This window comes from Prenolepis imparis, unplaced genomic scaffold (genome assembly GCF_030444845.1).
Source record: "Prenolepis imparis isolate NDT839.2.m4 unplaced genomic scaffold, iyPreImpa1.0 SCAF_3, whole genome shotgun sequence".
In the NCBI taxonomy this organism is placed as follows: Eukaryota; Metazoa; Arthropoda; class Insecta; order Hymenoptera; family Formicidae; genus Prenolepis; species Prenolepis imparis.
In genome coordinates, this window is record NW_028141161.1 from 5321174 (window position 1) to 5393262 (window position 72089).

General features: G+C 29.8%; 7 protein-coding genes across 8 annotated transcripts; 3 read left to right on the forward strand and 4 right to left on the reverse strand.

The window, feature by feature from the left end:
* Positions 1-4038: 4038 nt before the first annotated feature.
* LOC145933767 (uncharacterized) lies at positions 4039-11025 on the reverse strand. Its single transcript, XM_083033757.1, has 4 exons — positions 9457-11025; positions 9178-9319; positions 7319-8875; positions 4039-5335 (listed from the first exon to the last, which is right to left on the reverse strand). The coding sequence occupies exon 1, from the start codon at positions 10878-10880 to the stop codon at positions 10527-10529; it is 354 nt and encodes a 117-aa protein (XP_082889883.1). The 5' UTR covers positions 10881-11025; the 3' UTR covers positions 4039-5335; positions 7319-8875; positions 9178-9319; positions 9457-10526.
* Positions 11010-12055, reverse strand: LOC145933766 (uncharacterized). The gene is made up of 3 exons (XM_083033755.1): positions 11774-12055; positions 11413-11583; positions 11010-11160 (listed from the first exon to the last, which is right to left on the reverse strand). Exons 1-3 carry the CDS (start codon positions 11853-11855, stop codon positions 11030-11032), a joined length of 384 nt encoding a protein of 127 aa, XP_082889881.1. The 5' UTR covers positions 11856-12055; the 3' UTR covers positions 11010-11029.
* Positions 12056-19098: 7043 nt separating this feature from the next.
* Positions 19099-25941, forward strand: Ube4a (Ubiquitination factor E4A). Its single transcript, XM_083033670.1, has 14 exons — positions 19099-20112; positions 20271-20666; positions 20748-21074; positions 21347-21540; positions 21623-21733; positions 22437-22628; positions 22701-22818; positions 23727-23903; positions 23997-24142; positions 24247-24396; positions 24525-24768; positions 24849-25011; positions 25116-25320; positions 25441-25941. Exons 1-14 carry the CDS (start codon positions 19579-19581, stop codon positions 25580-25582), a joined length of 3099 nt encoding a protein of 1032 aa, XP_082889796.1. The 5' UTR covers positions 19099-19578; the 3' UTR covers positions 25583-25941.
* A 1139-nt stretch (positions 25942-27080) lies between these two features.
* On the reverse strand, positions 27081-32779 carry Aay (phosphoserine phosphatase). 2 transcript variants are annotated; one of them, XM_083033713.1, is made up of 6 exons: positions 32696-32779; positions 28711-28850; positions 28459-28593; positions 28234-28379; positions 27984-28145; positions 27081-27820 (listed from the first exon to the last, which is right to left on the reverse strand). In XM_083033713.1, the coding sequence occupies exons 1-6, from the start codon at positions 32768-32770 to the stop codon at positions 27732-27734; spliced, it is 747 nt and encodes a 248-aa protein (XP_082889839.1). In that variant the 5' UTR covers positions 32771-32779; the 3' UTR covers positions 27081-27731. The 2 variants fall into 2 exon arrangements, with proteins under 2 accessions (XP_082889839.1, XP_082889840.1); XM_083033714.1 differs by lacking the exon at positions 32696-32779 and adding an exon at positions 29301-29691.
* A 9203-nt stretch (positions 32780-41982) lies between these two features.
* Positions 41983-44322, reverse strand: LOC145934313 (uncharacterized). The gene is made up of 5 exons (XM_083034679.1): positions 43809-44322; positions 43437-43577; positions 42891-43280; positions 42483-42737; positions 41983-42188 (listed from the first exon to the last, which is right to left on the reverse strand). The coding sequence occupies exons 1-5, from the start codon at positions 44320-44322 to the stop codon at positions 41983-41985; spliced, it is 1506 nt and encodes a 501-aa protein (XP_082890805.1).
* Positions 44323-46546: 2224 nt separating this feature from the next.
* On the forward strand, positions 46547-47815 carry LOC145933640 (uncharacterized). Its single transcript, XM_083033530.1, has 2 exons — positions 46547-47154; positions 47787-47815. Exons 1-2 carry the CDS (start codon positions 46660-46662, stop codon positions 47796-47798), a joined length of 507 nt encoding a protein of 168 aa, XP_082889656.1. The 5' UTR covers positions 46547-46659; the 3' UTR covers positions 47799-47815.
* Positions 47816-49502: 1687 nt separating this feature from the next.
* On the forward strand, positions 49503-50575 carry LOC145933641 (uncharacterized). The gene is made up of 3 exons (XM_083033531.1): positions 49503-49573; positions 49669-49803; positions 49892-50575. Exons 1-3 carry the CDS (start codon positions 49503-49505, stop codon positions 50058-50060), a joined length of 375 nt encoding a protein of 124 aa, XP_082889657.1. The 3' UTR covers positions 50061-50575.
* Positions 50576-72089: the final 21514 nt, after the last annotated feature.

A 72089-nucleotide genomic window follows, 5' to 3' on the forward strand; every position in this document is an offset into this window, starting at 1 on the left:
TTTAGTGGACGTAGATATATGGAGAATATGTGGATATCCACTAGATATTCTTGTCAGATATTCAGTGGACGTGGATATGTGGACAATAATTGGAAATCCACTAAATATCCTTGTCAGATATTCAGTGGACGTGGATATGTGGACAATAATCGGATATCCACGAGATATCCTTGTTAGATTTTTAGTGGACGTAGATATGTGGAGAATATGTGGATATCTACTAGATATCCTTGTTAGATTTTTAATGGACTTAGATATGTGGAGAATATGTAGATATCCACTAGATATTCTTGTCAGATATTCAGTGGACGTGGATATGTGGACAATAATCGCATATCCACTAGATATCCTTGTTAGATTTTTAATGGACGTAGATATGTGGAGAATATGTGGATATCCACTAGATATTCTTGTCAGATATTCAGTGGACGTGGATATGTGGACAATAATCGGATATCCACTAAATATCCTTGTTAGATTTTTAGTGGACATGGATATGTGGACAATAAGTGGATATCTACTAGATATCTTTGTTAGATATTTAGTGGACGTGAATATGTGGACATTATATGATATCTAATGGATATCTAGTGGATATTTTTAATAAATTTTTAGTTAACATGGATGTGTGGATAATATGTGGATATCCACTAGATATCCCAGCTGGTTATACGGGAGATATAGATATTTTTGATATCTAATAGATATCTATTGATTATCCATAATAGATATGGACATTATATGGATATGTCGATATCCAGTAGATATCGATTAGATATGTAGCTCTGTGTGGGCTTGCATTGAGCTATTTATATGTTATTCATAAGTTCTTTATATTATTCTTTATGCAGCTGATATTTTTATACAGTAACATCAATAAGAAATCAAGATAACACATACTTGTCAATCACACATATATATATATATATATACATATATATATACATATATATATATAAACTTATAAATATTTTAAATATTCTTTCTAAATTATGCATATAATAATCCTTAAAAAAAATATATATTTTAATATAAATCATTATTCTATAATTTGAGATACATAATATATGCGAGATACGGCATACAATAAGATACAATTATTGGAAGATATTGTTAGGAGCAAGATCTAAGATATCGTTATCCTCGTTTTACATATACAGAGAAACAAAGGTAATACGATAGCCGGTTCTTGTTGACATTATCTTTCAATAATCGCATCCGTGTGCTCAACATATTAGTTTTGTGCCTACATGGACGCTACTACATACGCGATGCAAGAGAGACAAAGACAGAACGATTATCTCTCTCCTTGTCAAGCTGTCAGTATGTTACCACGAAAATTTCCCCGGTTCCTTAGATCTAGTGAGAATCGTATCGTCCAGATTTCTCATCAAATAAGTGACATAGCTTCGTGATTTTTTTTTTTAATATATTCTTTATATAATAATGCAATCAGCTAAAGAGCCCGATTTTGAATTTTTGCTCTTAAAAATTTATAATAAATTAAATACGGACTCGCGGCTAACCCAACCTTACCCGTTGCTAACTGCATATTTCCCCAAGTTTATTAAAAAATTTTATTTTCACCTTTTTTTAATAAAATAGCTCTTTAGCTGATTACAGTCGAGCTTACTGATTAAGAATATCGTAAATTTAATGAGATTCATTCAATATTTTGGCTAAAATCTGGATTATACGAATCCGTAATTCCCGGCCGGCCGACAGGCGTCTCCACCGTGTCGCCTGCCGACCCTTAAGTACAATCTTAAGATGTGATTAACCAATCACAGAGCCGTATTTGCATCTTAAGACATTACTTAAGACGGTCTTGAAATAAGAACGGACTATAAATACCGGCCTTAGAGAGAGTTTATTCATTTATATAATTTATGTATTTCGCTCGTGTTGAGAGACAAGGATAACACACGAATATTCGGTGTTGTGTGCTTACACGGACATTATATATACACGGTGCAAAAGAGACAAAGATGACGCAATCTTCTCTTCTTGTCACACGGTCAGTGTGCTACCACGGAATATTCCCCAGATTCAGCTGTTAGCTGCACCTTAGATACAAACCTAGTCATTTCGTACTTTTCGTTTTATGCTTCAAAAAATTAATGTTTCTTCATGAAATTTGTTTTGACGTATTCTTTATATTGTTATAATTATGCGTACAACGTAAAATTTAACAATTTGACTTTTAAAAATTTAATAATAAATACAATATGAATTCAGGTGCAACTACACCTGATCCGTAATTAGCTGTTACGTTGCTTGTCTATTATCGAATTTTTATTTTGTCCATTTTTCCAAAAAATAACGTTGTAGCCATAGAAAGACGATGCTACGGATTACGAATATCATAATTAAAATGCGATTTATTCTTTATTTTAGTTTTTATACGAAAATTACGAATCCGTAATTCACGGCTCTCCGCGAGAGGTCTCCATCGTGTCTCCTGCCGACCCTTAAGATGATCTTAAATATAAGATCGGACTATGAATACCGGCCTAAGACGATTTTAATAAATAAGATCGGACTATGAATACCGGCCTTAGATAAAAAAAAGTGTTATCTTTACTAAATTATCTAGAATAATATTCAGATAATTTGATTTAGAGTTTCATAGCACATGAGAATATTTAAGTAGTAGAACTTGAACAGTAAACGATAAAAACTTATAAATAAAAGTATGAATATATTTTTATAATTTACATTTTTTTATTTTACATTACATTTTTATTTATTTACATTTTTAACTGTTTACATAAGCGGTTTTAAAAATAATATTATCTGGAAGTTATCTAGATAAATCGCCATATAATTTTATTTTTTATCTAGAATCTAGATATATTTAAAACAAAATCATCTTTATCTTATCTAAGATGAATTTACATATTTTTATCTCATCTTTATCTAGCTAATTTTAAAATTATCTAAGCACAACACTGTATGGGATATAATTATATCTAATTATATATAATTATAACTAATTATGTCCATATTTCATATAGTTTTGTATAGGTATATACAGGGTGGGGAAAAAGTATGGAAACCCTGAAAAATCTCGAAAAATATAAGTTTTACAGAAAAATGTTTCCTATAAAAGTTGTAGGGCCTAAAAAAATCTATTTACTGATCTTACAAGTTTGACCTTGGATGGCATGGCCAAGGTCAGGGCAAGGTCATCTTGAATTTTTTAAATGGAACCCCCATTTTTTATTACATACTCTTGTAGCTTATCTCGAGAGTTTTCCAAAATACTATATATGAGTTATTTTTAGTTAAGAATTTCCTGAGATATTTTAAAATTTGTCGTGATACTTTCTAATTATAAAATATAAAATATCTCGTAAAGTAAAAAGAAGATCCTTCTCCAATCTTGGCTGAGTTTCGTATTCACTGCCAGTATTGAAATACTGGCGAGCATAACATAAACTTTGAGTTCAAAATAAAACGAACAATATAAATACTCTAATAATTAGAAATTTACTCTAAATCAGTTGTTTTCACGGCTACTCTAAATCAGTTGTTTTTACGGTTTCTCGTTTAAATATCCAAAATATCCAAATACGAAACTCAGCCAAGATTGGAGAAGGATCTTCTTTTTACTTTACGAGATATTTTATAATTAAAAAGTATCAGGACAAATTTAAAAATATCTTAGGAAATTCTTAACCAAAAATAACTCATATATAGTGTTTTGGAAAGCTCTCGAGATAAGCTATAAAGCCCCTCGCACAATGCCAGGCAACAGGCGAATAGGAACAGGAAATAGAAAGTATCCACCAATAAAAGCAGGGAATAATATTTATTCCCTGCTCTTATTGGTGGATCTTTTTTATTTCCTGTTCCTATTGCCTGTTGCCTGGCATTGTGCGAGGGGCTTAAGACCAGAGCACAGACTTTTGCATAACGCATAACGCATATGTATAAGAAATTTGATTGGTCCATAAACATATGCATAAGAAATTCAACTAATCGAATTTCTTATGCATATGCGTTATGCGTTATGCAAAAGTTTGTGCTCGGGCCTTTAAGCTACAAGAGTATGTAATAAAAAATGGGGGGTTCCATTTAAAAAATTCAAGATGACCTTGCCCTGACCTTCGCAACGCCATCCACGGTCAAACTTGTAAGATCAGTAAATAGATTTTTTTAAGCCTAACTTTTATAGAAAACATTTTTTTGTAAAACATATTTTTCGAGATTTTTCAGGGTTTCCATACTTTTTCCCCGCCCTGTATAAACAATTTATATGATTATATATAAAGAATTTCTTACTTAAAAATAATATTAAAAAGTTCTTGGCATGTTATACGAATATTAATACAACATGCCTTGCAAGGTTTCTGGAATGTTAAGGGAATGAGTTTTGACGAACATGCACACAATATATGTTACTGGGAGGTTAATGGCAGGTTTATTAATCTCCGTGGAATGTTATAATCTTACAATTTAAGATTGTTGTAACCTTATGGGGATGTTATTGATATGCTATGAGGATTTCATCTCCCTTCTAATTAACATTTTTTAATAACTATATGTTTACATAAGAGCAGTCTTAAAAATAATATTATCTGGAAGTTATCTAGATGAAGCGCCATATAATTTTATCTTTTATTTAAATATATTTAAAATAAAATCATCTTTATCTTATCTAAGATGAATTTACATATTTTCATCTCATCTTTATATAGTTAATTTTAAAATCACCTAAGCACAACACTGAATACATCATACCGGTATTCATAGTCCGATCTTATATTTAAGATCATCTTAAGTCTGGTCAGAGGTTGACTTAAGATCCCATTCAACCAATCAAATGGCTGCGTAGCATCTCAAGCTCGGACTTAAGACGATCTTAAATATAATATGAATACCGACCATAATAGGTCTAGTTTACACCGTTAAATCGATTGGTATGCGCATGAAGAATAGAAATAAGGAGGCCGAACTAGCATGGAGGAATTATCGAAAAGTGCGACAGAATTCCAAGCCTAAATGTAGTTTATTAATGCTCCGCAAGGTTGCGCTTTTGCCTCACGGAACTCACACGTACACGGTGGACTTTTGTGTTAGCAGAGTGTTAGTCATTCTCTATCCTTCTTCCTCCTCATCCTGCAATCTCTCCTCTTTCTCAAACTAACGAGCATCTTGTGATTGCAACGCCACCTATAGGTACCTATGGGTGCGTTCGTTTATGCAGCGCTTAGCCACTGACGAGGTACTATTAAAGACCGACAGCCCTGGGTAAATTTTCGTGTCTACCAAGTGGGCTCGGTGGGCCCGGAGGTAATTGGAGGATGATGACATTACCGACCGGTTTGATCTGTACAGAGGACAACAAATAAGAACAGTTTACCCAGTTTACCCTTACTAAATCATATTATACATATTTCATATATACATATATATATATATATATATAATATTATACACATTATTTTTGAAATGACATATAGGAAATGTAACAAATTTAACAGCCAAATTTCTCTCTCTCTCTTTCTCTTTTTCTTCTTTTCTTCTTTCATATCTTGTAAACAAGCATTGAAATCTCTCTCGAGGTTTAATATTTCTTATTTTACTTTTCTGGCTTGTTTTATATATGTGACAAATGGCTTTTGTTTGTACTAAATTTTTTATATTTTTTATTTTATATTTTTGAATGTAATTTTATTAGATTAATAAGATTTTTGCGATTAAAATGACATCAATTATAACATAAATTGGATAATTTTTCACTGAACAAGTAATTCAAATTACATATTTAATTAAAAATTATCCGATTTATGTCGTGTTTGGTGTCATTTTAATCGCTAAAATTTCATTAATCCATTAAAATTATTTTTAAACCGATAAAATGTAAATTAAAAGTTTTAGTTTTTATTTAAAAGATATTTACATTCGTGAATTTATTGTAGATAAGGAAAGGTTCTCGATGTCGTCGAAGGCAGAGCGAGAACGAATAAAGAGCGAGCGAGATGACGTATCATCAAAGAGTTCCGAAGTCTCTCTCGCGAGGCTCCCTTTATCTATAGTCTTTTATATCATATGACATGTGTTACTATAGAAAATAAAATTTGTATAATTCGCAATTTATCGGTTTGAAAATAATTTTAATGGATTATTGAGATTTTTGCGATTAAAATGACACCAAACACGACATAAATCGGTTCATTTTTAATTAGATATGTAATTAAAATTTAATCGCTTATCTAATTAAAAATTAACCGATTTATGTCGTGTTTGGTGTCATTTTAATCGCAAAAATCTCAATAATCCATTAAAATTATTTTCAAATCGATAAATTGCGAATTATACAAATTTTATTTTCTCTAGTAACATGTCATATGATATGAAAGATTATAGATAAAGGGAGCCTCGCGAGAGAGACTTCGGAACTCTTTGATGATACGTCATTTCGCTCGCTCTTTATTCGTTCTCGCTCTGCCTTCGACGACATCGAGAACCTTTCCTTATCTACAATAAATTCACGAATGTAAATATCTTTTAAATAAAAACTAAAACTTTTAATTTGCATTTTATCGGTTTAAAAATAATTTTAATGGATTAATGAAATTTTAGCGATTAAAATGACACCAAACACGACATAAATCGGATAATTTTTAATTAAATATGTAATTTGAATTACTTGTTCAGTGAAAAATTATCCAATTTATGTTATAATTGATGTCATTTTAATCGCAAAAATCTTATTAATCTAATAAAATTACATTCAAAAATATCAAATAGAAAATATAAAAAATGTAATACAAACAAAAGCCATTTGTCACATAAATAAAACAAACCAGAAAAGTAAAATAAGTAATATTAAACCTCGGGAGAGATTTCAATGCTTGTTTACGAGATATGAAAGAAGAAAAGAAGAAAAAGAGAAAGAGAGAGAGAGAGAGAGAAATTTGGCTTTTAAATTTGTTACATTTCCTATATGTCATTTCCATAATAATGTGTATAATAATATATATATAATATCTGAAATGACGTGGAAAATGTGTGTATATATATTATAAATTTAAGAGCTAAATTTTTCTTTTTAAAAAATACTGTGAATAAATGTTTTTATTATTTGAAAAGAAACATCGTCATTTCGAAATATATACATGTACGATATATTTAAATAATTATATATATATATATATATATATATATATATATATAAATATTTCGTATATACTCGTATATACATATATATACTCTAAAATAATTTTTTTTTAAATTGCATTTCTCGTGTTATTATACACATGTATTATTTTATTATCTCTTACAATTAGATTTAGTTACTATTTCTCACTTCGGCCGCAATATTACTGAGAGGGCGCTAGTACACAGCGCTCTTTTTCCAGTCACACTAACTCCCGTAAGACCATCGGTCTTTAATAGTACCTCGTCAGTGGCTTAGCGCATCCACTGCATCTCTCATCTGCGAGTCACGTGACATAATTTACCGAACGAGCACCTGTGAATTGACTGCTCAGATTGTAATTGGAGTGTGTAAGTAAAGAAATTTCAAATAAACATGAATTATTATTTGAATAAATACAATAAAATTTTTAAATAGGATAAAAAATATATTTTGATATATTAATATTATTTTAGAAAAATTCATTATTGATAGAATCTAGTGCGGATGTAAAATTTACTTGCGAAATCTGTAAGAGTAAATTATGCACGTTGCAAAGCTACCTTCAACATAATCGCATACACATAGAAAAGGGAAACCACGTATGCGAAAAATGCGGTAAACAATTTGATTCGAAAAGATACCTGAATTGTCATCTGAAATACCACGAAAGCAAGAAGAATTTTACATGCGAAAAATGCGGCAAATGCTTCATAACAAAGAATGACTTGAACATGCATCTTCGTACACACAACGATGAACGCAAGTATGAGTGTGACATTTGCAAGAAGACTTTCAAGTTTAAATATTGCCTTGCTAGACACATACAGATTCATTCAAATAAGTTACTGCATAAATGCAACCGTTGCGAGAAGGAATTCCGCCTGAAAAGCTATTTGCAGAGACACATGATAACGCATACGGACGAGCGGAAATATAGATGCATCATATGCGATAAGTGTTTCAATCATAATTGGAACTTGAACCGTCACAAAAAAACTCACTTCAAGCTCAATTCATCTACGAATCAGAAATGCAATAAGAGTTCTAGGCTGGAAATTGATCAAGCATCAACAAATCGATCCATTTATAAGTGCGACCATTGCACCAGAACATTCAACCGGAAACAAGATTTGCGACGACACAAGAAATTCAAATGCGATAAATGTGATAAAAGTTTCTGTCAAAAAACTTGAAATGCATAAACGTACACACGCCGAGAAAAATCGGTCTACAAATCAACAACACGACGAGAGCTTCAGGCCGTTAGAATTAGTCGAGCGTATCGTCAGCCCTATTCCTCCGGAATTATACGATCCGACACAACGCGGCGATAACTCTGAGCGGAAAACTGATTTCAAACGTCAGGAAGACGAACCCTAGATTTAGAAGGACCAGGACTTACGTCTTTCGTATTGTCATCCTCCTGCTTGTCACTGTTTGATTCTTTCGTCTGTCTAGAAGGACCGGGACATTCGTCCTCCGTATTTTCGTTGTTCTGCTGATCACCTTTTAATTTTCTCGACGAATGCATTTCGGAAAATGTATTTATATGAGACAGTGAAGGTTGATCAATATTTTATATAATAGAGACTTTACTTTTTGGATTTCGTCGAGCAATATTGAATTTGCAGTTTGAATCAAATTTACTGTATTGCTATGCTTTCCGAGTATTTTGTAACTTTATCGAGAGCAATTATAAACTGTTGTTTAATCTGATTCCTTAATCTAAAAAGTAAAAAGTAATGACATGTTTGTTATCAAACAATCTTTATACTACAAATATTTATTACAATAATTTTAATTTTATTATTTTGACTAACCAAATGTATTGTAATCACTGATTTTCATATATATTCTTGCGTTATATATATATGTATATATATGCCAGATATATTTCAAATCATAATGTCAAATATAATTCAAAACAATTAAAACTTTTAAGATATAAGAAATGTCTTTGATATATACTTGTTTGATTATATTTTTTTGCTCTGATAATTTTAAAATATTTTCTGTAATCTACTTACAGTTTTTTCTTTGATCAGTTTCCTATTTCTTCTAGTTTTTTAACAAACTTTGCAGCAAAATTTGATGTCAAAATTATAAAATATTACACAGGATACGTTTGTCAGGATGTGGTCATTCCATGTATTATTTCCTTGATAGCACCTAAACGCATCAAAACGTATTTGTCACTTTATTGTTTTAATTATAATTGTCGTAAAGTCTAAAAGATATTACTATTTCTTAACTTTAAATATAATGACAAAATTATATTAAATAAAAATAATTTCCGCATAATTTACCTTTTCTCGTGGAATTCTCCTTAATCTGTATCTTGTTTGTACGTAAACGGTTTATTTCTTCGTATTTCTCGCTTTTGATTTTCTTTAATACTTTTTTTATTTGAAGATTTTATTCGAACGTTTTTCGATTCCAGTCTTTTGAATCAAGAATTCGTATTGTTATAAGACAATCGTGATAATTTATCTTATAATTCTTAATTATGTTTCACTTTGAACAAAAAGACGTTGCAGCATGTAATCCCCTTTGATTCTGCTAAGACGAACTTTACCGGTCTGTACTGTATATAATGTCATATGTTTTATCCAAACGTATCCGCAAATAACATTAAATACTGTTTATGTTTATGTGTATATGTTTTTATGAGAGTTACTTTGCAACGGCCGGGCTAGTTTAAAATATTGAATCTTTTATGATTAACTAATAAAAAAAACAAAATATATTAGTATATATATTTTCAATATATAACAACAATAATTTTAGCAGTAATGAGTATGATTCTCTTAACATACAATATAAAGATGTCTTATTATTATAAGAACATACCCACACAACACCACGTCCTAAATTAGAACATAAGATGTCATTAAGATATCTTTTGGACATATCAAAAGTCATATAAGACGTCTTTATGCCCCGATTTTGAACGTGGTGTTGTTTGAATAACATTTGTATAATATACAAAAAACGTAAGTAATGTATTGAAATATTTAAGAACAAACAAAAAAATAAACTGTATCTAAATCATATTTGACTTAATGACAACAAACGTAAATATTAAAACATAAGACATCTGAGACCAAACAAAAAATCCAACTTTATCTAGTGAGATTATACTTAACTTAAAAAAACAAGCATTAAAAAACATCTAAGACATCTAAGAACAAAAAAAGGGAAAACTTTATCTGTGAGATCAGGATATCGATCATGAAACTTTTCTAGAGTGAAAAAAAAGTAATAAAAAAAAAGTAACGACGCACGTAACAAATCAACATATCTAAGTTTTTAACATATCAACGTCTTTGGCATGTAAAATATTATGAAAGTTTTTAAAATGTTTATGGCATTTATATTATGTAGTGCGATTTTGTTGTAAATCTTTGAGAACAGTAACAAGATTGTTTATCGCTTCAATTTTGTCTGTTGCAATCTTTTTTTTATCTTCCCAAATTTCTTTCTTTAATTTTAAGGATTGTGATTTCTTTTCCTCGACAAGTCGTAACATTTCTTCTTGAAATTGGATTTTCTCTTTCTTCAATTTCCTTCTTTTTGTTATTGGTAAAACATTTTCTTCGATATCTACAGTCTCTTTCTGATATGTGCCAGCTGAGTCATCCTTCAAGGTAAGTGTTTCCGGTTTAAAAGTTGAACCCAGGGATTCCTCCGGAGGATTTACACTCTTTTTCTCCGCAAAAACTTCATGCATTTGATGGAAATACTTCCAAGTTATGGCACTTTCGCCTGTTCTTTTCAATTTACTTACATTCCGATTGTAAGTAACTTGGAGATTTTTCCACTTGTTGACCAGATCATTTTTTGTTACTTTGTAACCTTTTTTTTCAAAAACTTGAACAATTAAATTCCAATATGGTGTCTTTCGGCTATTTGGGTTTTCAAACTTTCATTCATACCAAGACATTGTTCAAGTAAAAGCTGTATTTCTGCGTCTGTCCAATTCTCTTTCGTGGCTTGACGATTGTCGATACCTATAAATTGTGATAGTGCAAATGAACATAAATATAATAAAAAAATCATACAATAGTTACAGATTAAAGAAAATAATATCATCATAAAAATCACTAATTTATACAATCGTAGGAAAAGAAATTATATTAGGAAATACTTTACCAATTGATGTTTTAGTTTTATTATTAATATTTTATACTAATATAATATACATTTATTATTATATCTACATTGGAATCTAAATATTTTTATTTTATGATTATTGTACATACCTTGTATTGTTGAAGTTGGTTCTGACATTACAAGCATCGGAGAAGTTGAAGATTGTGTACATATAACATTTTCAGGAAGTGATGACGGCAGGATTGAAATGTTGTTGAATGTAGACTTCTCAGATCTTTCCAAACTAACTGGAGACGAAGTAGCTTTATAGCTAGGAACGACTGTAACAGAACTGCATCTGAGATAAATTCATAAAAACAAACCACAAAAAGTTACTGAATTTGTTTATATAAAGCACATTATTTTAAAACAGATTATTTTAAATTTATATTCTTGATAAATGTGCATTTTTAGGTTAATTTGATCGCAAATATGAATTAACAGACTTCATAGTTTTATTGTATTACTTACCTTGCATTACTTTGAGTTTTGTAGGATCTATTTGGAGTTGTTCTCCACCTTCTTTGTTCTGAACTTTTATAACATAACTCATATTGAATTAATTTTTCAGACAACGCTTAACCAAGTTCAACCGGCTTAACAATGGACACTGCATTTTCACATTCGTTTACGCAGACTGTGGCAGTACTGCGAGCAGAGCATCCAGAGCAGGACCTCCGAGATGGCTGCGCAGATAGGCCGCAGCCACAGTATATACAGTAGCGCAACTCTCTGTCGGCGCCTTTGAAGTTAGTGTTGGCCAAAATGGAGTGCGCATGTGCGAAATAAGCGAGTTGCCCAGTAATGCCACAGTATATACAGTAGCGCAACTCTCTCGATTTTGTGTTGGCCAAAATGGAGTGCGCATGCGCGAAGTAAGCGAGTTGCCCAGTAGTGCCATCTGAACTTCTCTTTCACTCACTCTTACTTGTTTCGGTCTCTCTCAGTCTCATTTAAATGCCTTAACACATTTAAATGCCCTCTTTAATTGCGACAATAATTCTCATGCCAATTTGGAATAATAATTAGTAAGTATACAAAGCGGTAATTAAAATTAATTTTATCTCATTTTTTATAAAAACATTATTTATAGATTATTACTATATGTATTTTTACTATAATATATGTATTATAATATTATTAATTATTTTATATAAAGTTTCTTTTGCTCTTCTGAGGTTCTTTCTTGTTTGTATCGAGGTGGATCGAGTAGCTGAGGTACAGACAGGTAAAGAATTTGGAAGAAAAAATAGAGATATTAGGTATATATATATATATATATATATATGTATATGCATATTTATAAAAATATTTTTTAAACATTTCTTTGTTTATCATAAATATATAATATGTAATGTAATTTTTAGAATATCTACATTAAATCAACATGTTATTTTTAGGAAAACTAAAATACTTTTAATTTTATTTATTAATAAAATTTGTAATAAATATTTTATGTGATTTGTAATAAATATTTTATATGTGATTATATTTTTGTTTCATAAATTTTATTTATATACTTCATATTAACATTATTATACAAAAATATATATTTAATAAATATAATTTTTTTATTTTATAAAAATATTGCATTTTATTATTTCTCGTTGTCACTTATTTATAGCGTGCAATTAAATTTTTGTATAATATATAATTTTATTATTTTGATACATATAATTAATAATACTATGATTTTTTTTATAACAATGTATATAGTTAATAATTTTTATATATTATATTTTCTTTTTTTTGCCTTTGTCTATTTTAACATTACACACGTCTCATATTATTTATTAATGATACGCTTTAGAAATTTTTATTTATTTTTTAACATACATATTATTATAATAATTTTTATTTCTTTCTATTTTGTATTATTTTTGTTAAATTATATTATTCTGATATGTTAGTAATGACTGAGTTAGAAAGAGAATGAGTTGGAGAGAGAACAAACAAGAGTGTGCGAGAGAGAAGTTTAGATGGCATTACTGGGCAACTCGCTTATTTCGCACATGCGCACTCCATTTTGGCCAACACTAACTTCAAAGGCGCCGACAGAGAGTTGCGCTACTGTATATACTGTGGTAATGCCATCTAAACTTCTCTCTCGCACACTCTTGTTTGTTCTCTCTCCAACTCATTCTCTTTCTAACTCAGTCATTACTAACATATATCAGAAATATATGTTAGTAATGACTTAAATAATATAATTTAACAAAAATAATACAAAATAGAAAGAAATAAAAATTATTATAATAATATGTACGTTAAAAAATAAATAAAAATTTCTAAAGCGTATCATTAATAAATAATATGAGACGTGTGTAATGTTAAAATAGACAAAGGCAAAAAAAAGAAAATATAATATATAAAAATTATTAACTATATACATTGTTATAAAAAAAATCATAGTATTATTAATTATATGTATCAAAATAATAAAATTATATATTATACAAAAATTTAATTGCACGCTATAAATAAATGACAACGAGAAATAATAAAATGCAATATTTTTATAAAATAAAAAAATTATATTTATTAAATATATATTTTTGTATAATAATGTTAATATGAAGTATATAAATAACATTTATGAAACAAAAATATAATCACATATAAAATATTTATTACAAATTTTATTAATAAATAAAATTAAAAGTATTTTAGTTTTCCTAAAAATAACATGTTGATTTAATGTAGATATTCTAAAAATTACATTACATATTATATATTTATGATAAACAAAGAAATGTTTAAAAAATATTTTTATAAATATGCATATACATATATATATATATATATACCTAATATCTCTATTTTTTTCTTCCAAATTCTTTACCTGTCTGTACCTCAGCTATACTCGATCCACCTCGATACAAACAAGAAAGAACCTCAGAAGAGCAAAAGAGACTTTATATAATAATTAATAATATTATAATACATATAATATAGTAAAAATACATATAGTAATAATCTATAAATAATGTTTTTATAAAAAATGAGACTGAGAGAGACCGAAACAAGTAAGAGTGAGTGAGAGAGAAGTTCAGATGGCACTACTGGGCAACTCGCTTACTTCGCGCATGCGCACTCCATTTTGGCCAACACAAAATCGAGAGAGTTGCGCTACTGTATATACTGTGCCGCAGCTCTGCTTAAACGAACAACAAACTGTAGGGATGGGCGATGTTTTCCGATTAATCGATCGTCGATGTTTTTTTTCTCATAATCGATTATTTTTTTCCGATGTTTGTTAGAACCGATTAATCGATGTTCGATGTTTATTTCTGAAACATCGATAAAAAATAATCATATTCACTCTGTACGAATTATACTATGGTCTTACATATAGAGATATAATAAGATATAATAAGAGCTATGTAGCCTATAGGTTTGTTCGCGTCGCATGCCCCAACGTGTTCCTTCTCACTCCAATGCGCTGTGATTGGTCTAATCACCTGTGATCACCAATCACAGCGCACTGGAGTGAGAAGGAGCATGTTGGGGCATGCGATGCGAACAAACCTTATGTAGTGCTGACCGGACGGATTCGCCTACGACGGGTACTCATGAGTCATGATCCCAGCGCAGCTTTGAGTATTGTATATTGTATGTATCTTGAGATCTTGCGATCTTATTTATTTAAATAAAGTTATTTTGTCGATTTTGTTTAGTGTAAGGTAAACACTTAATTTTTTATCATCTCTCGAAAAGTCACGTATTTGCGCAGACGTTTGACGTTTATAACCGATTGACCGATTGATCGATTGATGTCGATTATGAGTGCGTTTAGAAAACACAACAGTTACACAACGTTACTAGATTTTCATATGAAGAAATATAAATAAATCTAGTAACGTTGTGCAACTGTTGTGTTTTCTGAACGCACCCTATAATTACACTCACAGAACTGTAGGTACAATTACCTACGATTCTGATTCCTTGTCTATTTCTACTTTACCGATATACAATAATCGATGTTCCGATGTTTCTTTAAAAACATCGATTCTTAATAATCGATGTTTTAAATAATCGATTATTTTGACATCGATGTTTTTTCTCAACATCGCCCATCCCTAAGGCGGAGTAAACGAACGACATCTGCGGCATTCTGCGGCAGTCACTGCATAAACGAACGCACCCTATAGGTACTACTATCGGGCCTCGGTTTTGGTCGCACATCCCAAACACATAGGCCTAGTTTGCATCGAGCACTTGATACGCGTATCAAGTAGTGCATTTAAGGGTCGGCAGGAGACCCAGGCAAACTCCGAATTGATGTTGGAGACCTCGCGCGGTGACAACGCAAAACTCCGGTTTCAGTGTTGCCACGCTGAGAAACTAATTCCCAGACTATGTAGTGGTGTATGTCCGTACACGTATACAAACACTATTGCATTGCTCACGCGGATGCACCGTAAGAGAGACAAGAATCGACAATCGCGTTATCCTTGTTCCTCTACCGTGCCGATGCTACACGCGAGATACGGCCTGAAAATGCTTTCTGTAGCAGAAGGCAGTAACGTAGCAAGGCTAATAAGCACCCACGTTTTGTAAATTTTATATATGCTTATGCACATATGTGCGTATATATATACAAATAGTATCAAAATTTTATATATATATTTCGAAATTGTAAAATAATAAATAATATTAAAATAATAATTCGCAAAGTAAATTAATATACAGCATATAAGACACGGGCGCTTATTAGGCTTGGCAATTCATTGCTCTTTTTTACTTTTATACTTTTTCATCGATACTTTATATTATATGTATCGTCAACGCGATAAATAAGAGACAAAAGGAGAGAACGAATATTTTCTTGTTTAACATTATCCAATCAATAACTATAATAATCCAATGAATATAATAATCAACAATTATTTTTATATAATAATAGTATATTTGAATATATAAAAATATTAAAAAATATTTTTTTAAAGATAATTAATTGAAAAAGAATAAAAAATATTATTTTCCAAAAAATATTGTTTAATATTTTCATATATTCAAATATACTATTATATAAAAATAATTGTTGATTATATTATATTCATTGGATTATTATATAGTTATTGATTGAAGCTTGAGCTTTTAATATGGCACAGACTGAACATCTTTTGTGCATTGTTTGCATATAATATTTTCATATTTATGCTTTCAAATTATCAGTACTTACAATAAACAAATGTATAGCAAGTACTTATAATAAGCAAATGTATAGCGTTTTTTTTTTTTAAGTGAGGGAAACCTTCAAAAGGTACCCCGGTTTTCCGGGGTAGTGTGAGATTCTTTCTAAAACCCCCACTGTGCATAGCTGCTGCAATATAATGGCGTTGATTCAACGGTCCACGCCTTTCCATTTAGTGATCCGCCCTTCAGACATGTTACTCATCCAAATCTATCTGCAACAATAAGCAACTCTATGCTGCGTACATAGAAATATAATTATAATAAAAAAATTATTTATTTTAAAATCTGAAAGAAAAACAATGTGAGAATTATATAATATTAATAAAATATCAATTAATTATAATAAAATTAAAATTTTTTGCGCTTGTTGGAAACACAATAACAACAGAAGCGCTACAACATATTGTTACATATTTTTATCCCGAAAATCGTAATATATAAATATATAATATAAAATATAGTAAAAATGTAATATAAATATAAAAATATAATAGATTTCTTATAAAAAATGTAAATAAAAGTATATATGTGCAATTTCTTCCAATGAGAGAACACACAATGAAACATTTAATTTCTTAATTATATATTTGATTGTATTTTTAAGATCTTTTCCATTTTAAATTTTTTAATGCAGTACGATTACTCATCTTATGGGATAAAGATATACAGTGTCCCATGACTGAAGGTCCATACTTTAAGGGCGTATTGCTGATGCCATTTAGAGTAAAAAAAGTCTAATAAACATATGTCCACAAATGCTTCCTAACAGAAATACAAGCATTGAAAGTTGATATGAATATGTGAAACATTTTCTATTAGTCTGTTATTATTTACATTTTTATCAGCCTGGTATTGTTTACATTTTCTGTCGGTCTGTATAATAATTCGTATCATGACCGTTGGATCGGAAGAGGTGGTCCAGTTTCTTGGCCTCCCAGGTCACCAGACCTAACACCCCTGGACTACTTTCTTTGGGGGCATATAAAGTCGATGGTTTATGCGAAACAATCTCACAATAGGGATGAACTTATTAACAGAATTATGGATGCGGCAACACAAATCAGAAATTCTCCTGGAATGATGGAGCAAGCTGTTAGATCACTTTTACGCAGGGCAAGACTTTGTATTCAATCTGCAAGATGTAATTTTGAACAGAATTTGTAAATGAACAAATTAAATTAAATGTCTTTCTTTTCTTTTCTAAATGTCTTTCTTTTTTTGAATATTCAACTTTCAATACTTATATTTCTGTTAGGAAGCATTTGCGGACATATGTTTATTAGACTTTTTTTACTCTAAATGGCATCAGCAACACGCCCTTAAAGTATGGACCTTCAGTCATGGGACACCCTGTATAATAATATGTATACAATGTACAGAAAACAATAGCAATATATATATAAACATGCATCATTTAAATATCTGTTTTATTAATTTCTATTCTACTCTATAATTTGAAGTTAATAAAAATTTAAATTTATGTTATTGCTATTATGTTTGTATGTGCATAATATTTAATATTTAATATTAATTATTTTATTTTATATTTATTTCATACACGCATTTATACATATACATTACACATACACATACACATATATAAAATGTAAAATAAATAATAAATAATTTATATATAAATATTTGAACTAGATACTTTATTTTATAAATATTTTGATATATATTTAGTATATATTTTCTATATTAAATTTCTATAATAAAATTTCTTTCTTTTAAAAAATATATTATTATTTATATTAGAAAAAAGTAACAAAGTAATTATTACAAATGAAAAAAAATATATATATAATTAAAAATAAATGTAATTTATATATGTTATTTTCAATTATTTTTTCGTTGTTTCTGAAATTCAATCATTTAGAGAGAGTTTATTCATTTATATAATTTATGTATTTCGCTCGTGTTGAGAGACAAGGATAACACACGAATATTCGGTGTTGTATGCTTACACGGACATTATATATACACGGTGCAAGAGAGACAAAGATGACGCAATCTTTTCTCCTTGTCACACGGTCAGTGTGCTACCACGGAATATTCCCCAGATTCAGCTGTTAGCTGCACCTTAGATACAAACCTAGTCATTTCGTACTTTTCGTTTTATGCTTCAAAAAATTAATGTTTCTTCATGAAATTTGTTTTGACGTATTCTTTATATTGTTATAATTATGCGTACAACGTAAAATTTAACAATTTGACTTTTAAAAATTTAATAATAAATACAATATGAATTCAGGTGCAACTACACCTGATCCGTAGTTAGCTGTTACGTTGCTTGTCTATTATCGAATTTTTATTTTGTCCATTTTTCCAAAAAATAACGTTGTAGCCATAGAAAGACGATGCTACGGATTACGAATATCATAATTAAAATGCGATTTATTCTTTATTTTAGTTTTTATACGAAAATTACGAATCCGTAATTCACGGCTCTCCGCGAGAGGTCTCCATCGTGTCTCCTGCCGACCCTTAAGCTGATCAGCCAATAACTGAACCAATGTACTAATTATTTACTATTTGATACGCGTATCAAGTGCACGGTGTAAACTAGGCCATAGTTCGGCCTCCTTATCTCTATTCTTCCAGGTACGCGCATCAAGCTGGGAACACAATGCTAAGCGATAGCGATAGGAATAGCGATAACGATAGAAAAATATCTATTCTGGGGGTCTATTCTTGAAACGAGGACCCTAGATATCGCATGCGATATCATTCTTGCGCAGCTATTACATGATACAAAAAACCTGCGCAAGAGTGATATTCATGAAATACCGTATGCGATATTTTTCGAGAATAAAGCCCCAGGGTCTTAATCGATAAAGAAGAAGTATGTATGTAACATATATTTTCTGTCGCTTCATGCGTATCGCGCATGAATCGGGCATTATCTGAAGAAGAAGCATATACTGATCACAAGCATATTTGATACCGGGAAGGTATCGTGAAAGAGAAATAGAATTTTTGGGGCACACGCACACAAATTGAAATATAATGACAAGAAGTGTTAATTTGCTTGTGATTTAATTATGCCAGTTACGGAAATCTTGTAAAAAAAAATTATGTGCGACAATATAAAGGGTAACCCATTTGCTGGGTTGTTTTCCACGGACAATGATGCTGTCTCATTCTCTTCTCAACATCAAAAAACGACTGTTGATGAAAGTAATAGCAATGCCAATTACGCGGGTCAATTATCATCGAGCATGATTAAAGATGATAAATCTGAAAATGAGACAGAATCCGCAATTCTCGACAACAAGGTCGATCAGCTGATGGCACGTGTATTTGGCATAAAGCTACGTCAGGATAACGATAGTCCTGCACAAGAATCCCTGGTGTTTATCGACGCCGATTCAATTGATCACGCTGTCTTCGAGCGTTTGATGCTGTCAGATCCTAAATCTAAAGTACAAGATGCCGATGGTCATATTGTTCAGACAGACGTTATAACTTATCTCTATGAATGCTATCATCGGTTAAAACATTATCCTATTAGTAATGATCTGGAAGAAACTGTAAGAGACGCTTGTCAAATCGTATTGAGAAATGCCAATACGGCTTTACAGGAACCAGATTTATTCCAATATCAGGAGGTATATTTTTTTTTATATTACAAAATACAGTTCCATGAGAAATACTTGTTAAAAAGCAATAAGGTATATTACCAGCATGCATATTATAATTTATAATAATAATAATAAAAATAGTTATAATTAATTTTATAATAATTATATATTTATTATTTATGTAGGTTCATAGTCAGTTTGTCGCTCTATTTATGGATGATGTTATATCAAAGTCAGAATTATCATTATTTGTTAATGATATGATAGAGGAATTAATAGCAACAAATAGAGAGAGCGATGTGGAAGAAATAATTATGAAGTCGTTTGCTCCTGTACTCGATATTGTTCAGAAGGAGGCAGCTCAAAGTAATCTATTTACCTTTCGTCAACAATGGTTTATTTTACTGCATATATTTTCTGCTATTGAACCATTGGCAAAGTTGATAATTTGTCATAGCAGACCGAAAAATAATCAAAGCTGCGCATATTCAGATACATTGTTAGGTGCACTCTTCAGCATAAGCTGCTTACCAAAAACAGCTAAAGATCCATACGATCTGTTCGATAAACCTCTACGGCAAGTACGATAATTTTTGTTTAAATAGTGGAATAGAATCTTAAATTACAGAATTTGTGTCTACTACATTATGTAATTATCGCAGCCAAATACAGTCATGGAAAGTAACATATGGATAGCTATGGATAGGCTGAGCGAACAATTACACAAAATTTTCCATTCCTTACTCAAGTGCTCGACGGAAGTTCGTCATTTAACTTTGCAATGGCTGAGCGATTGCCTTCATGCAAATGCAAATAGAGGAAAACTTTGGAATTCTCAAATAGAAATGGGATTACTTGGAGTATTGTGCGTATCAGATGGTTTTATGCTGAATGTGGGCAATGTATTGTTACGTCTTTGTCAACCATTTTGTGTTAAATTTAATGATACCAAAATACCGAAGATAGATCCTACGTATTGTAGTGCTGAGGTTGGTTTTTTGAAAGTTTAAGAAAAATTACATAGTATTTATGGATATTATGATATCTCTCATTATAGCGAACCTCGAAATAGCGAAAAAATCACTTCCATACATGCTAGATATATGCTATTGAGAGGTTCCATTGTACAATGATTAGTGCCACAGGCATTAGTTTAAATGTTAAACTTATATTTAATTTGTATTTATATACATTTAAATAAATAAATAAAAATGCTTAATTATAATATATAGTATTATCATATATATGTATATTTTCTTAGGTGAAGAATGAAGCTGATAGTTTAAAATATGGTATACATATGAAAGAATTGAGTTCTGAAACATGTTTGATACCAACTCCAGAAGGCGAGAGTCGACCAATAGCAGATTCATATGGCTTTACAACAGAATGCTTTTTCCTTACACATCGTGCATTAGATCTTGGCTACAGAGTTATACTCGACAAATTTTTAAGGTATAAAGAAATAATTCTGTAATTTTTTACAGAATACCTTGGTAATACATTGTAAGATATTTTGTAATTTTTAATTATATAGGACAAATCAAGATTTAGCTAGGATACAAAGAGCTTACAATGATGCTCAAATTGGTGGTAGTTCAGAGGTGTTGGAACTCATAACACAACGAATGGAGACTGAGATGATAAAGTACTAATAAACACATTAATTATATATATATATATATATATATATATATATATATATATATATATATACTGCCGGCCAAAAGTTTGGATACATTACATTATTTATGCATTAACAGAATAGATATTATAAAAAAATTTACTTTTATTGATGTAGTTCCTAGTTAGATTAAAAGTAAATGATTATTTTTTTACAATATTTATTTTTTAAATTTATTTTTATATTTATTAATCATTTATTAAATAAATATTTTATTATACAAAAACTATAGAAAATTCAACTAAAATAACATTAACTTCAATCTAACACACCTTTAACAAAAAACTTTCTTTTTATGCATCTTTGATTTTAGTGACCATTTTTATAAGTTGTGCTATTCTTTCTACTAATTTATTAATGGTAATTGTAAATATTTACATCCTATCCACTCTTGAGAGAGCGCATAAGTAAATATTTGCATCATACCCACTCTTGATATTTCTGTGAATTCTTTTATTAGAGATTGGAAAGATTTAAATATTTAATATAAATTATGATTAGATTAATTGAATTCATAACAAAAAAGCTTTCTGGAGAGTTAGGGGAATCCTGTTAAATACAAATTATATAGATGTATAGGCAAGTGTATTTAAACTTTTGACTGACAGTGTAACATATACACATTTTCGATTTTTTAAATATATTATAATTTATAAAATTATTGTAGATACTTATCTCTTAAAGCGAGCCTTCTAGTACCAGAAATGTTGGAACACTTGGCAAGATTTCACGCAATGACAGCATTTTGGTTGGTACAAGTAAATTTACATGTCGTAACTGAAGAAGAAAAATGTTTTGCGCCAAAGCAATATATACCTGTTACATTCCCATTACCAGAGACTGTTCCAATTACACTAAGGTAATACTAAATATATATATTACAAATACAACAAATAATTTCAAAAGTTGACAAGTTACCATATTTCCATAGGTGCATTCCCGAGTTCATAATAGAGAATACTATTGGATTCTTATGTTTTTTACGTCGCTTGAGTCCGAACACATTCGAGGAGCAGAGTTCCAGTTTTCTAAATCCGATTTTGACAGAAGTAAGTAATGTAAGAAAATATATAAACGAGTAGAAAGAATGAGTGATTCAATGGCAGAGAGTGGCTGCCTAACGAGAGAATCTCATGAACTCGAAAACTTAACTTTTATGAAACTTTACACACATGTAAAGGGGATAAAAAGATGAATTTAGAAATTTTTGCGACCTAAAAATGATCTGCGGGGTTAAACTACCCTTCATACGCGCGTAGAACAACTTTTTAATTATCCCGATATATCTCGAAATATCAAAAAATATTTAGTGCAAAAAAAAAATATTTAGTCCGTGTACGGCTCGAATAGCCTATCTATTACCGATTTATATTTGATATATATCGAGCCTTTATATTCTTAGTGTTTAATGCAAAAGTTTTATGGTAAGAGCACTTCTATTTAATCACATTTAATAAAATTTTTTTTAAATTTGAAAAAAATTATTTTTTCAAAATTTTATTAATGTAGTTAAATAAAGGTTTCTTATGAAACTGTTTTTGATATCAAAATATGCAAATTAAAGAAAAAATCTATTTATTGAAAATTAAAACAAAAACATAATATGCATTCTGAAACATTCAACTTATAGCAATATGCAAATTCATGTTGTGATTAAAATTATAATTTTCAATATGTTTAATCTCAACATTAACAAAAAATTTGAAAATATATAGTAATATCGGTATTGTGACTAAAATTATAATAATTTTCAATAAGTCAATTTCCTATTTTTGTGCTATCATTTTTATATTCAGTGTCTCGACATAAGAATTGCAAAGGAGGCGCAATAAAAATTGATATTAAAAAAAGAGACATACATGAAAGAAGGTTCAGAAACACTGGCCTATAGTAAAGATAAAATGAGAGTATATCATCATCACACAATTATTAAGTTACATATCGATTCTTCTTTTAGATTATAGTTTTGATGGAGTCTCAGCATCGTTTGTACAATCCACATTTACGCGCTCGTTTAGCCGAAAGTTTGGAGGCACTTTTGCCGACTACAGATGAGAACACTGTTCCTGCAATACCTAACTTGGGAACATTCCACAGGGAACAGTTGTTCCTCCATCATCCGCACAGACAACAAGTGAGCACATTCTATGTAGAGCTCCCATTAACAAGAGATGCGCCTGTGTAGTTAATTTCTCTCATGTTAATTCTCTATGTGCTTTGCAAATAGATAATCCCTAATTTGCTGCATGTGTTTGTGAACATCGAAATGACGGGACAGAGTGTACAATTTGAACAAAAATTCAATTATCGTCGACCGATGTATATCGTAATGGATTATCTATGGAAGCTTGATGAGCATCGTAATTATTTTATGTAAGTAATAATAACGTGATATTTAATCACACGTTCTTATTCCATATTCCATATAAAATTGGACACCAGGAGATAAAATGTTTTATTTAATTATAATGTGTCAGTGCTTTAGCTAAAGAGGCGGAAAATAATATGGAAGCAGTTCAGCCACCGCTATTCCTACGTTTCATTAATCTATTAATGAATGACGCTGTATTTCTCTTGGATGAGGCCTTATCAAATATGGCACAGTTAAAACAAATGCTCCAAGCTAGGTATTTCTAAAATTGCATGATATACGATTTCTTTCTATTGTATATTATCTTTTCTGAATCTATGAAATTCTGTATAATATATGTTTATGCATTAAATATGTATATGGCTCTGTTTTTATAAATACAAGGGAAAATGGAGAATGGAATAAACTGCCGCCAAATGAACGCGAGCAGCAGGCAGGCTATCTTCAACACATCGGTATGATTGCTCGATTTGATAATATTCTGGGCAGAAAAACTATACAAACGATAAAAATGCTGACCACTGAAATAAAATCAATCTTTTGCCATCCGACCATGGTAGATCGTATTGCTTCTATGCTTAATTATTTATTATTACAATTGGTGGGGCCAAATAAAAAAAATCTCAAGGTAACTTTAAGATTTGCGAATATCGCGTCAAAAATTGTGTTATATAATTTATCATAATTTCACATTTCTATGAAATCTAGGTGAATGATCAAAAAGAATATGCATTTGATCCTGCGAATTTAGTGTTGAATATATGTGAGATCTACATTAATTTGAGTAAAAATGAAAATTTTACACTAGCTGTGTCGCAAGACGGACGCTCTTACAGTCCAGAACTTTTTAAACTTGCTGACAATGTGCTTGGTAAGCATTTCTATATTTTTCTCAATTTTTATTTGCGATTTATCTATGCTAGGCAAAGTAAAGATAAAAAATATATTTTTAAAAAACGTACATACGTCACATAGTTCGTATCGGTGGTGTGAGAATCTTGGGAGATTTGGATCAATTTGCAAAGAGCGTGGAAAAGGCTGCGAATCAAAAGCGAGAAGAAGATGAAATTTTGATTGGTATTCCCGACGAATTTCTAGATCCAATTATGTCGACTGTTATGATAGATCCTGTAATTTTGCCATCATCGAAAATAACTATCGATCGTCAAACTATAGCAAGGTTAATATATAATATAATATAAAATATATAGTAAATAATATATAATATTAACATACACACACACACACACAAAAAACATATATATATATATATATATATATATATATCAATATATTTCAGACATTTACTAAGTGATCAGACTGATCCTTTTAATCGATCTCCTCTTACTATGGATATGATAAAATCAAATGTAGAGCTTCAACAGAAGATGCAAGAGTGGATTTCGCAAAAAAAACAAGAAAAATTAAACGTTAATACGTAATTCGTCGTCAATTATTATTATATTATGGAACAACGTCGAATCATATGCGATCTTTGAAGTCAACATTGTAAAACAAAAAACGATATACATATCGATGATATTAACTAAAAGATTGTCGCAAAAAATTCGATTTTACGGCAATTATCTCAGTTTGAATTGATAAAAAATAAAACTTGAATATGTATTATTCATCGCGTTTTTACATTGTTGCATTGGGATTTTATCGTTCGCTGATGTTCGATTTATCGATAATGATAGATAAACAATTTTGTATACAAATTTGAAAATGTAATTATGTACAGAATTGTAAAGTAGTTTAGAATTACAATTATATTAATAGCAATTCTTAATTGAAGTGAAATGTTATACACATAAATGACATACAACTTTAGAAATTGCTATATCGAAAAAATTATTGTTTATTATATTTCATGTACTATATAGAATAAAATATATATTATTTATGAATACTATTCACATATTTTCCAAATTATGTCAATTTTAATTTATATAATTTAAGTCCTATACAAATCGACCTGTTAGGGCCAGTTTCACCAACGTCAATTAACTTCAATCTCCGATTAAACTATATCTTTGTCTCTTTTTAAGAACGTATATAAAAAGAGATAAAAATATAGTTTAATCGGCCAATTGAGTTAATCGGAGATGGTGAAACTGACCCTTAGTCGCAATAATTTTTTTTACTTCAGACTCTAGATCCTTAGTTCTTCACTGATGTCATTAAATTATACGATCATACATTGTGATATATTTTTTTAAAATCAACTTATTCTTATCAATAAGAGGGGAAATCTGTTTTTTTTTAGTTCTTATAGCAATCCTTAATACAAAATTGAGCCAGATACTTTACAAAGCAATATCATCAAATGTGAGATTTTTTGCTTTTAATTAACAATATGACCAGTATATGTATAATTTTGTTTATACTTTGCCTAAAATTTCAAAATTGACTCATTTTTTTTTTATATAAAGAAACATATATCTTTATAAAAATTATATTACGTTTTATAAATATGCAAGAAAAAATTGTATTTTAATAAATATTATTTAATATATATAAATATATTTATCTAATTGTAATATATACAGAATGTCCCATTTAAATCGATCACCCTCAAGAACTTTTTTATTTTTGATTGTACAACAAAATGTTTCAAAACAAAAGATGTTTGAGACAATACAAGCGCGCGCTATTGTTCGGTTTTGTGCTGATTTTATGTAATTTTATTTAATTTTATTTTGAACAACTCTCTGTCAAACTGCTAACCTTCGCGATAACAGCCGCTTGATGCGACGAATATAACGCACAACATCGTGAATCGAGACAGTCAATCAACATCACGGAAAAGAGCAACAATATTTACGAAAATCGACTTAACATACCTTTTTTAGAAAGGGAATTGATTCCTCGTAATTTTCGACATAAAAATTATAAGGGTAAGATGGTCAAAAAATGAATAGTTTACAGTTTACAAGATATTTTATACTTATATATTTGACATAATTTTACATAAATTATGAAATATCTCGTAAAATATTTATTTTCCGATGATCTTACTTCAATACTTTTATGTACAAAATAATGAGAGAAATCAATTGGCATAAGGAAAACATATAGTTTAAGAAAAAAGCAGTGAACTCTATACTATACTGGAATGTGAACTGTATTATAAGAAAACGGGACGAGCGAGAAGGAAAACTGGAACTAAATTTATCTATATTTTTCTATGTCTTTTCTTTTTCTTCTATTAGTTTGTAGTGAGAACATATAAAATGATTGACTAATCAAAATTTACTAGACAGAAGAAAATTTAGAGACAGAAATTGTTCCAAAGCAACCTGTCTTTTTCTTCTTGAGGCTCGGGTCGCTAAACATAGCAGTGCACATTGCAGTATAGTATAGAGTTCACTGGAAAAAAGTATGTAATTGCTATATAGTTACAATTTACATTTTTTTTTTCTTGAAAATAACTATGTGTTTTTTTATACCAATTGATTCTTTTCATTATTTTATGCATATATATATATATATATATATATATATATATATAAAATATACTATACTTATATAATACTAATATATATATATATACTTATATATATTTATATACACACTCTATTTTACAATTTATAAGCTTGTTCTGAGATTATCAAAGTTCATCATGAAGTATTGTGCACGTGCCTTTACACTTTCGCGAATGACATTACCACCAAATCCTGTACAAACATATAAACATATAAATATAAGTATTAAATGTACACTTATTTATCTAATTAGTTTTATCATTATTTCAGTATAAGAATATTATAAAATATTTCCTGGAAATCTTTCAAGAGTAACACGGTTTCTCAAGATTCCTTAAATAAATATTTTATAAACCTATAAATGCATCTGCTGGAGGTGAGGCTTCTAAATCTGTTGACCCATCACCAATGTGCACAATAGTTTTAAATCCTTTTTCTTTTTTAAGATGTTCTATCACTTCTGCTTTGCCACCGTTTCTTGATGTGGGTTGATTCTCATCGAATCCAGCATATTCCCCTATGGCACACAATCGTGTATTTATATATAAATGTATTATGTATTTCTTTAAAAAAGCAATAAAATTTATTAATATACTTATATTTACCTGTAAAATAAAATTTCAACCTGTTAGCATACACATTCTCAGGTGGAATGTTTAATTGTTTAGCTACAGGTGCTATAAGGCAATGGAACCCCCCCGAAACAAGAAATACATGCTTGTCATGAGCTTGTAAAGCTGATACCAATTCTCTGAGAAATATCAGTTCTTAGTAATATAATATATTTGAATTAATGTTTGTTTTTATATCCTAAAAAATAAATGTCTTACTTGATACCATTCGTAAGTTTTGGTTGATGTGCATCCAAGAATTCTTTTATTTGGGTTAAACTTGGATTTATGATGCGCAGTCTCATTGATAAGGATTGCTGAAAAGTCATATCACCTTGCATTGCCTGCTTTGTCCTAAAAAATATGTTGCAATATTATATATTAGTAAAAAACTTGGAATCCATGTTACTACTAGCACACTATAAACAAAAATAAATCATGAATTACAATCAAACTCAAGAAAACACATACAATTCACAGATTTCTTTTCCTTTCCCACAAAAATGAGCCAACTCATCTATTCCTTCATCTGTAATCACAGTCGAATCAACATCAAATGTCACAGCATCTGCAGTTTTCCATATGTTGATGAATTTGTCCACATTGACCATCTATAAAACATATATATTAAAATATTAAAATATATATATTAAAATATATATAAAATGTATTAAATGTATTAAAATATATTTAAAATGATATATTAAAATATGAAATAATATATAATTTATATTAAAATATTAAAATTATACTGAAATATTAATATAAAAGAAGATTGTATATAAGAATATAAATAGAAATAAAAAAAAAAGAAAAAAATAGAAATAAATGTAAAAGCTTTAAAAATTTAGCATTCTTTTAGTTTATTTTTTAAAATAATGAAATTATAATTTAGAAAACACTAAAATATATTAAGATAGCATATAGAGATGAGATATCAAAAATCACAAGTTTCGTAATAGAGAATAAAAATTACGCTAGTGTTTTTTTCGCCTTAGGATCAATCTAATATAATCAAATTGTGTGAATGTATAAATTTGTATATACATATCACAACTTACATTTAGTTGCATTCAGCTTGTCATGTACTGTCACGTGTCATATTACGTTAGTCTCGTGCAGATTGTTGAACAATCACGCGAACGCGTCAATTGTGATTCGTGAAATACCCGAGAAATATCGATCATAGCAAAATAGCAATAACCTATTATCACTTTTACGTCATTCAGAAAGCAAAAAATCAAGTGATTATGCGGATGTAAACACGTCCCTCTTCTCCCCTTTCCTTTTATCGTTATCATTTTATTAGATATAATGAAATGTAAAGCTTCTACTTTACTTTCCATATCTTTACAGCAATCGTATTAAATCGGGAGCTTTTCCAGAAAAGAAAATTTTTTATTTGATGGCCAATTGCATCTATACTTATTAAGGGAATTTTCCAGCAAGAAACCATAAATAGACACCATATCACCATAGCAGCTTTCCAGCAAGAAATACGCATAAACATGATGTCATACGATCGGTTATCTAGAATAATTTTCGGGACTTTAAAAATTCTCTATTCAACAGCCAATTGCGTCACACAGGGGCGTAACCAGGTTGAAATGCTAAAGCAGGCAAAAAAATTGAGGAGGAAAAGAAGCAGGACGATAAATTTATAAAATTTGTCAACCTATTATTTAAGTTAAAATTATTTTTTGAATTAAACAACTAAAAAGTAATACACATACAAAGGTATATACAAACGCCAAATACATAATACCTTATTATTTATTGAATAATAAATAAAGATGGTGCCTATTTTAAAGTTCTCAAATAATAAATTTTGATTAAGTATTATTAACAACGATAACAAATTTTAAAATAATAATGAGTGATAATTATGAAAAAATATTATTATAAATAATGAAATATTACAAATAATTTGCGAATATTTTAATAAAAAATAAATAAAATTTATTTATAAACAGTAAAATTTATTTATAAAAAATTAAAATTATTTATAAACAGCTAGATTTTTCAAGAACAGGCAAAAAAGCTACAAGAGCAGGCAAAGTCTGCTCTGGCCCTCCCCGGCTACGCCCCTGGCGTACATTTACAGCTAGTTTTACCATTTACGATTATCTTAATCGACTGATTAGATTTAAGAATTGTCAACTGCAAAGCACAGCTATCTTATTATAGATATGGATAAAGTTGATCAGTTTTAAGCTTTGCAGTTGACAATTCTTAAATTTAATCGGCCGATTATTAGTCTGTCTCTTCTTGCTAAAAAGCTCCTATAGAGAGCTCCCTATAGAGGAGCTCTCCAACAAGAAAAGACAGATAAACTCAATGTGACGCAATTGGCTATCGAATAGAGAATTTTTAAAGTCCCGAAAATTATTCTATTTGATAACCAATCGTGTGACATTGTGTTTATATGTATTTCTTGCTGAAAAGCAATTGATTATTAAATAGAAAAATTTTCAGGATTTTAAAAATTTTCTATTCAATAGTCAATTGCATCACATTGGCTGGATTCCGTGAAGCGCATATGCGCGCATTTATCTATAGTACACGTTATGTATATTATAGAAAATGCGTGCATATACGCGCTTTACGGAATCCAGCCATTATATGTCTATTTAAATGTTTTCTTGCTGGAAAGCTCTCATTATATTCAAAACGAGAAATTATACGATCTCTTCCTTACAATATTTTGAAATAAATTTTTCTTTGTATACAACCATTTGCATCTGACAGAAAGGATTGGTAAAATATAGAAAATTTCCTTTTTTATCATATCTTGATGAATACACATGTGTGAATTCAGTTTGTATATTCTCTATCTATATTTTTAGCGAAATGAATCTTATGGTAGCTACTCAAAATTTACAGCTATTTATTAATTAATAAACTCCAAAAATTTTATCTAAATATATTTTATCAGTTTATATTAAATATAAAAATGTAAAGAAATTAGTTTATTTCAACGCAAAAAAAAATTTACATGATTTCTGATACTGATGCTATAATTTAATATGGGTGCAGTAAGAAAACAAGTCAAGCAGGAATGGCAGGAAGAAAGAAATAGGTCTACATAATCATAGACATAGACTACTCGCAAGCGAACCAAGTTTAATAATCCAACAGAATATAGCGATAATTGAACTATCTTTTTTTTTATCAAAAGTAGAAGGAGGCGAATGTGTTTCTACATACATATCTATATATCTTATTAAGAAAGGATAACGAACTCCATACTTTCTGTTTACAGTACAGATTAGATAGAAGCAGTTTATGCGTCCTACGACTATGTATAAAACATATTTTTATTCACATCATGTACATAAAATAAAATAAAATAAAGTACAATAATGTGTAAGCTTAACTAAAATAGCATAATAAAAATTAAAATCCAAATATTGCACATTAAAGAAAATATAACTATATCATTCAAACGAACAAAAATGCACTTATATTTTTTTAAAAATTCGTATATACTGTTAAAATTATATATAAGATGAGATTAAAGGATTGATTAGAACATAAACTCTGCGTTCTTGATTATGCCGAAGCAAGTTATATAAACTATGCTCTTGATGACTACACTATCTATTTTTTTTTTCTTTAATTATTAAACACTAAATTTATTCATGATATGACGCGCGCACGTGCACTGGCACACATGCGCACGCGTAACATTAGTCAATGTCCTCAAGAAAAAACATACTCTTACGTAGTTTTAAAATAAAAAAAATAATTTGGACATATAAATTTGCCCCTTGTAAAAAGATTTTAACGCGCGCGTAAACTTAAAAAAAATGTTTAACTGAAGAATATACCCAGTGAGAAATGGTTGTCGAATCGACGTCGATATGGACGAATCAATGTCGAATTGGACGTTGATTCGACTAATAATTTCTCGCTGGGTATCTATTATTATTTGTTTTGCTTTGAAAAATTCTCCACAATTTTAAAAATTATGACTCATCGATTTGATAGAATAAAGTAAACAAACAAAATACGAAAGGATATTTCGTCTAAACTCCGATTAACTTTTATCTAAAATATTGCAATATTTTATTAATATATGAATAAAATTATTAATATTTTATATTTGACGCACTTGAAAAAAATTAGAATGTAAACAAATTATGTATATAACATTATATATAAAATTTTTATTATAACAATTAATGCTATTCGAATTATTTGGAGTTTAATCGATTTTTAATTCTAAAGATGAGTTGTATTACAATAATCTGAGAACACATTTGTAGAAACTACAAATGTATATTATTTTCATCTGATCAGCTTAGTTGCGGTATTCACGATTTAATACAGAAAAGTAAACTAATCGTGATAAAACATTGAAAACAGACTCTATCATTTGAGATTCTTTAATTGCAAACTGCAAGATATATATACAATGAATGCGATCGCAGATCGAAGAATGACAATTATATACCTTGTCGACACTGTAAAATCGGTAGGCACGACGGATGACAACAGCGAAGCAACCAGAGTTAACTGCATGTAGCATCGTGCGAAACTAGAATTTATGGTAGTGGAGAAGAGAGAGCGGTGGGAGTCTCTCTCTCTCTCTCTCTCTCTCTCTCTCTCTCTCTCTCTCTCTCTCTCTCTCTCTCTCTCTCTCTCTCTCTCTCTCGTATCGGACTTATTACTCGACCGCAATTTCAAAAGTCGTCATGTAATCATGCCGCCGCAACATTGTCAAGCGCGTGCCGATGAGCATCGAGTTCAAGCTCATTGAAACTTTTGTTTTTCAATATTTATATATGACGGGGGGATTTCTTCTCAATACGATAGACTTATTTGTTTTTTGCCGATAAAATCACACAGCGGTGACTTGGATATTTGACATATCTAATAGTGTCGTCAGTGCCGTAACTAGGGCGGTGCCATCGATGCCCCTACAAGCTTCAGGAGGACGTAGTCAAGACAGTAAAATAAAAAAGTTAAAAAATATTTTTTTTTAATTTTTGAAAAAGTTTGTAAAAAAAATATATTTATTCGCAGCAAATAAACGTCCTTCCTTCAGTTCAAAAGTTCAATTTTTTGATTATAGGTATTTGAATAGGGCAGGAGGGGGGATGCAAAATGTTGAGCTTGTACCGGGTGGAACGCAGGTTAGTTACGGCACTTAGGCCGGTATTCATAGTCGGTTCTTATATTTAAGAATGTTTTAAGTATACAATCTTAAGATGTGATTAACCAATCACAGAGCCGTATTTGCATCTTAAGACATTACTTAAGACGGTCTTGAAATAAGAACGGACTATGAATACCGGTCTTACAATTAGTGTCGTCCAAATAAATCTTGCGCTTGCTAAAAGATTTTGATTTAAATATAAATCATTGCTTTGAGAGATAAGTCTCTTTATCTAGATATGCGCTTTATGTTAAATTTTTATATATATATATAAAAAATGAAACAAATATATAATTACAATTTTAAGGGAAGAATATGACAATTAATAAAGAATCGAGCATAATAGATACTATTAATATTATATCGAAATGATAAATACCTATATAGTACAAAGTTTTTCAGTTACATTGCAATAACGTTACAATTTTGCAAAAGTTGCGATGCAACACTGAAAAAATTGTATTCCCAGTTTGAGAATTTCCTACTTATTTTTAGAATATCCTATTCTAAAATAAATGTCAAAAGGATCCTCTTAACGTAAGAGGTGGGAGTCCTCTAAAAATTTTAGTATTATAGGTATTCCTAATTTATAAAAATGTAGACAAAATGGAATTAAAATTATTAAAATTATTAAAATTAATTAATTATTGAATTATTAAAATTTGTATTACAATAATTTTAATTTTATAGAGCATGATTAAAACTAATTGTAAGATACAAATTGAAAAAGAGGAGTTAGAAGAGGTCGCGGACTTCTGCTATTTGGGAAGCCAAATAACTTAATTGGGATGGTAGGAGCGGTAGGGACATAAAACAAAGATTAGTACAGGGCCGAGTCGCATTCAACAGAAAGAAAGCAATGCTATGTTCCGGAGCGTTAAATTTGGAAACTCGTAAAAGAATTTTAAAGACATATGTGTGGAGCACGGTATTGTACGCGTGTTGCGAAACGTGGACTGTAGCGGAAGCAGATAGGAAAAAATTGAAAGCATTCAAAATGTGATGTTACAAGCGCATGATGAAGATACCATGGATACCTTTCCCTGCCTCTTTTTATTCCTATCTTTCTAATATGTCACGAACTCGTGTCTCAGCAAGTGTCCTACCATTCTATCTCTCCTATTCCTTATCACATTCCATATACTCCTTCTTTCTTTCACTCTTTTTAATACTTTCCTATTGCTGACCCTATCTATCCACGGTATTCTCATCATACGCTTGTATAGCACCACATTTCGAATGCTTCCAATTTTTTCTTATTCGCTTCCGCTACAGTTCATGTTTCGCAACCATACAATGCCCGCGCGCGTGCTCCATACATATATATGCTTTTAAAAGTCTTTTACGAGTTTCCAAATTTATCGCTCCAGAACATAGCAGAGTACTTTCTTTCCGTTAAATGCGGTTTGGTTCTGTGCTCTTTGTTTTATATCTACTGCTCAATACCATCCCAGGTTATTTAACTTCTCAAATAGCAGAACCGCGACCTCTTCTAACTCTTCCCTCTTTAGTTTTAGCGCTATTGCCTTTTACATACCAAGATTTTGGTTTTCTTTTTATTGAGCTTTTATTGAGCTTCATAGCTCTGTATGAAGACCGTTTTCATTTCGTTCAATGCTACTTCCAATTCCTCTTTGCTAGATGCTAATATCTCTATATCATCCGCGAATTTAAGCATATTAATCGTTTATTGTCCTTAAATGCTAATTCCGAAATCTGCTCTATCTTTAATATTACCAATCGCCTCTTCGATATACAAGTTGAAAATTAGCGGAGATAACGTGCATCCCTGTTTCACTCCCTTCCTAATATTCACTTCTCTACGTTTCTGCTGAATTTCTATAAAATCGCCGTTTGATCTTTAATTTATTATATGGTATTCTCTTCATAAAATCATTTCATACTTAATGACACATATTTTACAACACACAGGCAAAGAAAGCATAAACATACTTAATACATATATACAATAGATCAAGCATAAGGAAAAATTAAATTTTAAATTATGTTATACGTTACTTATGTTATATATTACTTACTCGTAAACACTTTTTTCAAATCGCTCAAGTCTTCTTTTTCGAGCCACTTATTAACTTTATCCATTCTTCTAATAAACTAAAACCATTCAATGATAAAAACACTGTACTGCACTGTAAATTGCAACACTATATTGTATAACCATATACGCTGTAACAATATGTCCGTAAAAAACATACGACCGTTTGTTATTAACAAAGAATATATTTTTAGTTTCAGAGTTTCATGTTCTAGAAACACTTAAGAATATCCATTAAGATGGATTTTGTAATGTATACAATCTTCTTATTTCGTTGAGATTCGAGATATACCAATTACAAGTTATGAACTTTTGGAAAATTGCATTTGAAAAATTACAAATAAAAATTGATTTTGAAGAGGAAGGATAATACTCTAGATGCTATCGGTTAAAATATAGGAAATAATTTACTTTTTTGTAATACTTTTATGAATATAGCCAAAATCGTAACTTTTAAACCATTTTCCATTTAGTTCAAAAACCTGACATGATATAGATAATTTCTACGGCCAGATTTGTATTCAGTGCATAAAATTACATAAGAGATCACCTATAATTTTAAAACAATTTTTAACATCCTTAATTTTGCAGACCTGTGCAATCTATAAGATAAGATCATTAAAGGTCATTCAAACAATTAGTTACGAGCAAATATAATATAAATTATTAAATGCGAAGTTTGTGAATCACAAAGATAAGCTGATATTTTGCGTGCTTAGATGCTAAATTGACCAGTAATATAAAAATACTGCTGGATTTCTTTTATAATGTTGCAATTATCACATAAATATGGTATCCTGTACTTATCTCTTCAATTAGTGTTGTTATCTGCGTGTAGAATTTTATATTACTTCTATTTCTGTCCTGCCATCATGTGAATGTTTGCTGAAGCGATTGGATATGTTTAGCAATAAGATTTTAAAAAATTCGTTTTTTAGAGATCTGATATACATAAGGTAAACTTTTTGTTTTGTTTCACTGTACATCCTGTGATTAAAAGAGATACTATATAAAGTTATTAGATGCTAGTAAGACCCAATTTTATACTACATATTTTAATGAGTATAGAAAGTCCACAAGATGGCAGTCTTTCCGTAACCTTTTTTTTATAAAAACGGAACGGTCGGGGTAAAACGTCCTTGTTCCTTTTTAGGAAATCATTCTGTCCCAAAAATGTTTAAATGCATTATTCTGCGTTTTTGTTGCAAATATAGTACAAAAATGCCTAGAAATCATTCTCGCATAAAATCACAACAAAGTTGAAGCCCAATTAAAATTTCAGTGCTATATTTTGTTAATTTTTTTTGCAACATCAAGTTAATAATGCACTATTTGATTAAAAATGCTTAAAATCATTTTTTGTTACATAAATTCAAATTATAAATATAATTATTTAATCGAAACTATTACCTGTATCAAAAATATTTTGGGGGATTATTTTACACCAGTCCCTGGGGTAAAATGGTCACAATAAGGCATATAAAAAATTTTTAACTGCAGAAAAATTGAATTAATAAATAATTTGTAATCATTCCACTAAAAAAAGGAAGAATATGTCTTTTCAATTTTGCAAAGTTTAAGGGAGAAAGCAAAATTAAGGGTGGACTTCCGAATACGACCCACGCCCGATTGCTATGAATTTTTGTAGAAACATTGTAAATGATGTCAAATGAATGTCCTTAAGTGGATTTTCACCGATACAAACATTTAATGCTAAAAATATTAAAATAATGTTCTGTATAAATTATTGTCTATTTACAATTTACGAATTACGAAAGACAATATGGCTGATCATTTGTGTGAGTTTCTGTGGAGGCGAGATGTAAAAAAACATAAATTAGATCCATTAAAAAAATTAATTGAAGACATTAAAGATGTATATTCTGGCTAAAAAAAGAATAATATAAATTGTTTCTTGTTGATGTTTTCGTTCTGATATTCTATTTTTGTATTTCTTAGGATTCTTTATATATGTATATTGTATATCTTATGACGCTTTATATATATTTGGTATTAAATGTGTTATGTTATTTGAATATATCTTTCTTGATTGTCTATTGGAATTCACTGTGTTTAGGCATCCCAGGTGTCCCACATTTTAAAGGACCCACTCAAATATCTCATTGTCAGAAACACTGCGTTAAATCGAAAAATGTTTCCTACAAAAGTTATAGGGGGACATAACATAGTAATATTCATTTGAACTTGGGCGGCATCTCCAAGCTCAAGTGAAGGTGAGAATTTAAAGGTGAGAAGGTGAATTTTGAAGAAAATAAAAAAATGCTTCAGATAAAAGTTGTTCAAATTAATTAGTAGAAAAAGATGTTATAATAAAAAATATGGGTTTCCATTTAAAAAATGTATTCTTACCTTCACTTGACCTTGGAGACGCCGCCCAAGATCATATGAATATTACTATGTTATGTCCGCCTCGAAACCCTACAACTTTTGTAGGAAATATTTTTTGATTTAACGCAGTGTTTCTGAGATATTTGAGTGGGTCCTTTAAAATGGGACACCCGGTATACTTTACAACGTGAAACGAGGTCCACCCTGGCTACCGGCGGGGAGGGTGCGGGAGGGGGGCCGAAGGCCCCCTTGCACCCCCCCGTGTGTGTGTGTGTGTGTGTGTACCCATGTGAAAAGGCCCTATTCTATATAATTACCGACAATAATTTATATAGAAAGTTATTTTAATATTTTTAGCATTAAATGTTTGTATCGGTGAAAATCCGCTTAAGGACAATCATTTGACATCATTTACAGTGTTTCTACAAAAATTTATGGCAATCGGGCGTGGGTCGTATTCGGAAGTTTATCCAAAATTAATATAGAAATTGCAGCATTTTTTTCTTAAGGTGACCATTTTACCCCAGTCTCCCCTACAATATTTTTATTAGAAATTTTCTGCTTTCTCAAAAATTAATATTGTAATTATTTACATATTTTTTACAAGAATTATACAATGCGGCACACAGGTGCTTTAAAATTTTTTTTTACTAACGGATAAGACGAAAGACGAATAATGATTAAGATAAAACGAAAATTGCATTGCAAAATGTTATATACAGGGTGTTAAAAAAGTGTCGCATACGCTCAACGCCATTTGATAGAGAATGAAAATCTAAGAAAAAATGTCTAATATTATTTTTCGATACGATGAATAATTTTACCTTGTCTGAATTAAAAAAATGAGACCTAAAGTATAAATTTTATGAAGCCAAATTCGCATTTGAGCAAACTGCTTTTAAATAATTTTTTCGGAAAATTATTTCCCACTTCGCGCGCTCCACCGTTTGCTTTCTCTTGTAGCTCCGTGCTAATTGACTGATTTCAATAATTAATTAAAACTATTCATCGCATTAAAAAATAGTATTAGACATTTTTTCTTAAATTTTTATTCTCTATCGAATAGCGCTGCGCGTATGCGATACTTTTTTAACACCCTGTATATTATCTAATATATTCCAGACAGCAAATAAAACTAAAAGATGACAAAAAGATGTCTTTTAAGTCATCTTCTTCCGACAAAAAACGATTATTTTTGTACACGCTTTTTTTATTGGTTGAATAGAATAATAAATGCTTTTCCACGATTAAAATACATATAGAAACAAAGTAGAGATTACCGATTTTATGTTAAACTAGACAACACAAGTGCGCGCTGCGCGCGCGCCATTATCTGATTTCATTTAATGATTTTATTTAATTTTGTTTAATTTTATTTTGAACAATTGTCAAACTGTTAAACCTCGTGATGACAGTCGCTCAATGCTACGAATATATCACACAATGGCAATCGAGACACCCAATCACATCGCGGAAAAGAGGCAACAATGACTGCGATATATTCGAGATTCGACTTTGCACGCCTTTTTTAGAAAAGACTAGCACGCAGTGCGCGCTAACGCGCGCGCTTTCTTCGATCATTACTTAAATTTAAATAATATAAAAAATTAAACAAAATCAAATGGTCAGTAAGCGATTAGTTATGATCTATTCTAATTGATTTGGGATCAACCTAATGAATTTAACTTCATCTTTGAGCTTGTTTGAGTGCATTTTTATCAAAAATTAACTCCAGCTTGATTATTCAAGTTATATGATAGGCATACCAATCTACCGTCATATATGAAAATAAAAACATTTCTTTTTGATAATGGATCAATTTTAAGACTTAATGCGATTTGATAGTATCCAACCAAGCCCAAAAATAATTTAAAATTAATCCCATCCCGCTTAATTAATATTCACCCTTAATTAACTGAAGATTATAATAATTGTATTAAAATGAATCTGATGTAACTTGAATAACGAAATAATTAAGATAGAGTAGAAATTTTGGTAAAAATGCACTCAAACATGCAAAAGATGAAGTTAAATTGATCAGATTCTTCCCGAATTAATTATCATAATTAATCAGCTAACTAAGGGTGAATTTCTAATTATGCAAGAAGTTTCTCTATTTAAATTATATGATATGCCTATCGATTTATTAATTTATATAAAAATAAAAACCTTTTTTTGACGATGGATTAATTATAATTGAAACATAATGCGATTTGACATGACTCAACTACACCCAAAAATAAGTTCAAATCAATCCCATCTTGTTTAATCAATATCTATATCACATAATTTTAATGGAAAAACTTATCGCTTAATTAATATTCACCCTTAATTTTTTGGTTAATTATGATAATTGATTTGAATTCAATCTAATCAATTTAACTTTATCTTTGTGCTTGTTTGAGTGCATTTTCATCAAAAATTTAACTCCGACGTGATTATTTCGTTATTCAAGTTATATGATGCCTATCGATTTATCGTTCTATATAAAAATGAAAATACTTTTTTTAACGATGGATCAATTATAAGACCTAATGCGATTTGATAATATCCATCCCCAAACATAATTTAAAATCAATCCCATCTTGCTTACTTAAAATTTACCCTTAATTAGCTGAAGATTATGATAATTGTTTCAGAATAAATATGATATAACTTGAATAACAAAATAATCAAGCTGGAGTTTAATTATTAATGAAAATGCATTTAAACACCCACAAAGATAAATTTAAATTGATCAGATTTATTCCAAATCAATTATAATAATTAATCAGCTAATTAAAAGTGAATATAAATTAAACGAGATGGGATTGATTTGAAATTATTTTTGAGATTGGTAGGGTTCTATCAAATAGCATTACATCTTAAAATTAATCCATCGTTACAAAGAAATGTTTATATTTCTATATGAAATGATAGATCGATAAAGCTTATCATAAAACTTAACGAAATAATCAAACTGGAACTTAATTTTTGATGAAGTTGGACTCACAATCAGATATGTTATCTATTCCTTTTTTTTTCACTCTCTCTCTCTCTCTCTCTCTTCCTTTTCTTATTTTCTTTTTTCTATATTTCGTCTTTTCTGATTTTAAATCTTCCTTTATTTTTTCTTCATCTTTTTTCCTTTTATTTCTTTTCTTCTTTCTATCTCTTTCTATTGCCTATAACAAAAACGTAAATAAAACGTAAATAATAATATAATATAATTATGTTATAATAATTACAAATACAATAATAATATTATACTTTTATAAAAAAAAAGAGATATGAATTAAAATTGATATCCCTTTGTGCAAAACAAATTTTTGTAAATGTTTCAATCTTTTTTAAAAGAAAAAAGAGCATTATTGTTAATTCTCTATTTATACTACTAGAACAACACAAGTGCGCGCTACGCGCGCGTCTTTTATTCAATTTTATGTTTATAATGTACATAGTATATATAAATATATAATATATATATATATATATATATATATATATACACAGGGTGATTCAGAACAACCTGATGTCCTTGAAATATGATATTCTTGAGCGAATTCTGAGACTATTTTTCCTTTTACATAATTTTGTCCGAAGCTTAGTTTTTGAGTTATAATTGAAAATAGTTAGCGAATTACGAGTCCGGTACAACAGGCAGGCAGGACATTTAAATATTCTGGTAATAAAGATTCACCAATGTCACCATTGTCACCACAATTTACAGCGCTATCTATACTTGTATAAATTCGTTCTTCTGTAATATTTAATAATTCGACAACTCGTTTATTAGTTTCATCTACATCGATATTCCTTGCGGGAAGTATCGCACATTTAGCTACTTTATTAAAATCTTTTTCTTGTATTAAGTCACCATATATATCTGTGACAATATATCTGCATTAGATGATGCTAAACAACATTCAGGAACTTGTATATTATCGTTAAAATCATTTAACTTCCCATCACCCATATCTAATAAAAATTTTGCAAATTCAATTTCTTGTGGAAGAACTCGCATGTTTTGTGTTAAAGAAAAATTTGTAAAGTATTTCCAGGTGGAACTAAATTTAATGGAAAGATTTACAATTTCACTTCGAGTACCTCGTACTTTAATCGGAAGAAGTTGTCTGAAATCACCGCCTAATATAACAATTTTTCCACCAAATGGTAAATCATTATTCATTATATCACGTTATATCAATGTTCGCTCCATAATATCTAGAGCATATTTTGGTGTCATTGGCGCTTCATCCCAAATAAAGATATCTATTTCTTTTAAATATTGAGCTTCTTTAGATTGAATTTTGATGGCAGATGATGAATCAGCAAATAATGGAACTGGTAATCCAAAAGTTTTATGAACTGTCTTTCCAGCAGAAAGTAATGTTGCTGCTATGCCTGTAAAAGCCATTGTACATACGTGTTTATTTCGAATTTTAGCTAAGTAATAAATAGTTGTGTATATAAACGTTTTACCTGATCCATCTGGACCATCAATATAAAAACAATTGGTATTATGACTATTATTATCTAATCTGTTTAATATTAAATCAACTATTTCTTTTTGTTTTTTATTTAATTGATTATATTGTCTGGTTCCAATTTCCATAGCTTGTTCAGGTGTTACATAATCCTCCTCAACATTATTTTTTATTATTTGTTCCATTTGTGGAAAATTAGCGAAACTTTTACCTTCTGCAAAAAGCATAGCACCGATTTGTTCATAAGCTTTCTTTTGTTCTTGTAATATACCAAAATGTCGTGCATAATCTTCTGACATTGATACTTTAAAGCTTTTCCAAAGTTCTTCAGGATGTAACGGTTGACAATGTAATAAAATGCATACAAATAATTTACGAAGCTGTCGTGGCATCATCCATCCGACAGCTTCATTCATAGCTCGTTTCCACTCATCATCTTCAATCAGGCCTAAAGCTAAACATGTTTCTGAAAATGATTGATAAGTTTCTTCATTTACAGTTCTTAAATCGTTAAAACTCGTGGCTCCTTTTACAGTAAGTAAAAGTAACCGTAAATGAAATAATTCTGTTTGTGTAGGACTAACAGAATACATTCGACCTATGCAATTATAATAATTACTTCGTTTGACCCAGTGAGATACATTTTTGCCATTCACTTTTTCTTTCTTAATGGTATAATAGTATGGAATTTCTGTATACAAATACTTTCTCGCTTCGACATCGCGTAAGTTCAATGCAAAATAATCTATTAACATAGTAACTTGATTTAAAGCAGAAGTCATTGCACCTTCAATATATTCATTTTCGATAATTACATTTTGTTCATTAGGTAGATGAACTGGCAAACGTATTATAGCATGACTTTTATCTTCTAATTTTTTACCGAGTATACGCCAGCTAGCTTCTACAGGTCCAACATAACGAGCTTCAATATAATTATGTATCTCATCATGATCAATAACTATATTGTTTGTTATTGGTTCAATTGTTATGGCGGCAACATCATGACCTTTATAAATATATTTATATAGATATTTAACTGATTTGATACTGGAAACTATTTCGACATTAATATGGCAATTAAATATAATTGATAATATAGGACAGTGCGGAACAACATGACGATTATCAACTATATATCCACCGGATCGTTCGAAAGTTTTACCAGTATCTCGTCGACGATAATATGGATAAGCATCTTCATCCATTCTGGTTTCTTCTAAAAACGCTTTCGGATAATGTTTCGAACATCGTCCATCTACCATACACCAATTACCACAAGGTCCGTGAATCATATGTTTCATGACTATATCATGTAAATTACGATTTTCACATGGATCAGGAATTTCAGCAGATATATATTTATCGATAATTTCTGGAGTTGTTATTTTAAAATTATATTTTAAAGTTATCAACATATGGATATGTGGCAAACCACGTTTCTGGAATTCAACATATACATATGCTGCAACTTCACCAAAAAATTTTTGTTTAGTAATTAAATCTACTAAATAGTCTTTTTTAATATTAAAAACACGAGCGCAAATATCAGGTCTATCCGAAGCTTGTTGGCCAAACAAAAGATTTTCCTCGATTTCACGCCATTTCGGATTACAGGTCATTGTGATAAAAAGATCTGGTTTACCAAATTTAGCAACAATTGCCATTGCATCTTGATAATTTTGTAACATGTTACGTGGTGATCCGATAAAAGTAGAAGGAATAAGTATAACCATTTTTCCAACACGTCCATTTAAATTATTCGCCATATTTTGCATATAATCTATTAAACCTTGATATGTTTCAGAGCGTAACTCTTTTTGATGAGTCTTGCAATAATCCATTCTGTCTTTTTCCATTTTTACATAACTATCTACAAGCCATTGTTGGAATAAGCGTCGTCCTAATAAGAAAACATTAAAGTTGTCACGAATAGCCATGCGATACTTAATATATTGTCCTCTAGTTATTCGTCTCTCACTATTTAATTTCTTTAAATCACGATGCCATCCTTGAGTACCATATGGATAAAACAATGGATATATGTCCATGGTTCAACATTTGGATCCATAATACTAACTTTTTATAAAGTTTTGGTATTCATATTGCGTATAATAACATATGATTCTGGAATTTCTCCATCAGCAGTTGTAGAAAAAACAGCAGCAACTTCATTCGTTCTTTGGACATTATATCGACGTCGATCCATTCCTGGCTTCAAAGTGAATAATAATTGTAATTCCGGTAATGGTTCATTAGATGTTAATTGTTGTTTTTTTAATTCCTTACCCATCATTTGATAAGATTGAGCAAACACATTAAATTCTCGTATTATTTGTTCAAGATTTCGTATAATTTCTAAATCTAACTCTGAATTTTCAGTAAGACGATAATTTATTGCTTTATTAGAATCTATAATAAGAAGCTAACCATAAGTCGGGTTTTCATTTTGAGTAGCATATAATGCTGTATTTATTTGGTAATATATTTGACCTTGTATTTTGAAACAATGCGGACCTGGTCGCCTATTTTGAAAATCAACTAAATTAGCATTAAATGACGCAAATGAAAATGAACTATTATAACTACGAATATATTGGAAAAATTTATTGGATTTTGCATGACTACCATTAAATAAATTAAGAAGAAAAGGTGGCAGTTGAGGCAATGGTTCCAAATACACTGCACCGTGATTACAGCAATCATGAAATGAATTTCCTTTATTAGATACTCTTTCTGCTGCGAAATGCTTTGCATTACAATGAATACAGGATACATCCATAGAACCAATATAATATTCATTTATTTTGTTAATTAATGTTGCATTATTAATATTTAAACAAGGTTGATTTTTTATTCTTGATAAATAACGATATTGACGTTCTACATGTTTTCGATTTAACAATAAAGTATTTTGTTCCTGTTCTACTATTTCTCAATTATTATCGGAATTATTGCTATTGCTATTACTAACTAATGCTTTTACAATTTGTCGTCGACGACTCTGATTTTCTGCCTGTCTTCACGACATCGTCGTTGAAATCCTGCTTCTTCTTCTATATTACGTTCCACCTTACGTCTCGGCATTTTAGTACAATCTCTTACTTATTGTTAGATATACCGTGATATTATTTATTGCGAGATATGAAGACATAATACTTATAATATTTTTAATATCAGTGTAAGTAAAATAATATAGAAATAAGTACAAATAAAATTCAAGATAAAATGAATACAATCTTTCACGAACAAGATTATATTATACTAACTCAAACATCTTAATTATAACAATAATGTAAGAAGTGATAATATAGGAAGCGTTATATTCAAGGGTAACCGTTTAGTTTTAAAGATAGTTAGAGTCCTGACCGACCGTGGCGCTCAACCCAGGATATATAACGCGAGCTCTGGAAAACAGCGGGGCTTTTTGTGCGATGGCTAGCTCAAGTAATTATTTTAATAAAGAAAGTTTAAGTAACTCAAATATAAAATCAATGTCTTTTCTGTTAATGAGCCTCTTACAGTATTCAGAAGTGGGATCTGAGCGGGTTAATTATTAATAATTCGATTAGAAAGGTGTGTTGTGAAGACAGTGAAGTCAAGCGTATGCATTTGAGGGTATGAGCTCAAGAGCGGAGTTGGAGCGTTTGACGGTTATTGGTTTGCGAGAAGTTGCATCGGAGCACGGTTTAAAAACGCAAGGTCTGCGCGCGGAGTTGGTAGACAGATTGATGGACCATTTAGAGAGAGCGGGTTTTACGGAGCATATAAGTCAGCCTTATAATATGGAGAGTGAGACGACAAGGACAGAGCAAGAACTAGCGAATAATAACATTGCTCAAGGACAGGCAATTTCGAATGTAACAAGGGATGCCATGTCTTTAGAGCCGAGCCTGAGTTGTGCGATGCTTATAAACGAAATGCAGATGCAGGCGATTGTTCAGGCAGTGCTACAAGCCTTGGAAAAAAATAATGGCGGAAATCGGAGACTGGGAGAATTGGAGCGGGCGGAATCGAGCGCAAATGGAAGAGCGGATGGAGGTGCCCCGCCTCTTACGACAAGACGAATTTCAGCGGTTTCTGGGGCTGCATCAACGGAGTCGAGACAGTCAATAATGAACGATTGGAATCAAATTAAATTTACATCGAAGCTGATTCCTCCGTTTTATGGCAAGGATGACGAAAACATAATACAATGGTTAGAAAGGGTGACCTACATATCTCAGATGTATAGCATAACAGAGGAAGTGTTATTGCTTGCGGCGGTCGGATAACTTAAAGATCGAGCTAATGACTGGTACAATAGACAGCTGTTACGTACTGTTGCTACGTGGGAAGACTTTAAATTTCAGGTGCGTAGATATTTTGAAAGAAAGGAATCTTATACTATGACACATTCCAGAATTAGCAGCAGATTTTGGAGGGCGCACGCGGAACGTTTCGTGGATTATGCAGAGGATAAGTTTCGTTTAATGCAACTTCTGCCGCTGTCTGAACGAGAACAGATTGAATTGCTGGCGGATGGAGTGCGAGATTCTAACTTAAGAAGAATAGTTTTGAATACATGGGCGCACACGATGCCGGAATTTATCGATCAGGTGCGCAGGATCACAGAGGATGAGATGCAATCGAGAGGCGCAAATATTAAGGCCAGTATAACGGGAAAGCCGGCGGCAGAGCAGGTTCGAGTTTGTTATAATTGCAAAAAGCCCGGTTATTTAGCAAAGGATTGCAGAATTCCGAGGCCGACCTGTTATAATTGCGGGCAGCAGGGTCATAAGAGCACTTTTTGTCCAAAAAAAATGACGGGACAAGGAGCTACCGCAGTGCATCATGTACAGGAGGAGCCGGAACAGCACGAGTCTTTTTCGTCGGAGCGTTCGGTACCGTCCGTAAATTACTCGTCATTTAATAACTCGATCTCGTCTATAAATAAAAATTCTTGTATTGCGGTGCGAAGTGTTAATAATGATTTGTTTTTGTGTGCTTTATTGGATACGGGTAGCTCGGTAAATCTGATTAAACACTCGACTTATGAGAAAGCTTTTGCGGATATCGCTCTGCTTAAAATAAATGGCAAAATAAAATTAAGGGTTGTGAATAATTCAGAGGTCGTTACTTTTGGAGAAATTTCTAGTCAGATTTATTTAAAAAAATATTCTAATTCAGTATTTAACATTACTTTTTTAGTAGTTGCAAATGATACCATGCTATATGATATAATTTTAGGAAGAGAATTTATTGACAAATCCAATTTAAAGCTTGTTTATAGTAATGGTAATGTCGATCTGGAATGTATTACAGAAGAGGAAACATTAGAATCAATTCTACCTATTTATACAATAGAGTCAAAAGATAAATACGATTTGATTTTTGAGAATTTAGATGAAAATTTAGCCTGGCAATATAGGCAAGACGTGATAGGTTTATTGCGAGAAATTGATTATGCTAACATAGAACCGATAAAAGACGAATATTATGTCCGAGTACATCTAAAAGATAGCTCTCTTTTCAGGTATGCTCCTAGAAGAATGTCTTTCGCCGAGAAAGCACAAGTAGACGAAATTATTGATGATTTATTGAAAAGAGGAATTATTAAACCTAGCATTTCGCCTTACTGCGCCCGCGTAGTCTTAGTTAATAAACGTAACGGACAAAAAAGAATGTGCGTCGATCTGAGACCCTTAAATCAACGTATATCAGCGCAAAAATATCCATTTCCAATTATAGAGGATCAAATCGATCGTTTATATAATAAGAAAGTATTTGCTAAATTGGATTTGAAGGATGGGTTTCATCAGATTGATATACATTCGGAAGATACAAAATATTTTGCTTTCGCTACACATAAAGGTCAATTTGCTTTCGTTACACATAAAGGTCAATACGAATTTGTCAAGCTTCCTTTTGGTTATTCAGAGGCTCCGGCCGAATTTCAGAAGAGAATTTTGTTTGCTCTTCGTACATTACTTCAGGATAATAAAATTTTGATTTATATTGACGATATTTTAATAGCTACCGAAACTATAGAAGAAAATTTATGTATACTTAAGGAAACTTTGACATTGCTTAAACAATATAATCTGGAATTAAATTTATCGAAATGTTTATTTATAAAATCAGAAATTGAATATTTGGGTTATATAGTTTCCGCGGAAGGAGTTACAATGTCACCGAGACATATAGAAGCAATTGTAAATTTTCCGATACCAAAAAATGTTAAGGAAATACAAAGTTTTTTGGGTTTAACAAATTATTTTAGAAGATTTATAAAGGACTATGTATTGAAGGCAAAACCTTTACAGAATTTAATTAAAAAGAATGCCGAATTTGTATTCTCAGATCGATGCGGAGAATCTTTTGAATTATTGAAGAAAGAGCTATCTTCTCCTCCGATATTGCATATATATAATCCTAAAGCCGAAACCGAATTACACACTGATGCGAGCAGTTCAGGATATGGGGCGATACTGTTGCAAAAGCAGGAAAGCAATCTTTTTGCGCCTATAGCATATTTTAGTAGGGCGATATATCATGATGAAATAGGGCATGTTGGTATAGAAAAAACTATGCATGGAATTTTGTCTCACTATTGATTTCCATGTATGAAAGTAAAGGTCAAAGAATATTTGGACAGTTGTGTTAAGTGCTTATCGTATTCGGTTATGTCGGGCAAACCGGAAGGTGAGATGCAAATTTTTGAAAAGGAAACATCACCCTTTAAAACTTTACATATAGATCATTTTGGACTTCTGGGAGCCGCAAATGACGGCTTTAAGCATGTGTTAGTGATTATCGACGCCTATACAAAATTTGTATGGTTATTTCCGGTAAAATCAACAGGAACAGACGAGGTATTGATTGCATTAAAATCCTTAAGCCGGCGTCACACGATGTACGTTTTTTTGTATGATTAGCTTGTATGCTAGCTTGTATTCTGTACGTTGTTTGGTTTGCTGCATAGAGCGTTGTATAAACACGTCACACGAAGTTGGTTTGCTGTATAGAGTGTTGTATGAAGACGTCAGACGAAAGAAAACGTCAAACGTCAATCATAACTGGTTGATTGATAGGTTTTGATAATTAAATAAAATATTTTAAAAGAGATTGATATGGAGGAACAACAGCTCCTGTATATAGTAAATGAAATTTTGCGACGACGGAGATTGGCTGCATTCGTGCTATTACTTCATCGCGAAATAAATACAAGAAATCATAGACGTAGAAGAATATGGGTTCGAAATTGCTACAGAGAAGGAACGAAGGAAGAGGAGTTTTAAATATGATGCAAGAGGAGCTTCGGTACATTTAATCTATATCTATATTGAATCATCAAATTAAATATTTTATTGCCGTTTTTCAAAATAATTTTTTTTATTAATTTAATTTTTTCCTAGTTTGCAAGACATTGAGTCTTATAATAATTATTATCGAATGGATGAAGGTCTTTTTGAAGAAATTTTGATCCGAATTACTCCACACATACGAAAAAAGGATACTGTTATGCGTCAGGCTATAAACCCTCGTCAAAGGTTAATTTTAACGAATTCGTATTTTTTAAAAATATGTTTCTTTACATTGCGTTATCGATTAAATTTAAATATAAAATTGATATTGTAGATTGGCTGCTACATTGCGCTTTCTGGCATCTGGAAATTCTTATAAGGATCTTTCCTATGCAGTACGCATAGCTCCCAATACACTTTCAGTTATTGTTTTTAATACATTAAAAGCAATAGTTCTTGAGCTTCAAAATGAGTGTATAAAAGTATGTACCTCTCATTTCTAGTTAATATTGTTATCGGCCTTTTTATCTAAAACTCTGTTTTATTGTTAGTGTCCTAATAGTAAAGAGGAGTGGGCTGAAATTGAAGCCGAGTTTCGTATTTTATGGCAGTTTCCTCACTGCATTGGAGCACTTGATGGAAAACACATAAACTTTCGCCCTTCAAGACAAAGTGGATCTTTTTATAGAAATTATAAGGGTACAGATAGTATAATCCTTATGGCTCTTGTTGATGCTAAATACAAATTTTTATTTATTGATGTTGGTAGAAATGGACGTATGAATGATAGTGCAGTATTTCGAGACAGTGAGCTAGCTCAACATTTGAATAATAATTCTTTAAATTTACCTGAACCTAATCCATTACCTGGAAATACTGTACCAATGCCCTTTGTAATAGTTGCTGACGATGCTTTTCCCTTGTCAAATAATTTATTAAAACCATATCCTGAACGTGGATTGACCTATAGTCAGAGAATTTTTAACTACCGTTTGAGTAGGGCACGAAGAATTGTAGAAAATGCATTTGGTATGTTAGCAAATAAATTCAGAATTCTCCTAAACACAATTACTTCGTCAGTTGAAAAAGTCGAATTAATTACTCTGGCGCGTTGTATTTTACATAATTTTATTTTATCTCGAAGGACATATCAAAATAATATGATTAATAATAATTTTGAAATTGATTATCAAAATTGTCTTAATGGTATAATTAGACAAAGAGGTAATAATCCTACTCGAAATGCTAAAGCAATCAGAGATCACTTTATGAATTATTTTAATACTACTGGTTCTGTTCCATGGCAGAATGAAGCTGTGCGAAAAGGCAATTATTAATAATGTTCAAAAGAATGAAATATTTATATATTGCAAAAATAAAAATATGTTTATTTAACATAAATATGTTTATTTAATTTAATATTTAACATACATACATATATATATATATTTAAAAAATATTTAATTACAATATAATTAAATAATTAATTAATTTACGTAATATTTAAATATTTAATTTAAAGTATTTATATATTTAACATATATTTAAATTTAAATTTAACCGATTAAGGACAATATAAAGGAACATATTAAAAAGAAAGGAACATATTATCTTTAAAATTTGACACGTATTTAATCTAGCATGCTATCACATGATGATTTTCTTGATATTGCCATTTGAACAATATCAAGCATCAGTTTGTCTCGCTCCTTTTCATCTTTAATTTTTTTTATTATTGACCCTACGTAATCCATGCATAAATCAATAGAATCTTTCTCTTTTTTCTCCAATGGTGGTACAATTATAGGCTTGTTCAAGGAATCAATTACTTTTTTAACATCAGAATATGCGTTTGAGATCTTTCGACGCTTAGAACAAATATTAGGAACAGAATCAGATAATGAAGATGAAGATCGAGATGGAACTGATTTTGAACTGGAAGGTGTTACAGGTTGGCTAGAAAAAAATGTTACGCTGGCTTCATTTCTTGTCGGAGTTACTGTAGTTATTATACTGTTTTGTGTTGTAGACTCTAGAGAAATTTCGGTGAACAAGGGGTCTTGGGAAACACTTTGAAAGCTTTCAAATTCGGATTCCTGATCTTCATTCTCCTGTAATTGTGTTTCTGTATAATTTTGTTCTAAAAGTATAGTGTGATCTTCAAGGAGTCCAGTCAAATTTATTCCCTCATTTTCCATCTCTACAGTATTGTTCTAAACAAATAAATTTAGGAATAATATTTTAATTTTTTAATATTTATATTTTTATTTATTTTTATTTATATTTTTATTTTTTATTTGTTTATTTTTTTTTTTTACTTTGTTACTGTTGTTGCTAATTATTTTTGTAGAAACACTTTTTCACGGAATAAAATGCTCTTCTAAAAATAAAAGCATCTCAAAATACCAAAGATTTGGAATATAAATTTGAAATGGATGAAGAAAGTGAGATTTTGATTTTTAAATTAATAATATTAATAAAATTATTAAATTAATAATATTTACATCATCTGTTCCGCTTCCACTTTTTATGGATTCTTTTCTTTTCTTATTTTCGGCATTGAAACTGTTTCGTAAAGAATGCATTTTATTTATACTCTTTAATTTCTGTACTGGGCCGTATTTTTCTCACTTCGTTGACTATTCTTGTCAGAGCTTCATAGTGTAAATGTTTATTGTGATAATTAGGATGCTTCACAGCATATAATGCGGGTTCTTTTTTATATGCCTCTATAAGAGAAACTATTTGTTCTTTATTCCACATTTTTATTAAAATATTAATATTCTGTCAAACGATTTTGACATATCATATCAACAGTGAAGATTGCATTGAATGAAACATTTCCGAAACGCTGATTGGTGCATGCAAGGACACGAGCACGAAATAATGCACCGTAGCAAACATAGAAATCATACAAGCTAGACTTTTGCACTCAATGCATCGAAGTGTCTGGCATGCACAAGTGCAAGCACAGCAGCGTACAAACTAGCGTACAGCTAATTATACAGAAAAACCTACATCGTGTGACGCCGGCATTTTATTCGCGATGTTCGGGTATCCGCGGCGCATAATATCTGATAGAGGAACAGCCTTTTCATCTATTGTTTTTTCAAATTATATGAAGAGCAATGATGTAAATCACGTTATGACGGCGGTTGCAGCTCCATGGGCGAATGGGCAGGTAGAACGAGTCAATCGATTTCTAAAATCTACTTTATCAAAGTTAAACAATCAAGCCAACGATTGGAAAGACAATTTATTAAAAGCTCAATACGTTATTAACAATACTATTAATAAATCGATTGGTTCGTCTCCAAGCAAATTATTGTTGGGCTATGAACAACGACACGGTTCCGATGGTCACTTGCGTGCATTAATAAATAAATTGCGAAATGAGCTTGAGGATTGCGAGAAAGAACGGGATAGTCTTAGGGATAAAGCGCAAATTGTAAATCGAACCCTGCAGGAATATAATAAGCAACAATATGATAATCGACACAAAAAGTGTACTCCTTATAAACAAGGAGATTTAGTCATGATAAAAGTCTTACAACATAAACCGGGAACCAACCAAAAATTAGCTCCAAAATTTAAGGGACCTTATCAAGTTAAAGCGGTCTTGAAGAAAAATAGATATATGATTACTGACGTTCCCGGTTATAATTTAACGCAAAAACCGTTAAATACAATCATGTCACTAGATAAATTAAAACCATGGATTCGTGCTCTAGACGAGGCACCGGACGGTACAACTGAACACAAAGAAAATTCGTTAGTCGAGGACGAAATAAATGTAAATTGATACATTTATATTGACAAATTACTTTTGTAATATTTTTGCTAGTATTTTATTCATAACTATTTTGCGCTAATTATTACGCTGTTAATATCGCTTAGTATTTTGTACATTAGAATAACTTATTTTTTTTTTTACAATTATGTATTGAATATTTTATGTACAGTTCGGGGACGAACTGAATTGTCAGAAAGGCCGAATCTGTAAGAAGTGATAATATAGGAAGCGTTCTATTCAAGGGTAACCGTTTAGTTTTAAAGGTAGTTAGAGTCCTGACCGACCGGGGCGCTCAACCCAGGATATATAACGCGAGCTCTGGAAAACAGTGGGACTTTTTGTGCGATGGCTAGCTCAAGTAATTATTTTAATAAAGAAAGTTAAAGTAACTCAAATATAGAATCAATGTCTTTTCTGTTAATGAGCCTCTTACAATAATAATAATAATAATCATCATTATCATCATCATCATCATCATCATCATCATCATCATCATCATCATCATCATCATCATCATCATCATTATCATCATCATCATACCATTATCATCATCATCATCATTATCATAATAATAATAATCACCATCATCATCATTATCATCATCATCAAATTTTACTATTTATTAAATAATATCAATGTACATGTATAAATCACATATATAAGAATAATGCGTAATATACAAGAGAATAATGTAGATAATGTAACTATAACATCAATTATTAATTAATTAACCAATATGAAACATAAAATCTGTTTATAATTATATTAATATTTATACACACAATCACTATTTGCATTATTTATTTTAATTCTTCTTATAACTTCTTATGATTAATTATTCTTCTAACTGCTATATTCTCCTACACCGTCACTCTCAATTCTGAAACAAAAAATTATAAATTAATATTTCTTATTTAATATTTTAATATTTACATACACAGTGTCTCCCAAATTTTAAATTTTAATATTTAGATGTTTTCTGTAACTCGTTAAAAATAAAAATTTTTCAAGTAAAAGTTGTAAGATTTCAAAGCAGACGTGTAGTACTATTGAATTGAACTTTAGTTAGAGAATCAAGATGAAATATAAGTCAACTTAATTTTTTTTTAATGGAACTATTCTAATTATTTTATGTAAATAGATTCCTTGTGATGGTGTCAATAGTACCATTATGTACCAATGATACCACTATGCAACCTCTTTCAAAATCCTACAACTTTTGCCTAAAACATTTTTGTTTAAAACAAATTATAGAAAAAATATTAAAATGCATTATTTAAAATAGGACATTCTGTATATTTATTTATGAGACACTAAATATTTAGAAAATATTTATCATGCAGAATGTTTCGTATATCTTGACCATCTAATATACGTATTTCTGTTGTTTTTAGTGATGGGAAAATTGTAAAAAAAAAAGATACACTGTGCAAAAAGGTAATTATGATATAAAAATGATTTACCTCAAAATTATTTTTTTCAAAAAATTCTATGATTAAAATCATGAAAACAAATTTAGCAATCTATAATAACATGATCTTCAAATGATCTTGAATATGGAAAATTTCAAATGATCAAAGATAACTAAAAATTAAAACATTTTTCTTTTCAAAACTAAAAATTATTTTATAAGGTGTTCAATATATGTATAACAAACAATGAAACTCTTTTTTAAATATTTCAAGTGATCAAAATATACAAAACGTTTTGTATAATAGAAGAATATTTAAACATCATTTTAATATATACACTACCACCCCAAGAAGTATTTGTCCATCCATAATTTTGTAATTTTTACTGAAGATAATTACTTAATTAAAAAATCTTATTTTTTTATATTAAAAATCGTTTAAATAAGTAGTACATTAATATATAAAATAAAATAATAAGGTAATAAGAGATAAAATAAAAAGATAAAATAAAAACATAAAACTTAAGAAAAACATTACAAAGTGTAAACAATATTAGATTTAGACAATCCTCTTTATATTAACATTAATTTTACGATGTACTGATCTATTTATTTGAAAAAAAGAATCAATAGTTAGTTGCTGCTAAGTAATTAAATTGTAAAAATAAATTTTTTATCAATATAAAAAGAAATTAAAAAATTGCTTAGAAGAATGCTTTGACTTTACACTACCGTAATTGCTACAAATACTATTCTACTTTTTATTGTATTTTTATTGTATTTGTATTGTAACGATGATATTGTTATGAAATAAATAATTTATATTAAGTTTATATTCATATATTAATATATTTATTTAATATATGTATATTAATATATTTATTTTCCTAGAAGATCCCTAAATATTTAAGGGGATCCTAGTCGGATCCTAAAGTTAGTTCTGTCGGTACGGCAGAACCAACTTTATTATTTTGGGATATCTTTTTATTGACTATACAGATCAATAAATCCTTTTCCACGATTAAAGTACTTATAAAAACGGACCGCGTTAGCTATAATTCCATATATAAATCATATAAAAATCAAAAATTACAGTTTTGTTATCGGCTTCTTTCATGTCAGCTCGTAACAATACTTATTTAATAAAAATAGTTCTGCAGTTTATCTGTGCATAAAATATAGTATACGCGATAGGATTAACATGAAGAAATATTAGTAAACAATAAAAAGTGAGATTGCAAATCTAATAAAAAAGTTATATATTAAAAACATTTTCACGCATATGTGTGCATACGTGCATATGTTGGATATATGCTAACCTATCGTGTGTATATGTGTATACGTGTATATGTTTGGATATGTGTGGTGCTAACCTATCGGAGTTCGACCATCCGACTAGGATCCCCTTAAGGATGACAAATACTTTTGGTGGTAATGTGTGTGTATATGTATATGTATATTTAATTGTATCGTAATTAAAATTATGTTTTGAAAATTTAATTTCTAATTTCATATGTAATAAAGTTAGGAATTAAATACGCAGAACACAATTGTAATTTATGTACCATACACACGCGCACGCACACGACACGCACATATGACACACACACACACACACACACATACACTTCTGAATCACCCGAAAGACGCGGGTTCAATTCCCGCTTCAGCGACTTTTCGGACCAATATTTTTCTCGCCTATTTTCCCGTTGTAAAGTTCGAGGATTATTAATTGATGGAACTTAGTAATCTCAAACCAAGAGATACCGTTCCGAAAAATTAGAATCAAAATTGTAAGGTTCGAAGGGAGATATAAGAGAATATTATTGGCTTGTGTGTGACCTTGAGTAAACGTACTAAGGTCATATAGAAGTCAAATTTGTTTTTTTAAATGGAATTCCTTATTTTTCATTGTATATAGCTTACCTCGAGAGTTTCCAAAGCACTATAAACAAATATATTTTTATTAAGTATTTTTCGAGTTATGAGGCTTGGAATTTTCAGTATTTTGCCACAAAATATAAAATATCTTGTAAAATAATCAGTTTTCATTAATTTTATCTGAATACTTTTATGCATAGAATAATGAGACGAATTAATTGGCGTAAAAAAACGCATAAGAAAAAATATATAGCTGCGTGTTCTAAATTACATTTTTTTTTCAAATTAACTATACGTTTTCTTTATGCCAATTGATTCGTCTCATTATTCTGTGCATAAAAGTATTCAGATACATTCAATAAAGTTTAAACCAACGGTACTCTCTTTTATTCTCCTCTGAACCTTATAACCTTTTGTTTGAAACATTTTTTTGTAAAAGGATTAGGAAAAGAGATATTTGGAGTGACATTAAAATAGCCCACCCTGTCTAACTATTATATATGTATATATAACTATATTGTATATAACTATATATATAACTATATATTATGTAACAATATATATATATATATATATATATATATATATATATATATACCCACAGGATGTTAAATTTCAAATATAACAGATGGAATATCTTGTAAATAATGCATTTTAGAAAAAAATGTTTCAGACAAAAGTTGTTTGATTCGAAGGGGGACATAAAGATAATGCCATTGGTTTGACCTTAGGCAAACGTTCCAAGGTTATATAAAAATCAACTTTGTTTTTTTAAATGGAACCATCATAATTTTTTTATATAAATCGAGTCATCACATTCTACGTATAAAGATATAATGGCCAAAAAATGAATAATTTACGATATATTTTATATTTTATTTTGACATATTTTGTCATAAAACACAAAATATCTTGACAAATATTCAGTTTTCGGTAATCTTACCTATAATACTTTTTTGTACAGAATAATGAGACAGATCAATTGTTGTAAAGAAAACACATAATGCAAAATTTGCAAGATGAAATTGTATTTTTAATGTTTAATAATTTACTATGCACAGAAATATTATACAGAGTGTTTCCTAAGTAAGTACAACAAAATTTAAGGGGATATTCCTTGGCTTATTTTATGAAAAAGGTCACATAAACATATGTCCAAAACTGCTTCGTTTTCAAAATACAAAATGTCAAAGTTGTGAAAAAAAATATAAAATTTTGAAAATCTTGTAAACGTTTAAAAATATTTTATTCAAATTTGGTATATGTGATATGAAGAATTTTCTAGCACTAATAAAACATTTTTAGATCCACCAGGGTCTTGCGTATAAATAATCATTTTAAGTTTTTTTAATAAAAAAATGGTACACCATTGTTATTTTCCAAGTTTAATAATTTTTTTTAAATTCCTAACTAAAACTACAAAAATTGCCTCTTGTGTTTTTTTTTAAATGATAAACCGTTTTCGAGTTAAAATAAAAAATTGAAATTAAAAATTAAAAAGTATAATTTAAAAACTGAATACCGTATGTATCAATAAGCCATTTGCTTATTATAAGAAGATTATTATGATATGGATAATAGTAAAGGAGATAAAATATAAATAATTGTAATCATGTGCACTACAGATAAACAATATATAAATATATATATATATATGTATATATACATATATATATCGGTATTTTAAAATATTTTTGCGCATTTATTTATACATATATTTTAATATATTTAATATATACACAACAAAATTTTCATGCTACAATTAATACGTTTATTCTCGTGCTATAATAAACGTTTCGGTCTCCTTTAGACCATCTTCAGTATTATAAAAATTCAATAAAAGTACTCATATCCGTGTCTATATGACACATTGCAACCTTATAATTTATAATTCTATACTATTTCTTAATTTAAAATATGACATTTCAATATATCATGGTCAAATTTATAAAATATACATTTTATAAATTGATTGAGTGAGTGAAAGTGTTTATGATCGTTTGTGATTTAATACGAAGTTTATATAATATATTATCGAATCGTAATTCTAATGTTTAACAAAATAGTTGACATCATTGACGGTGCGGTTGATTTCCAGACGCGATAGTGAACAGTGAGAGAAGAAATTAGAGAAAGAAAGTACGTATATTATTTGTAATTCACTTTAAAGGTAGCGCTATTTATAATTTGCGATTCATGATTCGTAGAGATATGGAAGGATTTATTATTTGCCAGTGTAAATCTGCCACACTATTTGTGATTCGCAGTATATCAATCGTAATTCGTAATTTGTAATTCGTCATTTATAGTTTGTGTTATTTCAGTTTTAGCTAAAAGTATAATTACAATCCGTAATGCGAGACAAACAACTGTTATTACTCAATTGCTATCACGATAAAGCACAATGAGCATAATCATAACGCAACATAAATTGTAACGCAAAGTGCAACACGAATGGATTGATTCGTAATGATTCGCGTTTTTTGAGTTTCATCAAAAAACTGCTCGGCTAGCGAATCGATGTGAATGGCAAATCGCGCATGATGAATTGACGAATCTTTCATCCACACTATTCACAAATCATAAACGAATCACGAATATTCGTGAAATCACATATAGCGCTACCTACTCTTGTTTCCTTAATCTGAAATTCTATTCTACTTTTTTGTTTAAAATATAAAATTGTAGGGTAAACCCGGGTATGATAGCCATATCGAAAAGATGACCATAGATTGTAATTTCTCTAATAATTTCTCTAATTAATGCGTTTTTGAAGTCATGTTCAAAAAGATATCGCGATATCGATTATCTTTGAACATAACTACAAAATCAAACAATCAATAATAGGCCAACTTACGAGCCGAATAATCAAGATGTTAACAGATTCTTTATTAAGGAGTAAATTAAGTTTATTAAAAAAACATGTAAACGTTTCGACAGTACAACTGTCTTTTTCAATACAAAAACTTAAGACATATTATTACCTTGAAAATGACTGTTTTTCTAAATAACAACAATAAGAAGAACACGTTACATGATAAATTGCTGGGTATGTACAAAAAAACTAAAAGATTCTGTCATCAAAATCCAAACATTATGTTTACAAATGCTGATAAGGGGAATGCCACAGTAGCTATGAGCAGGGACATGTATATTAAAAAAGTCGAAGAATTATTAAATGATAGAGATAATTATACAAAGGTCAGCAATAATCCTTCAAAGAGGTTAGAGAGAGAACTCAATAATATTTGTAAAAAATGGTTGAAAAACGACATTATCACGAAGCAAGAATATTATTTTTTGCACTCGAGCGACTCTCACCTTCCTAAAGCGGTTTGCCAAAAATACATAAAGATAACATTCCTTTCAGATTAATAGTATCTTCTGTTAATACAACACTCTATCGTTTGGCATCTCATTTTCACAATATTTTAATAGGCTGTTTACCCAAGGCTATGAGTTATATAAATAATAGTTTGAATTGTGCAACGCATTGTCAGATTTTTGTTTAAATGATTCTGAGACTATAATATCTTTAGATGTAATGTCGCTGTTCACAAATGTACCTATGGATCTTGTAATTGATGGTATCAGCAGAAGATGGGAACACATAGGAAAACACACTAATATTAACAAAAATGAGTTTATCTTGACTATCAAATTCATTTTATCCTCAACGTTTTTTACATTTAATAACACAGTTTATAAGCAAATCCATGGTATGCCTATGGGATCTCCGTTATCTCCTATCTTGGCTGATATCGTCATGCAGGATTTGGAGACATCAATACTTAACACACTGAATGTCGGGGTTCCGTTTTATTACCGTTACGTTGATGATATTCTGTTGTGTATTCCGGAAGATTATGTCTCAGTCATTTTAGATAGATTCAATTGTTATCACAATAGATTAAAATTTACGCTGGAGCGAAAGGATAACCGATGCATAAGTTTCTTAGATTTATCAATCAAAATAATTAACAACGTGATACATATTGATTGGTTTCAAAAAAAGACGTTTTCGGGGAGACTTCTCTCGTATCATTCTAACCATCCTAGATGTCATAAGACAGGCATTATTTATAACTTAGTAGACCGAGCTCTGTTATTATCTCATCCGATGTTTCACAAAAAGAATTTAGAATTAGTCATAAATATTTTAATAAACAACGGCTATCCGCTCGATCTAACATTCTCAGAAATCAACCGTAGAATTAAATATATCATTGCTAATGAATGTAATACAGTAGCAAAAAACAACACAGCGAGGGGTGACAACGTCTGTAATGATAGAGACCAAAAATTTATTGCTATTCCGTACGTGGAAAGAATTTCTGATCTAATATCCTCCGAACTTAAAAAATCCAATGTAAAAGTGGGATACAGAATTTTAAAAAAATTGGACGGAATCATTAAGACGCAGAAAGACAAGGATGAAATTCAGAATAATGCTGGCGTTATTTACAAAATAAGTTGTAATAATTGTGATGCAACTTACATAGGACAGACAAAACGACAATTACACACAAGATTAAATGAACATAAGAACAACATAAAATTGGATTCTGCGAGACATTCGGTTGTCTCGGAACACATTGTGAATTTAACACATACATTCGATTGGGGCAATACCAAAATTCTAGACCATGAAAGAAATTATCATAAAAGATTAATTTCAGAAATGTTATACATTAAAGAGCAAAAGAACAGTATTAATTTAAAAAAAGACACCGAACTTCTTGACAGTTCTTATTTTGATGTTTTAGCTAAATTGTCTGAGTCTTCTTAACATAGAAATATATATAATAACCTTGTAATAACTAAATAAATATTAGTTGGCGTTGTCCCTTCGACGTATCATCATGCTCTACAACAGTTTCGTTACACAAGAACAATTATAATGAGGATAATAATCGCGAGTTTCTCTTGACTTGACACTCTTGTAAGTACTGTCGCTTTATTTTAAAATTAAAAAAAAAAAAAAAAAGATATGCTGTAAATTGCTCTCTAGAGTTACATGTCACATTATTTCTACAGCACATGTTTAACATACTGACGAATATCGGATCTTAAAATTAGACGTTGTTCAAAATGTGACATCGAGGAAAACCTGATTGTCTGTTTTATGCGTTTACCAGCGAAAAAATTAGATCTATCAGCGTCCGTATTCAGTTGAATTTTTGTTTCCTAATATAACCATGTACTTGTCATGTTGCGGTATATTCAACATTTATAGTAATTTGTTAATTAATCTAGCAGTTAGATATAGTCTCTTCCTAAACAAATTTTAAATTGTCATTTTCAAGGTAATAATATGTCTTAAGTTTTTGTATTGAAAAAGACAGTTGTACTGTCGAAACGTTTACATGTTTTTTTAATAAACTTAATTTATTCCTTAATAAAGAATCTGTTAACATCTTAATTATTCGGCTCGCAAGTTGGCCTATTATTGATTGTTTGATTTTAATTATACACGAGCCTTATCTTAATTTTGATATTATTAATAACTACAAAACTTTGAAAACTGCATTAATTAGAGATTATTAGAGAAATTACAACCTACGGCCATCTTTTCGGTATGACCATCATATCCGAGTTTACTCTAATGCATCAGAATTAAGTTTTAAACCTGCTAAATAATGTTTTTTTTGTAAAAAAATTAACAAGATATACATTTATAAATACATAGTATAATGTAAATATAAGATAAAAAATATAAATTTAAAATTTCAATGAAAACTTTTGTATTATTATTAAAATAATTGTAAAATTTTATTTAGGAAAAAATGGATAGCAAAAAAAGACACAAAGAATTTGAAAATATGGATCAAGAGGATTTATTGAGTTCCAACGAAGCTTTAGACAACATTCAACTTTTTGATTCGACTGTGTAAGTATACATTAAATTTAATGTTTTCTTAAGAAGCCTTATATGAAAAAATGAATCCTACATTTTTTATTTATATTTGAATAATTACTACCATTTTATTTATATATACTACTATTTTTTTTATTTTTAATCACGATTTTTTCATGTCATGCTAATTAATATCTTTTTTCATGTATGCTAATTATTATCTTTATTAATTATTATATTTATGTAGCGAAATAATAGACTTTGTTGACGGAATTGAATCTCCGCGAATAGTTGGAAATAATCAACAATATAGATTTTTCAAATTTTATTTGAATAATGGCAACGGTAGGCGCGTGCAAGTAGTAGCTTGGAACGAAGACATTGATAATGTCCTATCACATATTTTACCAAATTGCGTAAGTGTGTTTGTTTGATATTGATAATGTCGTACCTTATATTATTCTACCAAATTGATATAATATAATTATTTATAATGTATCATATATCATCTTCGAATTTATCATTTATATAATAATAATATATTGTTTGAATCAAAGTCCGGTGAAAATTCTGGTACTTTGGAGTGAGGCGGGAATCTTTTATGGAAACCACAAAAAGAGTTAAAGGCGATGATTTCACTTAACACAAAGTCTAATTTATTATAACGATAATGTAAGGCAAAAATTAATACTGGCCTTCGGCCAATTAATACAAATTAATAAATGAACGAAAAGAAACTAAAGTAAAATGTCTTTGGTGGTCACAAGAAGTTAGGTGAGAAGTCCGATGATTATTGAGACACGTGCCGATTAAACGGGACCGGTAATGGCCGCACCGAGTATCACGCCGCACTTGTATTGTTTGATGAGATTTACTTGTCGTAGTCCGTTGTCACAATGAGAGATCCGATAATTGTTCCTTGAAGATAGAGAGAGTCCGAGAGATTGCACTGATCCGTTGTAGAGTTCCTGATATTCACCTTTTGATCCGTTTCACTTTCTTGTTCACACGTGTGTAGCTGCGAGAGAACCGCTCGTTGTTGCCAGGAAAGAAGTACTGCCCGATGATAGCGAGATCCTTCACGAGGCGACATGTGCGCACGATGAATATTGATGTGTTGCTCCTTGATTGGCCTAGTTACCTCAGTGAGATAGCTCGTGATTTGTGGGTCACGGCCGGGGGAAAGGGGAGAAAGAATGCGTGAGAAGGCAGTACAGTTCATAGGGAGAGAGAAAGAGAGATCGAGTGAGAGCGAATGAGTGGGAGCGAGAACGAATGTAAAAGAAGTCGCTTAGAAGTTTCATGATTTTTCCAACATATATATAATTATTTACATTAGAAATTATCTCAATTTTTCTTTTTCCACAATTTATGTACAAAATTACTATCATTTAATATTAAAAAATGTTTTTGTAGATTATCCATTTAGATGGTGTGCAAGCTAGGACGCCTAAGGCTGCCCAATTTAACAATGGAAACACTACGTACGAATTACTAATTCTAAGTAATAGTATTATTGATAATTTGGGACAATATGAACCAAAGATTGCAATACATAATCGAGGGGCTCGATTCTTGAATTCATTCGCAAGAGAAACGTATGCGCAAATTCGGCTCTTACAGAAAAGTTGCAAGTTGATTGGCTATCGCATGGCTTTTAGCCAATCAACTTGCAACTTTTCTGTAAGAGCCGAATTTGCGTATACGTTTCTCTTGCGAATGAATTCAAGAATCGAGTCCCAGTACCGATTCAATTGAGCGAAGTATTTAATAATACGGAATGTATTGGTAAGTTTTATCTGATTTATCAATTTTTTCGTTAATTCGTTCCGCGCCGCCTTCTGCGAGGCAAGGAGAATGCAAAGTACAGCCATATATTGGGTACTTTCCGATTCACGCATGATGCGCATGAAGTGACAGAAAATCTATAGTTCATGTCACGCATATTATAGATTCTCTGTCACTTCATGCGCATCGTGCGCATGCGTGAATCGAAAAGTACCCATTGACTACACTCGTCCTTCCCCTCGCCCTGCGAAAGGGCCTCGAAATGAATTAATGAAGCATGCATACATACATACATTCATACATACATGCATACATACATGCATACATACATACATACATATATTTACACACAGGAAACTTTCTTTTAAGAACAAATATATATTTTTTATAGTATTTTTATTGTATTTATATTATTTTTGTCATTATTACTGTATTTATATTGTATGTATATTATATTGTACTTTTTTATAGTATTAGAAGGATTCATTAAAACAAATTTCACGCTTATACTAATAAATTGAATAAAATAATTGGTTGCGGATCGATAACTGATAGAACATACAAATTAGAAGTGCACGTTTTAAATTTTAACGAAGACGATTATTATGATATGGATATAAGTAAAGGAGATAAAATAGAAATAATTGGAACCATGTGTACTTCAGGTAAACAACATATAAGTATATATATCGGTATTTTAGAATATTTTTGCGCATTTATTTATTTTAACATATATTTAATCTTTAAATTCAAAAATTATTTATTTGTTAAATTATCAATTATAAGTTAGAAAGAGCAAGAAGCCACAGAAAGATTTTCATGCTATAATTAATACATGCTATAATTTATTCTTGTGATATAACAGACGTTTCGGTCTCTTTTAGACCATTTTCAGTGTAATAAAAATCCAATAAAAGTATTCATATCCGTGTCTGTATCATTACAGTTGGAAAAAACGTTCGTTCAATTTACATTCTTCGTGAATATTCTGCGTTGACTTTTAAAATTTGCGACAATCTATAATTCTGCATTGACTTTTAAAATTTGCGACAATCCATATTATGCGTTGTAATTAAGACAGTTTTAATATTCATTAAATTTTTATAACACTGACTGAAAATGGTCTAAAAAAGACTGAAATGTCTGTTATACCACGAGAATAAACGTATTAATTATAGCACGAAAATCTTACTATAGTTCCTTGCCCTTTCTAACTCATAATTAATTGATTAATCTTTAAGCTTTATAATATTAAATGATTTATTATCTTTATAATTTTACAGCTGTTCCACCATATTTGGCAACAAACAATTTGAAAAACATAAAAAAAATAGAAGGCCAAATGTCCATAGCAGCACTATTAAAGGCAACACGAACACCAAAAAAGAGGAAAATTGAGGAAAATATAAAAAACTAAATTGCAAATTATGTATTAAAATAATTTTAACTAAGTTTAATTAAGTTATTCTTTTATTTCTCATCTCATTTGTTCTTAATAATAATCTTAACAAATGTTAAATAAAAAAAAGTAAATAAATAAATTAAAATAAATAAATAAAAAAAGTAAATAAATAAATGTAAAAAAAAATGTTAAAAAATATATCAAATAAACCTCAAATAAAAATGTGATATAATAATAGTAATAAGATAGGACATTTTCTTTCTCTCTTAATATGCATTGTTTGACTTTCGTCAAAGTGCTTCTTCGTGTTTCTTCTTTCTTCTCCATTTATTTCTGCGAATTCCTTCGCAGAGAATGCAAAGCATTCTTATCACAAGATTAAATTTACACTAAATTTATTTCATTTTACGTTTAATTCATCCTAATATATATTGTTATATTAAAATATATTGTTATATATTAAAATATAAATATTAAAATATATTGTTATATTAAAACAATTAGGTCCTTATTTATGAACGTTTCTCATTTAAATTCAACTTTTTATTAGCAATTTTTTAAATATTTCTGTGCACAGTAAACTATTAAACATTGAAAATACAATTTCATCTTTGATCTAATTGACTTTCTAAACAAAAATTTGTTTTGTATTCTACTTTTGAATATTATATAAAACTTAAATATTAAATACATAATATAAAACTTAAATATTAAATACTGAAATAAAATATTTATTAATATAACACTTTATAATATAAAATTGATATATGTATAATATGATGCGTTATATTCTAACAGCCCATTCTTTAAATGAATTTTTATGGAATTCTTGATTTTCCGATCGATCTGCTGCAGCAAGGAGAAATGTTCAGAAAAGACTTCTTATTTAGTTTTCTTCATATCCCGGCAATAACCAAATATAACAGTCTGATTCATCTCTCAAACAGATCAATTCAGAAATACGACCGAATAGCTAGATCACATGTGTGATATAAAATAAGATTTATAAGATAGAATGATAAGACAGTATTATAAGATAGAATTAGATTGAAGAAGAGATTATATAGTACATATCTTTCTCTATTTCTCTTATTCTTTCTCTCTTCTTTGTCTTATTCTTAATACGAACTGTCAATTCGCAAATAACCGCAAATAATTATTAATGTGTGAGAGGCGATATCTTAACATAAATTCGCGCTTCTTAATACGTATTTCCCTCTCTCGCTGTCAACGAAATATGTCAATCGATCTACCGTGATTCGATAAGAAGGCAACTCATGCTCTCTCGTCCTCCTTCGTTCCGGGGATTTGAGTGAAGCCACAACGTGGATAGGAATATTGGTCTCATATTGCCACGTCAGCATTCTAATCTTAATTATAATAATCATTGGGTCTGTGCATCCTCCAGCTCGAGGGAAAAGAGGCAAGTTTTCCAACTGGGAAAACCCCGGAACAGGTGAGGGAGCCAACGTGGGAAAAAAACTCGAGAGACAGAAAAGCGGCGTACGAACAACTTATTAGATAAGTACATTTTGATGTAAAGATCACTGAATCTGGTTCGAAATCGATGTATTATGAGAATTTCCGATGTTTATTAATAGACTATTCTTTTGAATATATTTCTGCATATTAATCGAGCTATACTTTACTTTATTGTTATAATAACGGTGACTCAAATACTAATCGAGAACTTTCCATCATTCATCGGAAATAATCAAAAGTGTTATAAATGTAATTTTATTTTTAAATAATTGTCAAACTGTTAACCCTCGCGATGACAGCTATTCGATGCTATGAATATAACGCATAACACGAATCGAGATAGCCAGTCAGCATCGAGGAAAAACGGCAACAATTAAAGCGTCACATGCCTTTTTTCATATAGGAAATGAGAATTTAACAAATCAATACGCACTGTAATTTCACTATCAGTATTTACAACTATTACGCCAGTTCTATGAGCGATGACGATCGGTCTGTTCTTCTGTGATTCGGGTGTTTTTGATTTTACCACCGAGTACAGTTTGTTAGCATCTACCGCCATGAGCCATACGTTACCGAATTCGTCCGAGATAAATAGATTTCCTTCCGACGTCCAAGACGAAGACACAATTCTGTGTTCCGGAACTGGCACATCCACGTGATGTATACTCACGATTTTCGAGCACGTGGGTACTTGACAGATAGAAAGCGTGCCGTCGACGATTCCGAGTTGCAATATCAAATACGGAGGATTCGGCAAACAGCTAATAAAATTATTAATTCCACTTTAATTCCACTTTTTTTCCACTTATTTTTTACATCATCATTACATCATTTACGTCCATACATTCATTATAATAATTGTTTTAAGATGAATCCGATATAACTTAAATAACGACATAATCCAGATAAAGTTAAATTTTTATAAAAATGCACTCAAACGTGCACATAGATGAAGTTAAATTGGTCAGAATTATGCCTAATTAATTATCATGATTAATCTGCTAATTAAGTTGAATATTAATTAAGTTATATATTTCTCTATTTAAATTATATGATATAGATATTAATTAATCGAGATGTGATTGATTTTAAACTATTTTTGGCATGTTCGAATACAATCAAATCACATTAAGTGTTAAAATAAATCCATCGTTAGAAAGAAATGTTATTATTAAAATATTCTTCCTTTATTAGCTGAAATCTTTGATAATTGTTTTAGAATGAATCTGATATAACTTGAATAACGAAATAATCAAGCTGGAGTTGAATTTTTAATAAAAATGCACTCAAACACACACACACACACACCACACACACACTCACACACACACCACACACACACTCACACACACACACTCACTCACACACACACACACACACACACACACACACACACACACACTCACTCACACACACATGCACAAAGATGGAGTTAAATAAATTATATTCGTTTTAAATCTCAAATTGATCCATCGTCAAATAGAAATGTTTTTATTAATACAAAAATCGATATATCTCTAGGCATATCATATAATTTTAATAAAGTAATAATTAAGCTAAAACGTAAATTTTGATGAAGATGCACTCCGACATGTCCAAAGATGAAGTTATTTAGATTAGATTTATCTCATATCAATTATCATATTTAATTGACAAATTAAGTGAGGATATTAATTATGCGGAATGGGATTTATTTAAAATAATTTTGAGGCGTAGTCGGGTCATGTCAAATTGCATTATGTTTTAAAATTAATCCATCGCCAAAAAAATGATTTTATTTCTATATAAATCGATAATTCGATAGGCATATCAAATAATTTAAATAGAGAAACTTCTCGCTTAATTATTATTCACCTTTAATAAGATAGTTAATTATAATAATTGATTTGAGATGTTTCTGATAAATTAAACTTCATCTTTGTGCATGTTTGAGTGCATTTTTATCAAGAATTTAACTCCAGCTTAATTATTTCTTTATTCAAGTTGTATGATATGCCTATCGATCTATCATCCTATATAGAAATACAAACATTGTTTTAAGGATGTGGATCAATTTTAACATCTAATGCGATTTTATAGTGTCCAACCATGCTAAAAAATAATTTTAAATCAATCCCATCTCGCTTAATTAATATTCAACCTTAATTTTTTGGTTACTTATGATAATTGATTTGGATTCAATCTAATCAATTTAACTTTATCTCTGAACTTGTTTGAGTGCATGTTCATCAAAAATTTAACTTCAGCTTGATTATTTCGTTATCCAATTTATATGATAGGCATATCGATCCATCTCGTCGTATATGAAAATAAAAACATTTCTTTTTGACGATGGATCAATCTTAACACCTAATGCGATTTGATATTATTTAACCATGCCTAAAAATAATTTTAAATCAATCCCATCTCGCTTAATTAATATTCACCCTTAATTAACTGAAAATTATAATAATTGCTCTAAGTAAGATAAATCTGATATAACTTGTATAACGAAATAATCAAAATGGAGTTAAAAATTTTTGTAAAAATGCACTCAAAGCTTTACATAGATGAAATTAAATTGATCAGATTCATCCCAAGTCAATTATCATAATTAAGCAGCTAATTAAGAGTGAATATTAGTTAAGCGAGATGGGTTTCTTTTTAATTATTTTTGGGCATGGTTGAATACTAACAAATCGCATTAAGTGTTAAAATTGATCCATCGTCAAAAGAAATGTTTTTATTTCTACATAGGACGATAGATCGATAGGTGTATCATACAATAATACTTCAATAACGAAATAATCAACCCGGAGTTGAATTTTTCATAAGAATGCACTCAAACATGCACTCAAACACAAAAATTAGGTGAAATTGATCAGATCTATCCTAAATTAATTATCAAAATTTATAAGATAATTAAGGGTGAATATTTATCTAAAAGCCAAAAATTTCTATTTAAATTTTATGATATATCTACCGATCTATTGATTTATATAGAAATGAAAATATTTTCTTTGACGATTGATTAATTTTAATACCTAATGCGATTTGATAGTATCCAACAATGCCTAAAAATAATTTTAAATTAATCCCATCTCGGTTAATTAATATCTATATCATATAATTTTAATAAAGAAATTTCTCGCTTAATTAATATTGAACCATAATTAGCTGATTAATTATGACGATTTTTTGGGGATAAATCTGATCAATTTAATTTTATCTTTGTGCATGTGAGTGCGTTTTTATCAAAAATTTAACTCCAGCTTGATTATTTCGTTATTCAATTTATATGATAGGCATATCGATCTATCGTCGTATGTGAAAATCAAAACATTTCTTTTTGACGATGGATCAATTTTAACACCTAATGCAATTTGGTATTATTTAACCATGCCAAAAAATAATTTTAAATTAATCCCATCTCGCTTTATTATTATTCACCCTTAATTAACTGAAAATTATAATGATTGTTTTAAGATGAATCTGATATAACTTGCATAACGAAATAATCAAGATGGAATTAAATTTTTGTAAAAATGCACTTAAACGTACACATAGATGAAGTTAAATTGGTCAGATTCATCCCAAATCAATTATTATAATTAATCAGCTTTAAGGATGAATATTAATTAAGCGAGATGGGATTTTTTTAAAATTATTTTGGGCATGGTTGGATACTATTAAGTCGCATTAAGTGTTAAAATTGATCCATCGTTAAAAAAATGTTTTTATTTCTATATAGGACGATAGATCGATAGGCGTATCATATAATAATACTTGAATAACAAAATAATCAAGCAGGAGTTAAATTTTTGATAAAAATGCACTTAAACATGCACAAAGATGAGATAAAATTGATCAGATTCATCCCAAATTAATTATCATAATTTATAAAATAATTAAGAGTGAATATTTATTAAGAGCAAAATTTCTCTATTTAAATTTTATAATATACGTATCGATCTATCGATTTATATAGAAATAAAAATATTTTTTTTACGATTGATTAATTTTAATTCCTAATGCGATTTGACATGACCCAACCACGCCTAAAAATAATTTTAAATCAATCCCATCCCGCTTAATTAATATTCTCACTTAATTAGTTAATTAAGTATGATAATTGATTTCATCTTTGGACATATCTGAGTACATCTACATCAAAAATTTAACTCCAGCAGGATTATTTCGTTATTCAAGTTATATCATATTCATTCTAAAACAATTATCATTATTTTCAGCTAATTAAGGGTGAATATTAATTAAACAAGATGGGATTAATTTTAAATTATTTTTAGGCATGGTTGAATACCATCAAATTTTTTACTTATGATATATACTTTGCTTTATTAATCTCTCCTTCTTTTTTTCCCTTTTTTTCCCCTTCTTTTTCTTCTTTTTCTTCTTCTTTTTCTCATTTTCTCTTTCTCTCTCTTTTTCGTCTTATCTATGAACAGTATGTGTAAAAATTTTTATTTCCAACCAGCAGATTTCGAGAGCTCATACATATTCCCATTGATTACCTAAAGAGATGAATATTTTCTTTTTACGCACTTACTATATTAAACATGCGATACATAAACGACATATGGACACACATTAATAGTATATTAATATATTACACGCAATATAAAATACTTATTTTTTTTCGTCATTGCTTCCTATTTTTAAATTTGCTTTCTTTTATAAATTCTTTTCCACTAATCTTGCGCGACACAATACAAGCTCTCGTACTGACACGAGTTGACATACTGATACCCCGCGACATTTAAATATATATAAATATTCGCCGAACATCGCATAGATATTTCACAAAATAATCATTCGCGATAACGAGATACTAACACCGCGATCTCACGCAATATCTTCTACCGCAACATTTAACCTTTATCACTGTTAAACTGACACAATACGAACTGTCAGTCAC

Excerpts from the sequence above, each read along its gene's own strand:
- LOC145934313 (XM_083034679.1), bottom strand. The coding sequence starts at position 44,322 with ATGGACATATATCCATTGTTTTATCCATATGGTACTCAAGGATGGCAT. Across the intron at positions 43,578-43,808 it reads TAGACCTGATATTTGCGCTC|TCATGAAACATATGATTCAC; the intron begins GTGTTTTTAATA and ends TACATGATATAG. Across the intron at positions 42,738-42,890 it reads ATCTCACTGGGTCAAACGAA|AAACATGTTTAGCTTTAGGC; the intron begins GTAATTATTATA and ends AATCATTTTCAG.
- LOC145933767 (XM_083033757.1), bottom strand. The coding sequence starts at position 10,880 with ATGCATGAAGTTTTTGCGGAGAAAAAGAGTGTAAATCCTCCGGAGGAA.
- LOC145933640 (XM_083033530.1), top strand. The coding sequence starts at position 46,660 with ATGACACATTCCAGAATTAGCAGCAGATTTTGGAGGGCGCACGCGGAA.
- LOC145933641 (XM_083033531.1), top strand. The coding sequence starts at position 49,503 with ATGGGTTCGAAATTGCTACAGAGAAGGAACGAAGGAAGAGGAGTTTTA. Across the intron at positions 49,574-49,668 it reads ATGATGCAAGAGGAGCTTCG|TTTGCAAGACATTGAGTCTT; the intron begins GTACATTTAATC and ends ATTTTTTCCTAG. Across the intron at positions 49,804-49,891 it reads GCTATAAACCCTCGTCAAAG|ATTGGCTGCTACATTGCGCT; the intron begins GTTAATTTTAAC and ends TTGATATTGTAG.
- Ube4a (XM_083033670.1), top strand. The coding sequence starts at position 19,579 with ATGTGCGACAATATAAAGGGTAACCCATTTGCTGGGTTGTTTTCCACG. Across the intron at positions 22,629-22,700 it reads ACTGTTCCAATTACACTAAG|GTGCATTCCCGAGTTCATAA; the intron begins GTAATACTAAAT and ends ATATTTCCATAG. Across the intron at positions 24,397-24,524 it reads AAACAAATGCTCCAAGCTAG|GGAAAATGGAGAATGGAATA; the intron begins GTATTTCTAAAA and ends TATAAATACAAG.
- LOC145933766 (XM_083033755.1), bottom strand. The coding sequence starts at position 11,855 with ATGAGTTATGTTATAAAAGTTCAGAACAAAGAAGGTGGAGAACAACTC. Across the intron at positions 11,584-11,773 it reads AAAACTCAAAGTAATGCAAG|TCGTTCCTAGCTATAAAGCT; the intron begins GTAAGTAATACA and ends GTTCTGTTACAG. Across the intron at positions 11,161-11,412 it reads ACCAACTTCAACAATACAAG|GTATCGACAATCGTCAAGCC; the intron begins GTATGTACAATA and ends CACAATTTATAG.
- Aay (XM_083033713.1), bottom strand. The coding sequence starts at position 32,770 with ATGCTACATGCAGTTAACTCTGGTTGCTTCGCTGTTGTCATCCGTCGT. Across the intron at positions 28,851-32,695 it reads GATTTTACAGTGTCGACAAG|ATGGTCAATGTGGACAAATT; the intron begins GTATATAATTGT and ends TATGTTTTATAG. Across the intron at positions 28,380-28,458 it reads AAACTTACGAATGGTATCAA|AGAATTGGTATCAGCTTTAC; the intron begins GTAAGACATTTA and ends GATATTTCTCAG.